This window comes from Drosophila rhopaloa, unplaced genomic scaffold, assembly GCF_018152115.1.
Source record: "Drosophila rhopaloa isolate 14029-0021.01 unplaced genomic scaffold, ASM1815211v1 contig_69, whole genome shotgun sequence".
In the NCBI taxonomy this organism is placed as follows: Eukaryota; Metazoa; Arthropoda; class Insecta; order Diptera; family Drosophilidae; genus Drosophila; species Drosophila rhopaloa.
The window spans coordinates 1,920,479-1,981,426 of record NW_025335166.1 but is presented as its reverse complement, the minus strand read 5'-3'; the positions used below and the strand labels follow the sequence as shown (position 1 = coordinate 1,981,426).

At 38.1% G+C, this 60,948-nt stretch overlaps 9 protein-coding genes across 9 annotated transcripts; 3 read left to right on the top strand and 6 right to left on the bottom strand.

Annotated features, from left to right (window-relative positions):
- Nucleotides 1-520: 520 nt before the first annotated feature.
- LOC108037978 lies at nt 521-7,466 on the bottom strand. Its single transcript, XM_017114659.1, is given in 3 exon segments — nt 521-559; nt 561-653; nt 7,437-7,466. Coding segments are annotated over 3 exon segments (162 nt in total).
- Nucleotides 7,456-11,746, top strand: LOC108037990. Its single transcript, XM_017114670.2, has 3 exons — nt 7,456-7,686; nt 8,201-8,903; nt 11,074-11,746. The coding sequence occupies exons 1-3, from the start codon at nt 7,465-7,467 to the stop codon at nt 11,739-11,741; spliced, it is 1,593 nt and encodes a 530-aa protein (XP_016970159.1). The 5' UTR covers nt 7,456-7,464; the 3' UTR covers nt 11,742-11,746.
- Nucleotides 11,747-15,699: 3,953 nt separating this feature from the next.
- LOC108037996 lies at nt 15,700-16,135 on the top strand. The gene has a single exon (XM_017114677.2). It carries the CDS (start codon nt 15,764-15,766, stop codon nt 16,022-16,024), a length of 261 nt encoding a protein of 86 aa, XP_016970166.1. The 5' UTR covers nt 15,700-15,763; the 3' UTR covers nt 16,025-16,135.
- Nucleotides 16,136-16,314: 179 nt separating this feature from the next.
- LOC108037994 lies at nt 16,315-16,867 on the top strand. Its single transcript, XM_017114673.2, has one exon. It carries the CDS (start codon nt 16,418-16,420, stop codon nt 16,799-16,801), a length of 384 nt encoding a protein of 127 aa, XP_016970162.1. The 5' UTR covers nt 16,315-16,417; the 3' UTR covers nt 16,802-16,867.
- A 423-nt stretch (nt 16,868-17,290) lies between these two features.
- Nucleotides 17,291-18,080, bottom strand: LOC108037987. Its single transcript, XM_044461768.1, has 2 exons — nt 17,477-18,080; nt 17,291-17,441 (listed from the first exon to the last, which is right to left on the bottom strand). Exon 1 carries the CDS (start codon nt 17,877-17,879, stop codon nt 17,559-17,561), a length of 321 nt encoding a protein of 106 aa, XP_044317703.1. The 5' UTR covers nt 17,880-18,080; the 3' UTR covers nt 17,291-17,441; nt 17,477-17,558.
- A 1,516-nt stretch (nt 18,081-19,596) lies between these two features.
- LOC108037993 lies at nt 19,597-20,172 on the bottom strand. The gene has a single exon (XM_017114672.2). The coding sequence runs from the start codon at nt 20,122-20,124 to the stop codon at nt 19,795-19,797; it is 330 nt and encodes a 109-aa protein (XP_016970161.2). The 5' UTR covers nt 20,125-20,172; the 3' UTR covers nt 19,597-19,794.
- A 172-nt stretch (nt 20,173-20,344) lies between these two features.
- Nucleotides 20,345-21,402, bottom strand: LOC108037985. Its single transcript, XM_017114665.2, has one exon. It carries the CDS (start codon nt 21,232-21,234, stop codon nt 20,497-20,499), a length of 738 nt encoding a protein of 245 aa, XP_016970154.2. The 5' UTR covers nt 21,235-21,402; the 3' UTR covers nt 20,345-20,496.
- A 1,236-nt stretch (nt 21,403-22,638) lies between these two features.
- Nucleotides 22,639-25,257, bottom strand: LOC108037991 (venom serine protease). Its single transcript, XM_044461767.1, is given in 6 exon segments — nt 22,639-23,014; nt 23,067-23,235; nt 23,747-24,179; nt 24,331-24,525; nt 24,527-24,592; nt 25,186-25,257. Coding segments are annotated over 6 exon segments (1,311 nt in total).
- A 188-nt stretch (nt 25,258-25,445) lies between these two features.
- Nucleotides 25,446-27,152, bottom strand: LOC108037983 (venom serine protease). The gene is made up of 5 exons (XM_017114663.2): nt 26,883-27,152; nt 26,487-26,811; nt 26,229-26,327; nt 25,919-26,084; nt 25,446-25,861 (listed from the first exon to the last, which is right to left on the bottom strand). Exons 1-5 carry the CDS (start codon nt 27,108-27,110, stop codon nt 25,477-25,479), a joined length of 1,203 nt encoding a protein of 400 aa, XP_016970152.2. The 5' UTR covers nt 27,111-27,152; the 3' UTR covers nt 25,446-25,476.
- Between the last annotated feature and the right edge of the window lie 33,796 nt (nt 27,153-60,948).

The window sequence follows — 60,948 nt, the reverse complement described above, 5'->3', positions numbered from 1 at the left end:
ATGTGTCTACATTTGCGTAAAAAACGTTGGTCGGGGTTAAGAAAGTCAATTTGTATTCCGGGAATCTTTGAAAAAGGTTTTGACCGGTTATACTGTAATGTTATGTAAGCTTGTGTGCGAATTCCCAATAAATATGGTCGATGATTCTTAGAAAAGGACTTGCTGCCCCTTTTCTCTATAAAATGCATTTGAGTGACAGCCACAATCATAAAAAATCGACCGATAAGCCGACAAAATATTTTATCAAAATAACTGGAGAATAATAAATTGTCGATAATTGTAAATCTCGCCCAAAAAATCCCAGGGCAAACCCGTTAAACTAATTTTCCCAGCCTCTATTTCATCCCCATATCGTACACACACAGAAATGGGAACAAAACAATAAAAAATTGAGGAATTTCTCAGCGCAAATTCTGAAGGATCAGCAAGGATTCTCCTGTGCTACACTAATCGTTTATTATGATCAACGAGCTGGATCAATAAAAACGAAACGAAAACGAAGCGCCTACTTCAGGACATGTCATCGTCCTGTTCGCATTCGGGTTCCCAATCCCGATCCCATTCCCGTACCCATGGCAACCTGTTTCACAGGGTTGGATGTCCTTTTGTGTGTGCGTTGGAGTGTTACCGTTGCCGGCCGTGAGAATTGAATGCTCGGAGGGGCACGGCAAATAGGGGTAACAGGTTCAGGACCTGGCCCTGGCCCTGTTTCACATCCACATCCACATCCACATGCACAGGTATGCAAAAGTCAAATTTGTTTGCTATGGGAATTTGTCGAAGGTGTCTGGCTTGGGAAAGTCTTTGAGTGCGAGTGTGCGATGTGCGGTGGGAATTCGCTCAGCTCCTTTTGTTTGGTGTGAATTTGATGGAAACTCTGAGAATTGTGGGCGGTGAGTGGATGAGAGATCGGGAAGAGTTAGGGGGTTGTTTCGAAGTGGTTCCCAAGGATTCCTTCTTAGGCAAATAAATGGATAGCTGATTAGGAAAATACATGATATAAATTGTCAATAACAGTAAAAGTTCTAAGGCTACTGTGTTTACGAACATTATTAGGTTTTGGTCATTTATTATACTCTTGCAGAGGGTATTATAATTTTAGTCAAAAGTAAGCAACGCAGTGAAGGAGACATTTCCGACCCTATGAAGTATATATATTCTTGATCAGCATCACCAGGAGAGTCGATCTAGCCATGTCCGTCTGTCCGTCCGTCTGTCTGTCTGTCCGTCCGTCCGTTTCTACACAAACTAGTCGGAAAACAAAAATTTAAAAAAGTATAATTTTTTTTATATGTTTTGATTTATTTTTTGGTATTTGCTATTATTTAAATACTATGCAATTACAGTTTTAATTAAATTAAAATCGGATATTTATATCATATAGCTTCGATTGAAAAAATAAAACAAGAAAGGAAAGCTAACTTCGGGCGGAGCCGAAGTTGAAATACCCTTGCAGAATATTCTGCAAATTATATTCTCAAAAATCATTCATAATGCATTCTTAATACTCATAAAAACCCAACACTTCCTAACTTAAAAAACACCAAAGTTATGGCATTTCCAATCGTTCAGTTATATGGCAGCTATAGAATATAGTCGGCCGATCCTTATGCAATTTGATATGTCGGATTGATTAGGCAAAAATAAAACCCATAGAAAATCCCAACTTCCTAACTTAACAAACACCAAAGTTATGGCATTTCCGATCAATCAGTTATATGGCAGCTATAGGATATAGTCGGCCGATCCCGGCCGTTCCGACTTATATACTGCGTGCAAAGAAAAGAAGGGTGTGTGCAAAGTTTCAATTCGATAGCTTTAAAACTGAGAGACTAGTTTGCGTAGAAACAGACAGACGGACATGGCTATATCAACTCAGGAGGTGATCCTGATCAAGAATATATATACTTTATAGGGTCGGAGATGTCTCCTTCACTGCGTTGCACACTTTTGACCAAAATTATAATACCCTCTGCAAGGGTATAAAAAAAAATGAAAGAAAAATTTATTTTGCTGCTTTTCTATTTATCAAAATATTCCTTTGAGATATAGAATTTTTTCTATAAAAGAACTACTACAATATCCAATATAGCTGCTATAGAAACGAAAAATGCAGCTCAAAATCGACATAGCTTTTTTTAAACATATAAAAAATTAAATTTTAAGCAATAGATAACTTTAGCTTATGAAGTAAAAGTAAGACTATTTTAAGACCGTGACAAATTTTTTTTAAGACACAATACAAATTGTATTATATAAAACAATACAATTTAGGAAACTCAGTTTAAAGTTCCATTTTCCAATTTTTAAATGTTATAAGTTTATTGTTTTCTGAAGAATTGAAGTTTACTTGTTTATGGTTTTCTGTAACATATAAATTTATCTTAGCAGAAAGGCAAAATAAAACTTCATTAAAATTGAAAAAAAAATTATAGATTTTATCATATTTTAAGGATTTTGTATAAAACATTTTTAATTTGTTAGTATCAGATTTTCGCTTCATATATTTCGATTCCCACATATACATAATAAACAATCTACATAAATTCTAATTTAATTTTGTTTCCGAACAGAATGCTTCCCATTTCTGCTAATTTCCTGTGCCCGCCCCAGGCGCTCGTTTTGAGACATTTCACACAAATTTCGTGCACTTCCTTCCGGTGAGCGGAAGAAAAGGAGCGCATAAGGGCAACCAGCACGCAGAAAGGATATTCTCCGGCCAGACAATAAATAGAAATCTAAATTGCAAAATATGGGCCACGGCCTGTGGGAACCAATTTGATGTGGGCCCACCCTCGCATCATCGATAAGATCGTCGGCCAAAGGAGGTGCTGAGAAAATCTCGTTTGTTGTGGCAGGACAGAGGGTTCCTTTGTTCGCCTGGGAGAAACATTTTGCTTGTTTGTGCTCGAAAACAGGTTAACAGGTATTTAGCCCAGAGATCATTCAGGATTAGGGCGATGGATGGGATGCGATATCTCGAGTGGGTGGTCAGCTAGCATATGGAATCCATTGGCGAGGGAATGGAGCATGTTCGCTGTCCCATAAATCAGGGAACGAATTGAAATCGTTCGAATTTCATTTGCATTCCAGTACAAGCAATTAGGCTAAGGACTCTGAGAAAAGGGATAATGAAAAAATCATGAAAAAAGAGAAAACGAACTAATGAAATAAAATATAATGAAATGGTAATTTGATACGCGCACACTTATGGAGTGCGTTTCTCAAGGACTCGCAGGTAGTTCTGTTGGCATTCAGAGTCCTTTGTCTGAGCTCACATTGGCGCATCGAATGGCAATGCAAGCAAACAGATCCTTGGCCCCGAAGATCGATCGTTATCCTTGGGGGAGCGTTAATTAGATTTGCACCGAGCGGTCCTGATCAAAGGATCAGTGGTCAGTGGAAACTCTGGAAAAATCACAGACCCACACCTGTGGGAAAGGACCCCACGCAGCCAGGACAATATGCACTTGCACACATCTCTCTCCCCAGGACGTTCCATTGACTGACCTTTCCTCTTCCATTTAATTTCCATTGTATTTTGCAGTTCCTTTTATTAATTTGAAGTGCCCGCACTTCATGCAACTGTTGCGCTTGGTTTCATTTCTTCCTTCCGGAAGGATGGCTCTCTCCTGTTGGCTGCTTTTGTGCTGGTCCTGCACTTCCTGTGGGTCATTTGGAACCCTGCGGCCAAAACAGTCTATTGTTGATTAATTGCGCTGGTCAAGCAAGACGCTTGGGAAGAGGAAGTGGCGGTGGATGGAATGTCTCCCAGGTATTCATTAAAGGAGTCAAGGATATTAATATGATTGTACTTTATAACATGAAATGTTATGCTTAAGAAAATTATGATTATCACAGGGGAACGTCAATTAACTTAAAAGAAGACTTAACTTAAAACTACAGAGTTTTAATATTAATTATGAGCGTTATTGTGCAACAACCAAATGTTTAACTCAATTGTAATGTATTATATATAAAATAAGTTAAATTTATATGTATTATTTACTAATTAATTAAAAAAATAAAATATATGCATTTATTTTACATTTTATTACATAAAATGTTGGCGCCATCTAGCGGCTATTGACAATAGCTTATTTCTACATTACATGGTGAAGTGCCGCCATCTGTGTGTCGTGTTGAAGTTCTCCTGATCAGTGCTAGATGCCGCCGAAAAATATTTTGTTCCAAATTAACAAGATGTAAAATTAAATTAAATAAATAATATTAAAATCTCGGTTTTTTCAATGAAAGTACGCCCGGGTTAATATTATTAAGTTCTAAAAAATTACCTAAACATGCAATTTACGTCAAATAACTTAACCAGTTCATAGTTTTTTTAAAGATTGTGGCTTGCATTTTTATTTGTACTCAAGTAAAGGACTGTTCTAATTTTGATTTGTCAAAAATATTACTTTTTATACCCTTGCAGAGGGTATTATAATTTTGGTCAAAAGTGTGCAACGCAGTGAAGGAGACATCTCCGACCATATAAAGTATATATATTCTTGATCAGGATCACCTCCTGAGTTGATATAGCCATGTCCGTCTGTCCGTCTGTCCGTCTGTCTGTCCGTCTGTCCGTCTGTCTGTTTCTACGCAAACTAGTCTCTCAGTTTTAAAGCTATCGAATTGAAACTTTGCACACACCCTTCTTTCCTTTGCACGCAGTATATAAGTCGGAACGGCCGGGATCGGCCGACTATATCCTATAGCTGCCATATAACTGATTAATCGGAAATGCCATTACTTTGGTGTTTGTAAAGTTAGGAAGCTGGGATTTACTATGGGTTTTATATTTGGCCAATCAATCCGACCTACCAAATTTCATAAGGATCGGCCGACTATATCCCATAGCTGCCATATAACTGATTGATCGGAAATGCCATAACTTTTGTGTTTGTAAAGTTAGGAAGCTGGGATTTCCTATGGGTTTTATATTTGGTTAATCAATCCGACCTACCAAATTTCATAAGGATCGGCCGACTATATTCTATAGCTGCCATATAACTGATTGATCGGAAATGCCATAACTTTTGTGTTTTTAAAGTTAGAAAGTTGGGATTTTTTATGAGTATTAAGAATGCATCATATGAATAATTTTGGAGAATATAATTTACAGAGTATTCTGCAAGGGTATATCAACTTCGGCTCCGCCCGAAGTTAGCTTTCCTTTCTTGTTAAAACGTAAATTTACTTGAATTTGATTGGTAGTTATGTTGATATTAGGTCGGATTTAGTATATTTTTTTAGACCAAAGTATTTAACTAATTAGCATTTCTTAAATAATATAACAATAAATATTATAAAATAAAAGATTTTTAAATTGCCTAAAGATTTGAATCAAACTCAAATCTAAGTGAAAACTGTATTTTAAATAAGATTGTCCGTATTTGCTGAAACATTTTAGAAACTCAAGTATCAAATTGCGGCAGTCATAATTTGTAATGATTTAGCAGTGTTAAGCTCAATGTGGAATATTATTGTTACTTGTATTACCTTTTTAAGGTGAATTACCTAAACATTAGCTGCTAATACTTTTTTTTTATTTCTAATGGTCAAAGCATTCCTTAATTTTCTTAAAACTTTCATTACATATTAAATTATTATTAAAATATTTTGGGACTCATGCTTTGGTTGTGTTTTCCTTGTAACTTTCATATGCTTTGTATGCCCTCCTATAAATTTTATACTTCAAATGGTCACATATTTTTATCCGCTCCTCTCGTCAAACCAACCTTTCGAGTGTGGAGCAGCCCCCACTCGCATGCGTCATCATCCCACTGCGAAAAAATAAGTCCTACAACTGTCGCTTTTTGCGGTGACTGCCATGGAACTCACACCTCCGTGTTCTCGATCCCCCTGTTATATATTTTTTATTGTGCCAGAAGGTCTTTGCTGCTCCTTCGAAATTCATTTTAATTCGTTTTTATTTCTTTTTAATTTTTATTACATTTTCGTATATTAGCTTTGACTCTGCCTTAGTTGTATCCACTTTGAATTATTTGCTGTTTGTTTTCCCCGCCCGCTCTACGGGCTAAAATGCAAAAAGAAAGTAGAAAACAGCACGAGTTTTTTTCCCACCAGCATTGTTCCGTGGACTTTTGGGAGGAGGGGAGAAGGGACGTCTAGGACCAGGACCCTGCTCTGGTGGTCGGTCTCCGGGTCCGGTTTTGTAGTTATTGTCCAACGTTGACTGTTTACGCCGAATGCTCTGCACCACGTCGCGATCCGCGGAGTAGGAAATTAAAAATGGCGAAATAAAGTTAAATTTTTTATGGCTTGTGCAAATAAGTCACAGCCAGGCGACCGACCAGTGGGGTGGCAAAAGTCCGTGGAAGTGCCGAGCCAAATCCCGGCCAGCAGCCGATGTGCCCCGCGTGTAGCTCATCGCTTGTTAAGCAAGAAAATAATATTAGCATTAAGCGTTTGTCGCTGCGCCTCTGACAGACACGGCGCCATCCGTCGTCCCTCCCAAAGTCTTTTTCTTTTTTATTTTTTCTGATATTTATTTTACAAAATGGGCGACAAACTTGCCCGGCTTCGGCTTCACTTTTTTCGCTTATCCTGGTCTTGTAGTTTGTGTGCTTTCCTCTTTTTGCTCATATGGAGCACATCCAATTAAGCAGCTCTGGAAGTGGTCTAAAAAATGAGTTTTGGTGGGAGTGGTGGTGCGGCTGGTGCGAAATTGTCGACTTTAAAGGGATCTCGGGGAATCGGAATTAATGACAGTATGATAGGTTTATGGAACCACCATTAAAATTAAAAATAAATGTTTACAAAACTTGTTTAATAGAAGCTGGGAATGTTTATTAATAGTTATATATAAATTCCATAATACCATACACTTCATTATCTGATAAAGATGAGTAATACGTTTTAATTTAAGAATAATATGTATTTAATAAGATTATGAAATGCAATGCACAGTTTTTGATGTTAATATTAATTTTTTAATGAGCCACTTTACTGCAATAATATTAATAATGACAGTTTAAAGCCTTTTTATGTTTTTAAAATATTTTAAACTTTTTTCGCTTTTTGGCAATTTTTAAAACGTCCTACAAATTCTAATTTAATATGTACAAAAATATTACACAAGACCTACCCCAACTGGTATTGTAGTTCTATATATGGTCACTTCCACCTACCGATTTTAAAGTGTTCCAGTTTCAAAAACCAGTTTTTGATTGACACACTTGCACTTTCTTTCAATTAGCCGCAAAAGACGATCGTGTGCCGGCTGCTGTCTTTTTTTTTCGGCGGTAACAATTTTGGGATTTCTTCAAGACGCTAATTAACTCGTATTTAAGGCAGGAACAGGGCGTGGGTGCAAAAAAGAGGTGTTGAGAGATGTAGGCAGATCGCGTGATGGCTCGCCTGATAGCAACAGCATTCTTAAGAGGCTTTCGTCGGCGGAGCTGGCTCAGTACCGCGTTGGACGTTGTCGCGATCGTGATCATGTGGATTTTGCTGCTGCTCCTAACTCTTCTTAAAGCGAACTCTACCAGGGCCCTTTTCGATCAGTGCAATCACCAGGTGAAGCTGCAAACGGGCCAGAAACTGCTCATCAACTCGCCCTATTACCCGGCTTTGTATCCTAGAGGCACATCCTGTCGCTATGCCGTGGAGGCTCCCAAGGATCAGGTTCTGCAATTCAAATGCGAACTCCAGTTGCAGACGGTGAGGAGATGAAGTGAAAACAAAACAGTGATGCCAAGGGCCTATTTCAAATTAGTCGAAAAAAAGGAATACTATAGACTTAATAAACAATAATCTTAGTTTAGACAGTGCGTTCATTTTGATCTTTCTTCACATACCTTATCCTTTTTTTAAGGTCTATGCTGGAAAAATGATTAAAATACATCAAACAAAAAAATTTTAAAACATAAAAAAAGAGCTACAAAGAAAACATACTTAAATTATAGATCAAAGACACTGTTAAATGAAGAAAAATCTAAAGTAATGACTAAAAGTGGTTACTTCATAAATTTTTGAATGAACATTGAAAAACACTTAATTAGTTTAAAAGGATTCGAAGGCTCTTGCTTTCCCCTTAATTTTAGAACGTTGTTATCTATCTAAATTTGTCTTTTCGCACTATTAAGAGGTATTCAGTCTTAAAGTTCAAAGGTCAGAGTGGCATCACTGTGGTTCTTCTTGCCATTGCCATTTTGCATAGCTCGTTCTTCCGCAGCTTTCCACGGACTTGAAATGCCGCACGGAGGTGTTTCACTTCAATTCCGAGGGCGACGAGGTGTTAACAAGCTCGGAATACTTTTGCGGCAGCGGAAAATTCGAGCGCAAAAGTTTTCTCAATCGTGCGGTGATTTCGTACATATCCAATGGGCATTCGGAGCCGCCCTCAGCCGTGAAGTTAAAGGATAAACTCTCGGCGGGAACAAGTACAAGCTCAACTACCGAGGCACCTCAAGCTGTTTCCATAGAGGAGCAGGACGAGGAAGAGACGGAGGCGGTGCAGGAGGGGCCAGAGGAATCCGAGGAAGACCTCGGCGACGAAGTGCTGCACGTGCTGCAAGATGTGGGCGTCAGCGATGCACTGGCCTATGTGGCCTCCTTACTTTACGACGACGAAGATGCCAGGAAGTCCAGAACCACTACTATTTACCTCCACGCACTGCCAATTCGCAGCAGTTCGAAGACTTCCGGAAAACGTGCCCGGATTGTTACCAGCTACCCACTGGCCCCATCCCCTCGCCAGGGAGGAGGACGCTTCTCCTGCCTCGTGGAGGCCATTCGGCCCACGTGCAGCTGCGGCTGGAGCCGCACTCCCCGGATAGCCAGTCCCACCAACGAGGAGGCCGTCCTGCACGAGTTCCCGCCCATGGCCGGCGTGCTGACCAAGAAGCACGGAAAGCTCTTCTGCGGCGCCGCAATCAGTAAGTAAACGCAAGAAGATCAGGGAACAGGTCACAGGTTATTCAAAACTTAAAGGTCTGGAAATTCAAGTTAAGATCTAACAAAATTGCTCATTAAAAATGAATAAAATCAATTCTAAAATTTATAAACCATTTTTGGTTGACAAAATTAAGGCACCAAATTATAAGGAGTGAGTTTTTTAGATTATGTTTTATTAGCATCTGTAAACAAACAAAAAAAAACGTAAATCCAAGTATTTCTTCCTCAATTCAAATATGGATTTTCATCTATTGCGGTTTGTAGTTAATTTTAATATTACCTTTTGTTCAATTATTTACTTTAACTAATTTTGAAACAGATTTTAATATTCGAAATATTTAATTTTAATTTAAACTATATTAAACTTAAATATAATGCATATAAAACAAGTAGAACATTTTTAATCAAATATTCGTCACATTACTTTAATTATTAAATCATGCAATTTATGATTTTATATATTGTTTAAATATGAACAAAGAAATTTTAGATGAAATAGCAAACAATTTGTATACCCTTGCAGAGGGTATTATAATTTTGGTCAAAAGTGTGCAACGCAGTGAAGGAGACATCTCCGACCCTATAAAGTATATATATTCTTGATCAGGATCGCCTCCTGAGTTGATATAAGCATGTCCGTCCGTCTGTCCGTCTGTCCGTCCGTCCGCAAACTAGTCCCTCAGTTTTAAAGCTATCTGCTTGAAACATTCCCAAAAGTTGCCTTTCTATTGACTATATCATAAAGCTCCCATAGGAACAATCGGAAAAAAAATTAAAAAAAACAAGAAAGGAAAGCTAACTTCGGGCGGAGCCGAAGTTGATATACCCTTGCAGAATACTCTGTAAATTATATTCTCCAAAATTATTCATATGATGCATTCTTAATACTCATAAAAAATCCCAACTTCCTAACTTTACAAACACCAAAGTTATGGCATTTCCGATCAATCAGTCGGATTGATTGGCCAAATATAAAACCCATAGAAAATCCCAACTTTCTAACTTTACAAACACCAAAGTTATGGCATTTCCGATCAATCAGTTATATGGCAGCTATAGGATATAGTCGGCCGATCCTTATGAAATTTGGTAGGTCGGATTGATTGGCCAAATATATATAAAACCCATAGAAAATCCCAACTTTCTAACTTTACAAACACCAAAGTTATGGCATTTCCGATCAATCAGTTATATGGCAGCTATAGGATATAGTCGGCCGATCCTTATGAAATTTGGTAGGTCGGATTGATTGGCCAAATATAAAACCCATAGAAAATCCCAACTTCCTAACTTTACAAACACGAAAGTTATGGCATTTCCGATCAATCTGTTATATGGCAGCTATAGGATATAGTCGGCCGATCCCGGCCGTTCCGACTTATATACTGCGTGCAAATGAAAGAAGGGTGTGTGCAAAGTTTCAATCCGATAGCTTTAAAACTGAGAGACTAGTTTGCGTAGAAACAGACAGACGGACAGACGGACAGACGGACATGGCTATATCAACTCAGGAGGTGATCCTGATCAAGAATATATATACTTTATAGGGTCGGAGATGTCTCCTTCACTGCGTTGCACACTTTTGACCAAAATTATAATACCCTCTGCAAGGGTATAAATATATTTTTGTTGTTTTTGTTCTTTGGGATTTGATTTTATTTAAATATTATTAATTACGGTTTAAATTAAATTAAAATCGGACAACAATATCATATAGCTGCCGAAGTTGCATTAATTAATACGTTGAAGCAAAGACGAAAAAAATATTTGTTTTTTGGGATTTATTTTGAATAATGCTGGGTGTGCCTTCAAACTGTCAAGGGCTTATGCTTCATTACATTTCACTAATTCGTTTAAAAATGTGTACTACCAAAAGGTTTTAGCGAGCAATGTCCCAGGGTTACTTTATTGATGCTATGTAACAAAGGAATGTGGTTTGCTTGGTTAAAATCAAGTTCATTAATCTTAAATCAACAATCAATAATCAATTCAACATTCAAAATCACAAAAGCAAGTATATTAATGTTAAATCAACATGAATAAAAATAGACAATAATAAGATTAATAACAGATAATTTATTAAATATTCTTTTTCTATAATAAAAGTTCAGAATTTACTATAAATACTCTTCTCTTATTCTTGTTCCTCAGTTCATCATCACTACTTGCTGTCGGCGGCGCACTGTTTTCTTGGCCCGGAGACGAGCAGTGCCGCCCAATTGCGGGTGGTGGTGGGCGAGCACGACTTGGCCAGTGCCTACGAGACGTTCGCCACCCGTCGCTACGACCTTGAGGCCTTGATCCTACACGAGGAGTTCAGCCAGGCGAACGGGCAGCCCAGGAACGACATCGCCCTGCTGAGGACGCGAACGCCGATCGTGTGGAGTCGGAACGTGGGTCCTGCCTGTCTGCCACTGCAACCGACGGAGGATGGCAGGAAGCTTCCGCTGGCGGGGCACCAGGTGGTCGCCGCCGGATGGGGTACCACTTCGTACGGCGGACCACAGACCCACCGCCTGCTGAAGGCCACCTTGGATGTGATTGACGGGCAGCAGTGCCGGCAGACTTTGATCTCCGCCGGAGGAGGAGTTCCGCCGCACTCCTTTTGCACCTACACGCCCGGGCGGGACATCTGCCAATACGATTCGGGCGGGGCTCTTTACGAGCGGATCAACGGACGTCTGGTGGCCGTGGGCATCGTCAGTTTCGGCCAGGCCTGCGCCACCCAACAGCCGTCGGTCAACACACGCGTCGCCTCCTTCATCAAGTGGATCCGTTCCAAAAGCCCCGAGGTTGCCTATTGTCCTGGCCGGGTATAAGAGCAGCAACTACTCTGATTTATGTATTTGTAGAATGGCTAAGAAAGTTGTCCAAACTTAATGGAAAACCGCTTTTGATTAATGGGTAATCATGGGGGTTGTAAAAAGAAAATATATATTGGAGAAAGCTGAGAAGTCATTGTCAATACAGCCAATATTGTGAATTGCGCTGGTAACTATTGGGAATGATTTAAAATAACTCACTAAAAGTCTCTGAAATTTAAGCTACCATATGATCTATTTTTTGTAATAAGAATCAGTTAGTCGATCAGGTAATTCAAATTTAGTTACACAGTCCAGAGAAATTTTACAATATTAAGCTATTCATATAGTAAAATTGCTTAGGATTGTGTAACTTTGTTTTAATTTTTTATTTTTATATTTTCTTAAGTCGATTAAAATTATAAGTGCTTTCATTTCCAGACAATTAATTTAATTGATTCCATAATATATAATAATAATTAAAAATTACTATTAGTATCACTATTTATTTTTAGAAATATCTGTAAAAAAAAGTTTTTAAATTTTCCAGCATGATGTGTATAGAAGCTGAGTTTGACATTTATTTATTTATCATTTGCCAATGAACGTCTGCCTATAGCTATTCTCCACCTCCGATTTAAGCGTGTCGAGCCACTCAAAACCCGTAAGTGGGTGTCAAGTTTGTCGCTTTGCCTGAACGCGCTCCTCAGGAACACATCTGCACCACCGCGTGGATGTCCCCGCCACTCGGCTGTCAATCATGCATGCGAATGGAAACGCCTGGCTGGAGCTCTATGTCCTCCGCCTGCGGCATTGCAATTAAGCGCAAATGTCAACTAATTAACCTCTGGGGCGGCGATTGCAATCCGCAATCGGCAATCGGCAACCTATAACCCTTCACTCAGCCGGAGGGCCTGTCAATAAAATTCTTTTCAACTGCTTTATTTTTACACAGCCGGAATCTTCCTTTCATATAAATAATTAAACGTTTCGCATAACAGATGAAGCTCGCTTTTAGGCTTAAAGGCAATACGGATCTCGTCTGGCGGCTGCGTCTTTTTGTTCGCTTTTCTGGAGGACCTGTTTTTTGTCTAACCCGGCATGGCGTTGCACTTTTTCAATGCTCCACCCTCGCCGAGTCCTGTGTATATCCGCTGTCTGGCTAAGCTCGCCTGCATTTCGGAGTTGTTGCAATGTATTGGCCGTGTTTGCGTCTGTTTGTTTTGCAGTTTTGGGTGCCCGGTGCCTTGCAAGCCTGTTGTTCAATTTACGTAAAACGCGGCCAGAACAGAGCAAACCAACGTCAACTGCAGTCGGTATCAAGTGCTGCCTGGGATTGGCGGCTCCGCATAGAAATGGTTGGTGGTGCAGTGGTGCGGTGGTGCGTGGAGGGGCTCGGAGGTAGTTATGGGGCAGGGTGGTTGCCGTACTCTGGTGGCACTAATTGAAAAGCAGCAGCCACTAACAGCAGTCGTCGCTAAAGGGATTGGGACCAATGCTGGTGGGGAGCTACAGTAAAAATGTAATAACTTTGATTAATCCGGAGGTGAAGCCATAGTTACTATTTCTCACAACAAAAAAAAACGCTTTTCAATATTAAAACCTATTCAATGCAGAACGCAAACTAATAACATTTTTCTTTCTTCTTGCTTCATAAGAAGAAAATTTTAGCACTTTTAAAACTCCTTGGGTTTTACTTATTTTTTAGAGTTAGCACTAAATTAATCTTAGTTCAGCCTATTTTTTTTATAAGTGTTTTTTTTCTGTGTTTAAATTGCAAACTAAAAGAGTAAGTCTCAAAATCTCTGTAGCACTATTAATATATTCTAACAAAAACATATGCAAATATTTATTTGGTATATCAAATTTCAAACTTTGAACTTTGACCCAAATAAAGCTTTAAACTCTAAATGATTTCTTTATTTTGTAGTAAGCTGAAAGATTATATTTCATGTCAATTTTATAACCCTTTTAATCCTGTCTTAATTGGAATCTTTTGGAATTTCCACTTGAACTATCCTGCGGCTACCCACTGTACGAAGAAAGGCAATGCGCAGAGCACTTTTTACTTGGTGCTTTTTTTCTGGCAATTTCCTTTGCATACTTTTGTGCTGCATTTGATTACAAAATGGCGGCGCTGTCCTGGCTCCTGACTGCTCCTGCAGGACTTGCAACAGGAGCCGCTGCAGTCGTAATGCAGCCTAAACATTGCGTTTAGTTCTCGTTTTGCTGCCGCTACAACAGCTGCAATCGCCTGGACTTTGACTATTCATTAGCGTGTGCGCTTGTGTGGGTATGTGTATCTGAGTGTGCGGCAGGATGAGGGCCAAAAAACTCTAACAAGCTCAAAAAGCAATTTGCGAGGGCCTCGCTAAAAAATTGGCAAAAATATCGACGTGCCGGCTCATGCAATTGACGTTTTGCGGGTGTGTGGGAGCAGGATTTTCGGGGACTAGGGATTGGGGCCTGTTACATAAAACCACGCGTTGCACAAAAGCCGCCAAATCGTCGTCGTTCAAAAGCCCCAGCAATGAAAATACAAAATGGCCGACCTATATGCAAATGCAAACAGTTCCAGTAAACTATTTCGGCCTTACAAATTCTAAGAAAGAAGGCATCTCGGTTCCTTGCATCTATTTTATGTACAATTGCACGCACTAACTGAAATCCAGTTATCCAAAATGACCCAGAAATCAAAGAGAAAATGATTTTCGGAACTGCTCTGCAAATATTTTGCTAACCCTCAAAAGTAAATTCGGTTTGTGGTCAGAAATTAGTACATATAGACTTTTTCAGCACGTACCTCCTGTACACACGACTGGGCCAATTAAATCCGTTTACATCAGAAAAATCGAATATGGGAAACCAGTTTATTTCTAGATTCAAAACCAAAATTAAAATTTTTTTATTTTTTTTTTTAATTTTTTTTTTTTTTTTTTTTTTTTTTTTTTTTTTTTTTTTTTTTTTTTTTTTTTTTTTTATTAATTTTTTATTTTTTTTTTTTTTTTATATTTTTAATTTTTTTTTTTTTTTTTTTTTTTTTTTTTTTTTTTTTTTTGGTTTTTTTTGTATTTTTTTTTTTTTTTTTTTTTTTTTTTTGTTTTTTTTTCAAAAATAAAACTAATTTATTCCTCATATATCTAAAAAAAAATTACTTTTTTTTTTTTTTTTTTTTTTTTTTTTTTTTTGTTTTTTGTTGGGGGTGTTTTTTTTTTTTTTTTTTTTTTTTTGGTTTTTTTTTTTTTTTTTTTTATTTATAATTTCTTTTTTTTTTTTTTTTTAACCCTCAAATTTTTTGGTTTTTTTTTTTTTTTTTTTTTTGGGTTTTTTTGGTTTTTTTGGGGGGTTTTTTTTTTTTTTTTTTTGTTTTTTTTTTTTTTTTTTTTTTTTCATATATTTAACCCTTTTTTTTTTTTTTTTTCTTTTTTAACTTTTTTTTTTTTTTTTTTTTTTTTTTTTTTTGTTTTTGTTTTTTTTGGGGGGGTCCCCCCCCCCCCCCCCCCTTTTTTCTTGGTTGGAGGGGGGGGGGGGGGGGGGGGGGGGTTTTTTTTTTTTTTTTTTTTTTTTGGGGGGGGTTTGGGTGGGGAAGAAGGAGGGGGGGGGAAGAGGGGGAGGGGGAGGGGGGGGGGGGGGGGGGGGGGGGGGTTTTTTTTTTAAACTGGGGGGGGGTCCTTATTAAATATATATTTTTTTTTTGGGGGGGGGGGTGTCCCCTCCCCCGCTTCCCCCTTTTTACCCAAATTTTATTCCCCCCCCGAAGGGAAAAAAGTATTAGCTTTACCAACCCGCAGCTTTCACGTTGTTCTCTAAATTATTTCCAACAACCCAGTAAATTAATTTAATTATTGTAGTAAACCAGATTAATGACAATGCTTTATACCGATGCATTTTAAAAAGTTCTCTCCCTTGAATAACTAAATAAAGTTTTATAGTAAAGTAGGCACTTAAAATAAAATCAAAGATACTAGTTTATTTTTCGGCTTCAATAAAATTTGAAATAATATTAAAAGTATTCGTAGAACCTCGAACCTTAGGCCAGAATGTCTTTGGGTCGAGCTCTCGGCAGCTTTGTACTTACGGGTGTTCCCCAAAACAGGAACTTACATCAGAGGAGGACGCGACGACCATTTCCGGTGGTGCCAGATGCCAGGCTGAATACTCCGGCGCAGTCGTCCCGCCCACCTCGTATTTTGGTCAAGAGCTTCCTGGCCCTCCATCAACTGGACTCTAAGTACATGCAGGATGCTCCTCGTGATCTTAAGGACTTCTTTATGTCAAGATGGAAAAAAGTAAAGAGCTGATACACAATGCTCGACTTGCCTCTGAAAATATTAAGTTTAAATTTATCAGAAAGCCAATAAATTAAATCATTCTTTTATAAATTTGATACGGGCTGATTAAAGATAAGGCGACAAGAATATTGCTTTCGTTTGACTTCAAGAAAAATGTTTTATTATTCCGTTTTAAATTGGACGCTGTTTATAGAAAAATATCAAAATTTAAAATAGCATTGATAATCAGATTTATTTATCCACTTAATGTTTGGTGCTAGCTACTCCCATTCAAATAGAAGTAGGCCCATTACATACACTCAAATTACGCATACATTATGAAAAGCTTGTTTTACTTTCGTCGGTTAACCTAAATTTTAGAATTAGTCTTTTAGCACCGGTAACGTAACCATCTATCGCATTATGTTCCTGGGTCGGGCCCTGATCGGATTCCCGATTTTCAAGGCTAAGACGCGGTTGGAGCAGCGGCGCCGAATGTCGGAGCAAAGGCTACCATACCATCGGAGACCAGTGCCGGTGGAGATTCAGGAGCGGAAGGACTCGTGGACCGATCTGAAGAGACCGCCCTTTCTGCTGGTGAAGAGTTTCCTGAACTTGCGCCACATGGACCCCGACTATGGGATGGATATCACGCGAGTTACGGATGAGCTAAGTTTCCAGCCACACCGCACTCTCTTCATCAATATCATGCGAATGCCGCATCGTAGCCTTTCGGAAACTTCGGAAAGCTTAGAAGAGATGATAGTTAAGAATCCACTAGCTTCGGATCCGGTTCCAGAGCCTTGAGTGTGGGTGTTGAGTTTAATGAAAAATAATGTTTTTTTTTTTAAGTTTTTCAAAATAAATGTTTTTTTTCAATTTGACAATTTTATTCTCTATTCAGGAACTTTATTTGACATCTTTAAGAAGCGAACCTTTTAATAATTTTAATTTTAATTTCTTTCCAAGGACCCTAACGATCATAACTTTTATTAATTCTTTTCTAAAAACAATTTTTTTTTTAAGATTTCGTGGCTTTATTATAAGCATAAACTAACCCACTAATTTTGTTTATATATAAAGTCCAATCATTTGGAAAATTAATAGTTTTGATATAACAACATAGGGAAAATTCAATATTTCTCATATAAACAATGTTTTATAAGTGCAACGATTATCAACGGTCTCTTCTACCTAGTAAATCGAAATATCCGAAATTTATAATAACTTCCAATTAAAAAAATTAAATTGTAGTCTTAGAAACTTGTACCCCATAAATAAATATCACTGCAATATAGGAAAAAGTAACAGATTTATTTTATTTCTTGTTGAATAATTGTGGAAATTTTAACGGACGATATAGGTCGATTCGTATTTCTGGCCTAAAAATTCTGAGTATTAGACTGTGTGTGGCTTAGGCAATTACTTGAATAGGCTATTGGAAGCCTGAGGTAGATGGGGCCGGTTATATCTAAACTGGACATTTCCGAATGGAGGCCATCCAAACTGGAGTCCATTTTGAAATGGACGTTTGTACGTCATAAGAAGCATCAACGGAAACCGTCTAGATATCGTAGGTCCCGTAAACCATTCGTCGCCGAAAATCCGCCCATCGGTAGCGCGGATTATTGAAGCGAATGGTTCGCACCCCGTCGTCGGTGTGAACCTGATCCTGGTGCTTCTGGAAGCTCTTCACATAGCACCGCGGAGCACGGTGGTACTCCGGATTGGGTTCGTCACGCCGAAGGTTCTCTTCGGTCCTGTTGGGGTCCTCCATGCCCTGGATGCGTCGTGTCGAATAGGCGACTCGTCCTGTCTTTCGGCACGTGGCCTGGCGGACCGCCAGTCGGAAAAAGATCGGTAGGCTCAGATTGGTTGGCAACATATTGAAAGATCTTGAAAATTCGTTCTGATTTGGTACGGATACCTTCGATTTTGGCGCACCAACGGATGAATGGTGGTTCTTCGGTAATGTTGCGATTACCTGGCTTAAAAGTTGGGCCGAAAGGAAAGAATATAAATTTATTGCTTATCTATTGTGTTTGTTTGCCTGTCCAGTGGGAGAAATGTAGAAAAAGTGAACCAATTGTAGGTGGTGTAGTCGAAGGAATAGACGTTTCACCCTCGGCTTACTAACAAGAAAAGGTTTAAAGCTCATTCTTTATACCAAAAAGTACTAACATGTTTATGTATATCATATATATATAGTAACTAGTTTTTTATTATGTTAAGAAAAGCAGATTCATTAATTAATTTTCAAAAATTAGTAATTAATAGAAAGGTAAAATATTTTTTTGTTACAAGAATGGTAAAATATAAAAGCCTATCTAAATTTCCTAAATTTAAGTAAAGGTTTTATAGCTTATTAATATATTGGGATGCATTATGGGAATGGAACATTTTTGGATTCAACTTTATTCAACTTTCTCAAATTTCTTTTAAGGTTTCCCACTTTTCTGTCAACCAATTCTAGTATTGCACACACTCGAGACTAAAGCACAAAACATAATTAAACAATTAAAAAGCCTTTTGGCACTCGTCCTTACTTAGCCCAATTCGCAGGGCGGCACATCAAAGCCGTAAAAAGAGTTGTTCGCCTAATTACGCCGCCAAGTGCAGTGGATGGAAGAGCGAAATGCAAATTTGCAACAAGGCAATAAAAATGTACATCAAAATTAACTGGAAACAATGAGAGCGAGTGGCAAAATCACAGAATTTGCGGGGCAAGTTAATTGTGCAACTTTGAAGTGAGGAGCAGGATTGAAATAGGAAAACACAGAAAAAAACCGAGCTAATTGAAATGAAAAAGGTGAATTAAAAATACCTAAAAGCTTATTAAATATAAATTTATAACAAGTAAAATAATACAAAGAACAGACTTTTTTGTAAACACTTTTCGATGTATTTAGTACTATAAATCCTTTTTTTTCTGAGTGCCGGCTAGTAGGACAGTGCTTTGAATGAGAAGTGGCTGGACCCTCGGCAGTCTAGTCCCGGACTGTAATCCTTGCTGCTCTGCATTTTTTGTGCCCCCGTTGCCCATTGATTTTTTCTATATTATAAAATTTATGCTACCCGCTCTGCTTTGTTGCACTCTTGTCTCTGCCACCACCGCCCCATGCACTTCATTTTCCGCCTTTGCTTTTTATAGTCATTTTTTATTTTTACATTTTTTCCAAGCGCTTCGGAGCTTTTGTTGTCGAGTGCGCGCCAGTGGCACCCGAGCCAAAAGAAAAGGGCTTGACAATAAAAATTATGAAGCATATTACTTGAGTGCACTTGGGTTCCTTTTTCCATTCTTTCTCTTTTGCCACTTTTTCACCCAGCCCTTGTTTGTATTTCCTCAGATCAGAAGGATGCGAAGGTATGCCAAAGTATGTCGCTAGTTTTTGGAGAGCAAACTTGCGTGTTAAGTAGCAAAAAGGGTTAAGAATACTTGGGATAATAATAAACTGGACTAAAAGAGAGGGGAGATATCTGGCAAAGACGGTCTCAAACTGGCTTGCTAAGATACATACGTATTAAATATAACAAATTGGTGGTTTTCCCAAAAGGTTTCTCATAATAATAAACATTAATTTACTTGAAATGTTTACCTTATGTCAATTTATTTGTATAATTTAACGATGCCTTTTTTATCATATGATGCTTTATGGTATGAAAAGTCTTTTGTTATGATTTGACATTGTAAATTAGATCGAAACAAAATACTTTTTATACCACAAAGCGCCCAGGAAACCGAATCAGTAGGCTGTTTTTAGTCCCGCTCCGTAACTCCAAAATGTCGAGGATAGTCCTGTCTAGTAACTGCCGTAGATCATCTTCCGCCGGAACTCCGACCAGTGGTACGTGTCGGAGAAGCAACTGCGCTGCCTCTTGCAAAACTGCCGGAAGTACTCCTGGCTCCTTCTTTGCCGCTCGAGAGTGGATATGCTGCAGTCCGGTCTGGCAAGTAGCTCGAGATCCAGTTTATAAGGCAGATCATTTTTTTTGAAATAAACGAGGGGAATGGTGCGACGCACCTCCGGATGGACAAACACTCCGGGCTGCTGGCAGATTTTTGGCCGCGTTTGATATCCCCGGACAAGGTAACTTCCCTTCCCCCGCAGTCTTTTTAGAATTTTGATCATTGTCTAAAACTATTATGAAATTTTTATTTATTGTTTAAATCTAATAATGCATCCCAAACGTTTTTGGGATGTATGAAGTTAAGGCTACTGTGTTTTAATACATTTTAATTTTGAATTTATAATTGTCATTTCAGGAAAAATATGTGACTACTTTTTAAGATCCAGTAGCTTAAACATAACTAAAATAAATACAAAATGGACTAAATATAAGCGCAGAATATAATTTTGAAGACTAAATTTATTTGTTCTTTCTTTAATTACGCGAGCCCCTACATACAAAGGAAAACGTGAGTTCAGTCGGAAAATAAAACCCGATTTCCGAGAAAGGAGACGCCCATCGAGGTCTGGGGAGATCGAGGGTGTCATCGTCGTCTAGTAGCTCGACCGGCCGTATATCATGCTGTGCCGGAACTCCGCCCATCGGGTGCGGTGGCTGCGGTAAGAGTTGTACGGCGAGATGACCTTCCGGGAGATGGAGGGCCGATTGGGACTTTCGTACTGCTGGGAGGCGATGGCCACCCGCCTGAGCAGCTCCTCGTCGGCGCGGGCTCGCTCCCGCTCCTCCTCCGCGTTGTCCTCCGGCGGCCCGAAGACGGTCTCCCGGACGGAGCGGATCTCCAGATCCTCCTCGTGGTCGTGGTCCTCCCCCTTGGCCTCCGTTTCGCGACCGGGCTGCTCCCCCTCCTCCTCCTGCTGCTGCTGGGCCTCCCAGTTCTGCTGCTGCGACCTGTAGGCGTTCGTGTCGTCGTAGTGGCTCAACTGTCGCGACTTGACGTTCCGCCGCTTGGCCGCATTCTGGGCGGCCACCACATTGTTGCGCCGGGGCACGATCTCATCCGGCTTGATCACGGGTCGGAACATGGCCGAGTCCAGGCCGGAGACGGTGTTGCTCCACTGGCGACTCTGCTGCTTCTGGCGGAGAAGCTGCGCGGCCGCGAAGCTCTCCTCCCGCATCGGCCAATCCTTGTACCAGGGAACCGGGCCCGCGATCCCCAGTGGTTGGCCCTTCTCCAGGCCCGATGAAATGGTGGTCAGTGAGCGCCGGCCATCGGTTAGACTGCGCTTGGCCAGGTGGCGCATCGATTGCAGGTTCCTCGGAAAAACGGGCATCTCGTTCGTGTGGTTCCGCCCAAAAAATTTCTGATCAAACGGCTAATTTTAGAACGGTTTGAGTTCGCCAGGAAAATGGATCCACAAAAATTTTAAATGGATAAAAGTAAGGCGCTCGGGCAGAACAAATTTTGGTTGTCTTTTGGGGAAAACTAGTTCGAAAATGAAAAATATCACAAGTCGTGGGTTGATGTGCTCTTAAAGACGCTGACACTTTTGCACATGTTTACTGTGCTTGACCAAATTTCAATTTCAATTTCTACGAACAGATGGACCAGAAAAAAAAGAATGTGTGCTGCGAAAACAAATAACATAATTTATTTACGGCCAGAAGGAATTCAATTTGATTGCGACTTGAGACTTTCGGGTAAATTAAACAACAAAGCCAAAATGAAAATCACAGAGCAAAAACACAATTTGCCATCGTCACATGAACATTTATTAATTTTGCATCAGCTGCAGTGGTGCGAGGTCCTTTGGTGGCCCGATAAGTCCTGGGCAGAATTTAACGCAACTTCCAAATGGAAACAACAACAACTGCTAGACATGAAATTGAGTTAGTACACAATTACAACAACAATTATGAGTGAAGCCGGCAATTTTACAATAAATAGCAAAATATACAAGAAAAGGAATCCATTTCCAAGTCGAACTTTGTACACTTTATTACCCGTTAAAGGATATTTTCCGCTTTTCCATAATTTCTTCATTTTATTCTGGAATTATAGTTATTTGAATTGGCAATATTTGCCAATTATTTGGTTTAATGTAGGGACCATGCCTCATCTTAAAAAATCAGAGTGGTTGATTAATTTGGATAACTAGAGAATAGTAATAGTACTCAATGATTGGAACTTTTTCAAATACCTTGAAACGGAGTCGGAATAATAGGTATACCTTTTTCCTGGTAGAGTATTTGATAAAACTTTATTGCGTACAAAGAACTATGCCTGGCGGTTTTGATGGCCAGCGGGGTATGATTGGTTAGTGCGGGGCTGCAGAGCTTGTGCGTTGTTTAAATGTAGGCAGAAACATGTCACTGCTTTTTAATTTAAATGCAAATTAAGGCCTTTGTCAACACTTTGCCAAACTCAAGACAACGTCGACAAATGCCTGAGGCAACTGCAAGGAGGTCGGTTAAGGAATGACTCTGTGGGAAATATAAGTTTAAGCTATGCGTGTACACAGGGAAAACAACAAGTTATTTCTTGTATATATTGCATTTAAATTTATAACATTTATTTTTAATAAACTGTCACAAGTTTAAATGTCAATACCATGTTTTTTCAAAATTTGTAAACAACATTGATCGTTTACATTAAAACAAAGTTTTTAGTCAATGACATATTAGGGTGCTATTTTTCTCTCTGTGCATGTATATGTTCAATCATCAGGTGGACATCCCTAACGCACACACACCCCTCCGTCCAAATAGCGCCACATCCAGTTGAGGTGCGATGTGACCCGAGTGTTGACCCCAATGCCGAAGGGCTGACCGCAGGCGCGGCCAAAACTGATCACGCCCAGCTGGAACATGCGCTCCCGCTGCCGCAGGATCACCGGGCCACCGGAGTCGTACTGACACGAGTCCTGGCCCCTGCCTCCGGCATCGTAGGTGCATAACTGGCTGGCGGATATGCTGGAGTTGAACCGACCTCGGCACACGGCATTGTCCATGGTCAGCAGGGTGGCCTTTTGCAGGGTGTTCGATTTGGAGGCGGCAAAGCCCAGTGTTCCCCATCCAATTATATCTACATTCTGGTAGTTGAAGTTGCTGTCTCTAAGGGAAAATTACATTGAAGTGTTCAACATTCTGCAGGATCTTAACTTACGCTTGTCGAATGGGAAGACAAACGGGAGCCACTCCTCGAGACCATTCCATGGGCGTTAGCGTCTGGAGGAGAGCTATGTCATTTATATTGCCAGACGCGGTTTCCATGTAACCAGGATGGTTTACTATATTTTGAATGCGATATTGAGCGGCATAGATCGATTCCCTACCTATAAAATATATTAATTACATACATTTTATACTAGCTGTTAAAAGAGAGAAATAAATAAATGGTCTATCATTCGTAAAGTTGTAATCAAACAAACAAATAAAAACCGTTATAAGTACTAGAGCTTAAAGGTTAAGTCAAAACTATGCTTAGAAAATTCTAATATATCATAATAAAATGCGTTTGACCCAGCACAAGACTTATGTTGCCCTGTGTTACCATAGCGTAATGTAATACTTAAGATTTACAGTTTACTTTTCAGTAAGTTAAATCTAAAATTGTCTGTCTGAGGAATATAACTGTAGAACTGGTTAGATTTATAATTTTTACTGAGTGAAAATTACTGCAAATAAGAAATGTTGTTATGTAAAATAGGTCATTAAAAAATTGGAGAATTTATCTTATTTAAATAGTAAATAGTATGAATTACTGCAAATAAGAAATGTTGTTATGTGAACTAGTTCATTAAAAAATGTTAAGAATTTATCTTATTAAAATAGTAAATAGCTTACCGGAGCTCAAGTCATGCTGCCCGACCAACGCCAAAAGGCGACTGGCCACCGGTTGGCGAGCGGTACAGTGGGCAGCGGTCATGATGTACCGGTCGCTGACAATGCTCCCGCCGCAGAAGACGGGTAGGTTGGAGGCCAGGTCCCGGATGCCCACCATGGAGGGGAACTCGTGCTTGCCCGCCTCCATCCCGTTGGCAATCCGCGTCGGAAAGGACCAGCCGCAGTCGCAGGGCGCCGGACGGGCCACCGCTTGGCAGCTGAGTCTGGAGCGCTGCTGGGTCTGCGGACTGCTCGAGTAGTAGGCGAAGGCCATGGTCTGGAAGTTGGATATTCGGTTGACCTGCCCCATGCGGCAGTAACGCTCGCCATCCCGAAACTGCAGGTCGCCATCACGGGAGATGAACAGGAACTCCGATCCACAAGTGTCGGGGAACTAAACAGGAATAGGTTTAATATGGGATTGCCAAATATTATCACCATAAAATAGTTGTATATTTACTATAAGTCTGTTACCTAATATTTTATAAGATTTTATATAAGAAACTATGTACTCGTTATTATGAGAGTCAAAAAACACTACTTACCAACTCAAAGCGACAATTTAAATATATCACATGATTGCGGGGGGCTTTCAAGCGAAATCGACAGTTAGTACCACTTGGTATAGCTCCGGGAAAATTAAAGCTGGTTATATTAATGGCTCGATTTGGCTGCAAATCATAGAATCTGGTGCACTGTTGTTGGCCACAAGCTAAACTGATTAATAACAGCACAAGAAGCGCCGAAAACCTTAATTTCGTACATGATGGGAATGTAGCAATTACGTCTGTAAACGCAATGAAGCTTCTGCTCAGCTTATATATGGCCACTTTAACTGATAAGGTACAACAAAATCTTAAATATTTAAGAATTGCAAATATTTTGATCAAATAGAATATTGAAGTCAAGGTGAGGAAATATAATACAATTGGCTTGGTTCTTAAATGCACTCAGAGAAATATATAAAATTACAGATCTGATCAAATATTGCATGGGGTTTATTGTGATAACGAAGCATTTACAAAAAGTAAAACAAATTTGTATTTTAAAATTTGTGAAATTAAAAAAAAATTTTTTTGAAGTCATTTATTTAAAATTTATCAGTTTAGTTGTGTGGTTTTTTTAATGTATATATTTTTAATGTAAACCAATTTTGGTTTGACAGTCTATTTTTTCGATGTTAACATACGCAAATAAAAAAAGAAAGGGGAATAGAACCTTACCAGGAAAGGAGAGGGAGTGGAAAAACGACACCAAACTTTTAACGAAGCCGATTGAAAAACCACATTCGAAGGTATTGATAAACACAATAAAACGCATTTTACTTTTCCGAAATATTTAAATGTATCGTATATAAGCGATTGTGGGCGTTAAAGGGGCGTGGCACCTTTTAAACAAACTCGCTGCAAGGAACTCCTAGAATCCATCAAAATGCCAATCTCAGCTTTATAGTTCCGAGATCTCAGCGTCATACGGACGACAGACAACGGACAGACAGACGGACAACGGACAGACGGACATGGCTATATCGACCGGCTAGTGACCCTGATCAAGAATATATATACTTTATAGAATACAATATACCCTTTACTCTACGAGTAACGGTATAAAAATAGAATCCTTCCAAAGTTAAATAAGTAGGCAGCCACCTCTCAATAAATTAAGTTTTTAATCCATACAATTTATTTCCATTAGAAGCTGACCACACAGTTAGAATTTCCAATCTTTTGGCGTATCCAACTTATATACGATGTTATTCTGGTGTTTACACCCATCGGATATTGAGTTTCCGCACAACTCTTCCCAAAACTGATTACTCCGACCAAAAACTGCTTGGATTTTCGGAGGATGACTGGACCACCGGAATCGAACTGGCAGGAATCGCGTCCCGTGCCCGAATAATCGTATGTGCACATCTGGCCAGTGTATATGGTGGCTTGGTTATATTCGGTCTGGCAGTCCTGATTGGTGACCACATTCAGATTGATCTTCTGCAGACTGGAAGAAGTGGGTCCGGCAAAGAAGAGCGTTCCAAAGCCGATCACATCGACGGTTTCATAGGTAAATAAAGATGACCTAGTCGAAATATCTTGTTAAAATAAACAGGTCTTTAAACTTAAAACCTAAGCTCACGTTCCAACAGGCGGCAGACAGATGGGACCCACACCGCGGGACCATAGAATATTGGTGGCGGTTATCAAAACGGCAATATCATTATTGATATTTGGTTCATACACGTAACGTTCATGGAGAATCATCTGCTGTATATTATATTGTCGGTAGTACCGTGAATTGGCAGCTTAAATAGGGCGTTGACATGGGTTAAAATAAATAAGAAATATGAGATCATTCGAAACTAAATATTAATATTTGTCTTAATGTTTTTTATAAGTAATATCATGAATACATTTACTTTAAGTTAAATTATTCTTTGTAAACTTACGATTTTGCAGATCATTTGTTCCTACAATAGCCACAATATTTGTAGCTTGGGACACCAGATAAACACAATGGGCAGCAGTCAAGATATAACGATGGGCCACTGAAAGAATATAATAAAAAATCGAATTTGAATAAATAGTAAGATATTCAGACTTAATGTTTATTCGAATTATGTCATAAGTATTATTATATTTTTTGTATTTATAATTTTTGTATGGAATACTAAGTCAAATTTATTTGAATAGATTAGTAAGCTCACCTATGGTTCCGCCGCAGAAGGATGCCTGAGGCATGGTCACATCCTTGAGGGCCACCATGCTGGGAAATTCGTTAGCCGACGCCTGCTGGCCGTTGGCAATCCGTGAACTGGCGGACCAGCCGCAGTTGCAGTTCTGTTTGGTGGTGGTCAAGGTACACTTGAAGTTTCCCCCCGAAGTTCCCTTGGAAATATAGGCGAAAACCAATTCCGTGAAGAGGGACTCCCGCGAGAAGGATCCAGAGCCGCAGAAATTTTCGGCACCTCGCATAAGAAGATCGCCTTCTGTGTCCATCCAAAAGTTATCGGTGGTGCACGAACCGCCACTCTAAGAGTGACACCGAAAAATGATTTATGTTTAGTCAACTATAAAAATCAGATATCATGGTAATGCCCCACCGATGGTAGTCCTACGGTGCATTGGACTTGAATGTAATAGTCCACGGGCGCGTTGAACTTGTACCGACAGGACGTTCCGCCAGGATAATTGTTGGGATAGTAGGGCGACTCCACGTAGATGGTTCCCGGACTCAGGTTGTAGGTGTTATCGCAGCCCTCGAAGTAGGCCAGAACAGCAGGTGCCAGCAGCACAAGCGAGATTAGAAAGCGGCTAAACATTTTGGCCATACCTTTCGGCTACGTAGCCAGCACTCAACTGGGCTAACTCGATAATGCCACCCACACCTAATATCAGCCAAGACAACTAAAGCTAAAGCTAATTAAATAAATAAAAGGCCGCGTTCCAGCAGATGATAAAACAGTTGGAACTTGCCATTAAGTATACGCCCCGTTTGTAAATGATTTCGCCCCCAGTCTGCAGTTGTGCAAATAAATGAATGTAACACTTTGGTGACCTTGTCAAATGCATACGATATCGGCTTTGAACTTGGCCAATAGTGCCTTGGCATTTTCCATTTCCTTGATAAGCCCCTATGCATTTGCTGGTTTTCGTTACTGAAATTCTTGTTGTTATATTATGTTGTTCAGCTCAGATTGCTTCGGGTTATCCACCAGCTGTGCGCCTGGTGATAAGCAGAGTTCGCAGGTAAATAAACATTTTCTGAATAATGAGCTCTAATTATTATGCAAATAACAGCGAATATACTGAAAGGCGTCAACGCTCGAAGATCTGTTCAAATAGATTAAAAGTGAATTTACTTCTTCCCGGTGCTACTGTTTGTCCTCGAATTAATGATAAGATAAACCAGAAACAGGAACGAAGCTTATCAAGTAGGCCTACTTTTTGGGGAATTTAATATTTAATTCTTAGTATTATACATTTTTAAATAATATCTCTTAAATATTATTTGTTTATGTTTTTACAACTGTGTTAAAAAAAGGAAATTTTAAATGGGCATTTGCTTTTTAATTAAACATTAATAAAACAATATAATTGAATTTTATTTAAGTACTTAACAGTTCTGATTGAAGAAAAATTTTTGGTATTTTACATAATAAAATTCTAGCCTTGTTGCAGATTTTATGTTGTTTGGCTTATGCAAACACGTCGTTTAATTTGCAGATTTTTATTCTGATACAAAACAAATAGTTAACCATATGCTTAAATGTACTTGGCGAGGCGAGTGAAAATATTTGTTGGTATTAAATTATGTTTACGCTTACGGTTTCATAGCTATGACAGCTTTGCCATAAAAGAAGCAAACGGAAACTTTTAGTACTGAAAAAATTTAAAGGCCAAAAACACAACGGAAAAGCAGTCAGCAAAAAATAAATTTGCGCTAAAAATCAATTAGGAAAATCGGCAACAAGAACAAAGCCGTAATGGCTGACAAGGTGCAGCTAAATGTCGATGAAAATCAAGCAATCTGTCTATCAAAAATTGACTTTATGCAAAAATATCCACCGAAATCATATACATAAAAAAGCGCTCGAAAGCATGCAGCAGTTTTGTCACAGGACGCTCCGAGCTGTGTAATTATAATATGGAAACAAAATGTTCCATTTTGTTCGGCCGCAACACTTTTGTTACTCCACCCAGACTCCAGGCCCACTCTAATTTCCCAGCCCTGTACATAGCGATCCAATGTCTATATTTTCTAGTGTCACACATTTTTTGCACCGTTTTTTTTGGTGTGCGTTTTTTGTTGTGGTCCATTTTTTCGCCGTGCATTTGCATTTTCCACTAATTTGACTTTTGTATTGTTGCGGTCGCTCCTGACCCACCCCCTACATCCAGTTTATGTGTTAGAGTTTTTTCTGCTCCTTTTGGCTTTCCACCAATCGCATTCCCTCTTCCACATCTCTGTCTATGTGTGTGTGACTGCGCGTGAGTATTGGTGGGTGGTCTGCGCTACGCACTTTTTGACTTTTCGTTGGGGAAAATGCGTTTTCATGCATTGGTTGGCTGTCGAGTGGGATCCACCGGGGATGGGTCCGCCTCGGGTTGGGTGTTTGGCGAACCTCCCCCCATATAGCCCCGTCTATGTCTCTTTTTCCGTTAGTTGGAGTGCATTTTCCCAGAGCTTGTCATTTGACGTGGCTGTGACTCTGTGGCCATATCATTAATTGCCGTTAGCTAGTAAACGGAACTCAGCATGAAAAGGCTCCGAACACACACAAATTAGTGGGCAACATGAATTGCATAAGGGGTAAAACGAGCAAAAGGTAAAAGCCGGAATAGGGGAAAAAGTATATGGTAAAAAATTGTTAAAAGGAAATGGTTTCAATTTGGAAAATTTGGAGTCTATGTTACGGGATTAAAAAATGTTTATATTTTATATAGGAAAAAACATACAAATTAAATAAATAATAATACAAAAATATTAAAAAGTCTAGGGTTAGCTGTTGTTTCATGTAAATTTGCGTTATATTCTATTTTAATACAATATAATTAAACAAATTTTTCGATCTCAATTATACAATTTACAACAAAATAATATTAAAAAGTAGATGAAATAAAATTAAAGTAAAATTAAACTAAAGATTTTTGTGTCCAATTAGGCTTAAAATCATTTAAAAAATAGTTAATATTTAAAAGTATAGCTCAGGAGTTCATCACTACATATAAGCATTGTACTATTGAACTCCCAAAAATACTACAATAATATGTTTTGAAATTGGATTTTAAATAAGTTTTTTTAGTAAAGCCATAATGTGGTTCTTTTTTATCCTTGACCTATTTATTTATTATTATTTAAAATATAATGTCCTAAGAACTCTTAATTAACATAGATTTTCCCAGAAATCCAATTAAATATTATTTACTAATTAGTGTATAAATTTTTTTCCTTTATTTCAAGAGAGTGAGTCTTGGCTAGTGGTGCTAAATTAGAAAATAAAATTATTTTCCCTTAAAATATTGACCACGATAAACCAAAAATATTTGCTTTGCAATCGGTGAACAGTAATTGCAGTTTCCTGGGCCATAATCCGGCAGAATCGGTGCATCCATCAAAGCCTGCCTCCACTCTCCGTCCGTCCTTTGTCCCCTGAAACACCCTCTAAAATTCACTTACAGCCCATATAGACTGAACGGAAAACACATTCAATTTGCTGCACCTTCAATCACAATAAATCCATACAAATTTCCGTTTTTTTCTCAGGGCGCAATGCTTTTCAAATGCAAACTAAGCAAATTTTAATTAATGAAAAATTGCAATTAAAAAACGGCCATGGCTTTCTTGCCACCGCCAACTATCTCCCTCTGGCAAGTACAGTTTTCCATTTCCACGTCAGATAAAAAATGGCCAAAGGAAAAGAGCAAGCAATCCGCAGGCAAACAAAAACACAAAACTGGTGTGCCCAGTAAATGCATAAAAAAACAAAACGCACCGAGAGCAAGTACATACATATGGGTATATATAGGGGGGTTTTTTCTTTATTTTTGGGGCATGCATCTAAGCAAAGCTCTGTCGCTGCCAGCGTCGCCGATTAACATAAACACGCAAAAAACATTAACAGAGCCTCGATTTTTTGTTGTATTTTCCAGGCCTCAGCCTCGGCTTCGGCCAACGGCAACGCAGTTAGAAAAGCCAAGAAAAAAACAAATTTGAGGGGGGTAAAACTAAGGCAGAGGCAAAAAAGATATTTCATACATAGATAACGCGGCGTATGTGTAATGTGCGAATGGGACGCAAGCTGGCGAGCGGCGCTGGCTGCCTCTCATTCTGGCATTCGCTCATTACACTCATTTCGCATAGTTTGGGGCTGGCGCATAGGCAATTTTCCATTTTCCGCACACACACACACCGCTGCAGCACCCAAACCCAATCACAACGACAACAAGCCGAAGTTTAATACCCCAGACTTGACGAAATCAAAAGAAAAAGTACAAAGGAATAAGGTAACATAATAAACTAATTTGCATCGTTTCAAGTCAATGCTTTATACCAAAATGTCATATACAAAAGGGAACTTCGCAGCCTTTAACAATTTTCCTATCTCCTTTAAGATATAGACTTCGAGCGGCAAGCGCTTTACCCTAATCAAGATATGCGTAAATAAATAAGAATTGAAAAATTTATGTTAGTAGCTTACACACTCGCGAAATATTCTGATAATCATTAAATTTGGAGCGATTTCACCCTATTGTTCCTATGGGAGCTATAGGATATAGACGTCCGATCGGCACGCGCTTTTACCTTGATGAAGGAATGCATAAAAAACGATTTGAAAAAATGTACAGCAATAGCTTTTACACATCGCGAAATATTCGAAAAACATCAAATTTGGACCGATTTACCCTATTGTTCCTATGGGAGCTATAGGATATAGACGTCCGATCGTCACGCGCTTTACCCTGATCAAGGTACGCATAAAAAATAAGATTTGGAAAGATTTATGTCAATAGCTTTTACACTGCGCGAAATATCCTAAAAATCATTAAATGTTAACCGATTTTACCCTATTGTTCCTATGGGAGCTATAGGATATAGACGTCCGATCGTCACGCGCTTTACCCTGATCAAGGTATGCATAAAAAATACGATTTGTAAAGATTAATGTCAATAGCTTTACACTGCGCGAAATATCATAAATTCTTGCAAATATATCCAATTGTTCCTATGGAAGCTATAGGATATAGACGTCCGATCGGGGCGATTTTCAAACTTGATCTGCGTACACATGTTTTAGGACGATTGTGAAAGTTTCAGATCGCTAGCTTTTAAACTGAGCTCGCAAACGGTATTGAAACAGACGGACAGACGGACAGACGGACAGACGGACATGCTATACGACCCCTATGATCCTGATCAAGAATATATAACTTTATGGGGTCGGAAACGTCTCCTTCACTGCGTTACAAACTTCACCAAAATTATAATACCCTCTGCAAGGGTATAAAAACGCGTTAATAAGAGGAAAACGTGGCGCAAAAAACTACACACAGACACCGAGATGCGGATACATAGAGGGAAAGAGCGATTTCCCCCAGCAGCTGGCTCGGCCAATCGCAGAATTTGTTTACGAATCGGGCGGCAAAAGCAACAGAAAGAAAACACTACTTGGGGAAAAAGAAAAATGCTCACCGTGCTCTCCCATTTTCCGCTCTCTCTCGCGCTCTCCCTCTCGCGGCACAGTTTTTATTTTTCTTTCGAAAGCCACGTGCTGGGAATCGCTCTCTTAAGCGCTGCGCTCTCTTTGCTTCGTTGAGTTTTTCACGACGCGGGCGGCGGGGGCGGTGGAAAAGCCAGGGGGTGGCGGGAAAAAGGGGGTGGCACATACTCGCTTTGGTTGGCTGGCAAACGGGTTTCTGTCGATTGACGTTTTAGTTAATATGGTCAACAAATTTTAATTGAATGGTCCATGTTTGTAAATGTTTGATGAATCAATGCAAGGGGAAGCGAGAAATGGCAAACGACCCAACCGAATTTTATTGGATTTGGAAAAAAGCTGGAATAAAACATTTTTTTATCAACCAAATCGATTTGGACGTAAATATTTTAAATAACAAAAAAAATTTTTGGTACACATTACCAAATTTCTTGGTAAAATCAACCGTATTTGCAGTAAAATAGTTCCAACCAACAATTATTAAACACAGCTAATGTCATACATTGGATTACTTATTGTTTACTATTTTACTATAAACTCAAATGCTCCAAACGACAAGAAAGTTAAAAGTACCAATTATTACCAATATCTACAACAAGCAAGTTTTCGCAACAGAAAATCAGTTAAATTACCAATGTTGCAGTAAAATAAGAACTTATATTAATTTTATTACTAACTAAAGGTCTAAGGTCAAATTGTTTAAAAAGTATGATTTCAGCTAAAGTGGAAATATATGAAGACCAGAAATTATCTTGGTTCTTGACTTATCAGTGTGTGAGATTCTAATGTCACTAAAATGATAAATTGAACTAAATTCTCATAAAATATATAATAGTATGCATTTTTCTTAAGATTCGTTCAATAGGCTTCTATTACGTGCATGAAAAACATCTATACGAATTCCACAAAATGGATAGTTATGATCAAGTGGCAAGACTATAAAAATGTACTGTAATCCAATTTAAAAAAAATTTAACAAGGGTATGCATGTTGAATGCCAAATTTCTAGCTAGAAAAGTTTCCAAAAAAGTTTTCAAAAAAAACAAAATTGTGGCTGTAGGCCAAAATTTTTAAATGTATGGATTTTTTTATATTTATACCATATTTTAAAAAGGGCACAATCAACTTTATTACATACTACCTTAACTTATTATGTGTATACCGTTGCAGAGGGTGTTATCATTTCAGTCAAATGCTTGCAACGCAGTGAAGGAGACATTCCCGACCCTTTAAAGTATATATTCTAGACAAGCATCACCAGGAGAGTCGATCTAGCCATGTCCGTCTATCCGTCCGTCCGTTTCTACGCAAAACTAGTCTCTCAGTTTTAAAGCTATTTGGTTAAAACTTTCCCAAAAGTTGTTTTTCTATTGCAGGTAGTATATATGACGGAAAGAGCCAGATCGGGCATATAGCTCCCATAGGAACAATCGGAAAACAAAATTCAAAACAATTATAGCTTGGTTGCTTTTCTTTTTTGTTGTTCTTTGGAATTTGGTAATATTTAAATATTATGAAATTACGGTTTTAATTAAATTAAAATCGGACAGCAATATCATATAGCTTACATAGAAACGATGGCAAAATGCAGCGAAAAATCGACATAGCCTCATTGTTTTAGTAATATAGGCATAGAAATCGAAATCTAATAGATTTGTAACAACTGCAAGGGTATATAAACTTCGGCTTGCCGAAGTTTGCTTCCTTTATGGTTTATTATCGAACACAAATTTCCCGACTTAAGTCTAAAGTGTTACATTCATTTTAACCCTTATATTGAAGAATGTGTCTAGCTTAATACTTATTATTAGAAAAGTTTCATGGCAGTGCTTTAATTACACAAAATTATCGAAACGCTTCCTCCATTACTCAAACACTTTACGACAATCATTAACCCAGAAAAACAGGTAAGTAAAATAGCTCGGAAGGCCCCCAAAGAATTTTTCTATTAGCCAACAATCGATTACGAAACTTATGACTTGCGTGCCGGGCTTTAAGCAGATATTACTCAGCCCAGAGTTAGGGGTATTTTCGGCACTGGAAGACAAGGCAAACGGAAGAACGAAGCAAACAGTTAAATGAAACGGTAAACATAACGCATTAAATGTTAACGTCGCCTAATTGTGTAATTCGTGGTGTCGCATTTTGTCATTTACATGGGACGTAACAATGGAACTGTCCCATCCCCAACTAACGCCCTATAATAGCCTTAGAATAGACCCTAATGAAGCCGCCAAGGTGAGCGCTAATGAAGTAATTACAACAATTAATTTAATTATAAATTAAGCTATTGTGCGCTTTGTCGTGACATTTATGGGCAGTTCAAAGGGTGCGAGTATTGCTGGGAGATGGGGAGTTTACCTTAGTGGCCGCGGTTTGTTTAGTCAACATGTTTACAAAGGACACCGAAGGACAACAGGGTACAATGCTCGGGAAGGATTGTGGTTACTCTGCAACACAAAAATAATATTACTACTATGGTAAAATCCGATTAAAAGCATTTGCACAATTTCAACCTTTATTTAGATTTTAGAAATGTTAGTTTAATTTTTTATTCTGAATTGCAATGCAAATAACTTAATTTTAATTACAAAATTTAAATTATCGAGTTAAAATTGTTATTTCTTTAAAGACTATCGTTTATATCAATTGTATTAATTGATACATGTTGAATGCTTGCTGAGAAAAAATAGTGTAAGTCCTGAATAAAATATTTATAACATTAAAAAATCAATATGTATATGAAATCTGTTAAAATTGTTAATTTGAAATTTTTACTCCACAAAGATTTTTCCATAATATTTAATTGAATATCTATTGAAAATCTCCATTACCCCAGGAACCCAATAAATTCTCATGTATTACGCATACGCCGCGTAAAACCGCGTGAAAACATACAAGCCAACAAACCTGGTCATGTGTATGTGTGCTTATTCCGGTGAACTAATGAGCACTGCACACGACCACACTGATGCACACTTTTCACTTCAAATATTTTCCATATTTTCACACCTTGTCAACATGTTTGGTTTGCCGTTTTGGTTTTTGGTTTTGGGTTTATTGGCTGGCAACTCGCATTTAATTGAAATATAAAATAAGCCAATTAAAATTAAAATTATGGCCGCGAATTATGGACTGCTCTGGCCCTGAACCTCCATGCATCCTTCCACATCCTTTGGCCGATGGCAGACGGTTGATAACTGGCGTATTTATTGAAAATTACTGTAAATGAGCTGAGCGGGGAGTGCCAGCTGCAACTGTTGATAATTTGTAAATTATTGCACTGATGATAAAAATGCTGCTTTACATATGCATATTGGTTGCGTAGGTACGAATTATTTGTTCAATATGCACTTAATAATGTTGAGATTTTAATTGTTTTAACGAAGTGTGAGACTGCAGGAAATAAATTAATAATATTAAACAAAGATTATGTGGTTGAATTCAATGATTTTAGTTTAATTAGAATGAGTTTTAATATGTTTTAAATAACTAATAATAAATATAGGGAGTTAGCTTCTGTATTAGTTTTCTAGATTTTTCTGAGCTACAAAAAAGCCAATTAAAAAAAGCATCTTCCTATTTTTGTTAAACAAGATCAATTGAAAAACTGAAACCCTTCAAAACCATTTTAAAAACTAATAATAATTAGCTTAGACTGTTAAAAACTCACAACACCCTTCTTTCAATTCTCGTTCCTTTCTGCTGCCACTGCATTAGTGCCAAACTATTTTCCGAACAGCTACTCAAATATCGTTGGTTATATTGCCTAATTGACTACAAGTATAGCAAGCCCCACCTCATTTATCCCCTGAAGGCCACGAAACACGAACACAACCCGAAAAATGTTCGATGGAAAATCGCAAAATTCAATATTTGAGCATTTGCTACACATGCCAGAGCAAAACCGGAAAAGACCAGAACAAAACGGAGTAAAACAGGAACAGGAACAGGAGCAGGATTGGGACTTTTGGTGGCTTGTTCGTGCCGGAGTTTCAGGTGGTAAGTTGCCTTCTTACCTGCCGGTCTGTCCGTCTTTTGCCAGTTAGCGATGCCTTCGAAAAGTTTGCCAGGACAACGCTGCTCTTGGGTCCTTGCGGCTTCTGCCGCTGCATTTTGGGTCGCGCAATTATTTAATGAAGTTATACAATTTTGCCCATGTGCTGATCAGGTACGTGCAAATATATACAGCTATGGGTATGTGCGGGTATGTGGGCTGTGGTTAAAATTTCATTGCTGGCCCGACTTTTGTTGTAATTTGATTTTTGGTTTGTTGGCTTTTGTTCGAGTTCGCCATCGCTCAAAACTTTGTGCAGCGGAATTCAATTAAGAAATGTCAAAATTTTATTGAACACAATGCGGATCCCAGATTTTGCTTCAGGGTCACCCAGGCCCCATGGCCACCAGATATCCTGATACCACGACATTAATTTAGGCACGCCAATAACCTTTGCGCACTCTTGCTGCATCAATTTTCATTAAAACGAGCGCGCTCAAAAAAGTAGATTTTTTTCCCTAGATCGCGAAAAAGTTAGAAAACCGTAAGCGGAAATGAATCCCATGTGCATAAATACGTATAAATCCAAAAATAAATTGAATTAAAAAAGGCGAGAGCACATAAAAAACGCAAAGACAAAAACCAAAAAGGAAAAAAAGAGCGAGTCCAGCCGGCAATTGGAGTGAGCATAATAAATTCGAGCATCAGACTTTGTTTGGCTTAGTCAATGGTCCACATAGCAAAAAAGGATAAAAATACTAACCATTGAGCATAGATGGTAGCCGTTCCCTGGCTGCCTGGATGGAGAAAAGAAGCCAGCCAAAACTGGAGAAGAGCGGATGGAGTCAACAAACTGAGTGAAATCGCGAATTTATTGTTGACGCGTTACCCCAAAAATGGTGGGAGTGCGATTCCGTGAATGCTTTTCAAGTAATGTTCTCCCAAATATATTACAACATTATTTTCATTCGCTTCAGTGCATTTAAATATTGTCTATGTCTATCAGTTTTATAAACTGGGCATTATAAATATTTCACTTATGTTTCCGTAAAAACATTCTTTAAATGCTTTTGGTCTCAAAAAATTGTCATATTATTTTAATAAATTAGATTTAACATTTTTGCTTGAGCGTTGTAATCAACGCTCTATTAATTAAACAATTCATTTTTGTTACCTCAAATTAATCACTAAGTAATTGTATTGAGAATTTTAAAAAACTTTGGCTTTTCAAACTTAAGCTTTAAAATTAAAGGCTTCAAATTTAATATTTATATAAGGGTAAGTGTCATTTTGAGAATGGTTCCAGACATATTTTCATAAACTTTCAATCTAATTCAATAATATATAATTCAATTTCGGATTTTATTTTACATAAAATACACATTTTCTGAATTTCAGAAAAATGTTTTGTATGGATCCGAAAATTTGAAATTTTGTAATTTTGGGCATTTATTATCTCTTTTGCTCCCAAGCGACCCACCGAAATTTTCGCCCAACCAAAAAACGAAGTCATTTATCTTATTTTGTCAAAAATTGTCAGCGTGAAAGAAAAAACAGACTGCGAGTGTGGGTGAAAAGTGGGAAATAGATGGAAAAAGGGTCCTGGCAAAGCAGTCCTTGTCTGGCTTCCTGTTTCCTGCAACATCTTCGCCTCACACCAGCTCCTGCCAGCGCTTTGTTGACAGCAATTGTCACAATTACAAGTTGATATGTCCTGGGCAGCTGACTTGCCATGGCATATATATCCTCGCTCCGGCTAAGTCAACTGATTTAAGTGATATTTATGCCAGACGCCGCGGCGAGCGTTCAATGGAGCAAGTGATAAGCGGGCACCACTTGACGGACAATTATGCGGATGGAAGCGGGGCTGAGGAGGGGGAATCTGCGGCAGCCGAGTCCTGGAACTCGTCCTGATTAATGGCTGATGCTTGCCAAAGGATAAGGCACGAGACAGCTCTGGCTGGAGGTGTTGGCCGCCATTTGCCACCCGCTGGCTGATGGTATAAATTTTGTAATGTTAACACGACGTAAGACACAAGTTGAAGTGCCGCTAGTTCCCTTTGGGCTGGAAAGTGTTTTCCCCACTAATTTTTCCGTGTCCACTGATTAAGGGAAACGAAGGGTATGTGAGGCAAGTTTCTATCAGAATTTAAGGTGATAGATTATATTACATTAAACCTTTTATTAATCGAAGCATCCATGGGCGTTCCGTTTCTAAGAATCAAAGAATAAAAACTTAAATTTTGGAATACTTTGCGTACTTTCAAATTTTAATAAATGTGTAAGAATTATTAAGTCACATAGAAACTTTGTAGTAACATCTAATCTTGGCTTAAAAGTACGTTAGGTTTATGATGCTTAATTAATTAAAACTTGACTATATGTTAGCCGTTAAAGAACATCAGTGGATATTTTTGTGGCCTGTCAAATTATTTTTCGCCTTAATTTTTTTTTCGTAGTTTTTTTAGTTGCTTAATTTCTCTGCTACACGAGAGGGAACATTGATAACAAGGGCTGTCCACTCTTGGTTCCCCAGAGCTTCCCATTGACGGCAGCATAAATATATAAGCCTTTTCAGTCCTTCCAACCTTTTTTTGCACACTTCGTTACTCATTTGCGGACCGCAAAAGTTATGTTGTCTCATTAACTTTTAACTTGTTGGCTAGCGCTGAATATTCGCGGGGTTATTTGAGCTTTTCTCGGATACTGTTTTTTTTCCTGGTCCACACACTCTTCAACTTTGGGAAGGACTCGAAAACGGACTAGGGACATTGTTAAGGTAACGAGCGTTGTAAAAATAATATTTTTATTACAAACAAAAAAAAAGGGGGAAGGAAAACAAATATTGTGTGGCTGGGCCAGCCAACTCGAATTGCAACTAGAAAAAGTTGTTCTTCATGTGAGCTAAGCTTTTGACTTGACAAGCGGAAAAAGTGTATAAAAATATATGTGGAAATTAATTTTAATACAACAGTGCATAGTAAAGCGACGGACGAAAAAGGTGAAATTACATATGATGTTTTAATTAGTGAGCAGCGAACGGAAAAATATGGAAAAATACCATACAAAAATAATTGAGTTGTGGTTTTTAGTCATTTGACTTTTGCTTTGAAAGCAACAATTAAATGTGTTCGGATTACTCGAAGTATGCATGAAATGGGTTCAATTAAATAACTTTTTAGTAATTAAAGAAATTTGATAGAGCTGGAATTGATGTTGAATATAGAAAATTGCTATAAATAATTATTTTTTAACAATTAAAGATTAATTCTAATAAAAGCATAGAATATTATTTATATTATTGTATTAAAAGAAAAACAATTTTTGGTAACTTTTTGATTATTTTTAAATGCTATTAAAAGTAGGAAACTAAAGCTTATAAAAATTTAGGAAACAATTTCAAATTTATTAAAACAAATTACGCAGAATATTATGTTTTAAATTTATCTGGGAGCTAAAAGAAGAACAAAAATTATATATGTTAACAAAAAGTAGTTTTATATATATTTACTTGTTAAAATATATATTTTATTTTGATAAAATGAGTGCTTCCAAAAACAATCAACCTAAGATCTTTTTAAAAAAATTATATTTGGAATTATGAAATCACTTCCTGACTTATACAATACATATTACCGTAACATTTTCTTAAATTTTGTTTTATATGTTCGTCTTTGCATTTACCGTTTGCTTGCTTTGATTTTCCATTTTTTTTGCGCGGAAATTAAAAGTTTGCTTTCTCGCGCTTCACTCTTTGCAGGATTTCCACCCGAAGCCACCCACTTAATGCAATCTAAGCGCAGCTGCTGCATCATTACGACACTTCTTCATGTGTGAGTGTATTAGAGATGTGGGCGTGATATGAATTGGTTCGTGTCGCGATTTACTACTAAATAATCGAGAACCTTTTCGACACATTTTACACCAGAATTTTTATAAGTGGTGACTTTGCTTTTATACCTTTGTCCTTCAAAAAATCTATCTGATGCTAAACATCATGGTTCCATGATTGAAGGGTGCATGAACTTAAAAATGACCGTTTGTGCATGAAAAGAATTTTAATTTTGCTCACGAGCACACCTCTAGCGTGTCTATATGGTTTGCATATAAGGTATATGCGATGCGAGGGGCGTTTGTGTGCTTTGCTTCCGCTCAGATTTAATTTCGTTCAAGTGAAACGGAGGAGCGAATAAAAATAAAAATGCAGCCATCCAACTATGCGCCGCCTGTTTGAACTTTTTAGTTTACTCTTTTTTCTGCCGTTATTTTTACATCTATTTTTTACACTTTTTCGCTGTTTCGTTACTGACTATAATTTAATTCTGCCTGCATTTTTCATTTGCGGCACTTTTGGCGTTTCACCTGGCCGCCAGGTGTTGTGAGTTATGAGCGCCGAGAGCTGTGCGAGCTGAGCTTCGCCTTGGTAAATTAGAAAAAATATTCTAATACAAAAAAAGTCGGGAAATGGACGAAAATGTGCTGAAAAATAGGAAATCCTCATGAGATTTGGTTAGGAATCAGAGCAAACACATACGAGTATTTTATATACATAAAAGAAAAGAAGATTGATGCAAAATGGAATGGCATACTTCAAAATATTTTTCTCCTGTATTTTCCCATATGAATTGGAGTTTTACGAAAAATACAAGTCTTAATATTTTTCATTTGCAGCTTTTTAATAAGATTCCGGGGGCAAAACAGAAAAACACAAAAGATTTTAATATGCCTTGTGTGCTGTAGTTTCGTTCTATTCTATACCAACTTGACTTTTTCTTTAAAACTTATAAAAACATCAATTAAAATATCTCCGCTCACGCTGGATCCCAATTTCAATCAAGCATGTGTTTACATTTTAAATAGAAAACTTTGGAAATACATAAATGCACATACATGCAGGGCGGCTGTCTTGGCCTGGCCAAGAAATATAACTTTGGCTGCCGGCATGTCCACGTGATTAGAAAGTTTTTCCTTCCAGGTGCCTGCAAGTGTGTGCCTGTGTTTTTCTACTTCGCATGCACTTAATAACTTTTACATAATTTTGTATATTTTATGGAACATTTTCTTGCAAAGAAGGGCTTTTCTTGTACAGCATCCTTTTGATGGTAGTTCGCAGTACTTCAATCAGGCATGTGTTTGGTTTTCGATTGGGAAAAAGTTTAAAATGATGGGGTGAGAAAATAAAGCCATTGGTTCACCATAAAACAGCCACATAGCCCTACTATCATATGATTAAATAGATGATTGATAGACAGCCGCTGTTGTTTCAAGTTTTTTGTTGAAACTTGAGTAAGTAAATGGCCAACAGGAAAATCAAAAATGCATTTGCTATTTGCCAATTAAATTGCCATATGAAACGAAGAATGTTTTCAATTTAATGGGCTTCGACGTGCATTTCCCATATCAAATTCATCCGTGCAGCACACAGAGTCATTAATTAAATTGCAGTTGCATCACTAAATAATTCGATTCTGCAGAAGGAGTAAAACTTCTGGCACTCAAAAGTAATAACTTATAATTTGCTGCTGGCTGCCCTTCATCTTGGTTGTCTTTGACTTGGCCGTCTTAGAGTTTTTCAGGGTTTTCTGGGCTGGGGAAAAGCCATGGCAACCGCAACCTTTCAGGCGAAAAGTCCAAGTTCCAAAAGCAAAAGAGTGTTTATAGTTTATTGTTGATTGAACACTAATTAAGTTTCCCAGAGCGAAAGTTTTGGCCTGGCCAGCATCTCCATCAGGGCCGATGGACAGCCGCTTGATTGGTTTTGTTACGCACTCGCCGGCTCAAAAGTCCGGAGTCCATAGTCCAGAGTCCGAAGTACGGAGTCCGAAAGTACGGAGACCGCCCTAAGATGCCAGCCTCATAATGACGGACCGAGAAGTGTGCAAAAGTTTGCCTGAAAAGAACTTCTTGCTGTGCATTTAATAGCAATAATAATTTGTAGTTTGTCTATTACACAATATATGGATGTTGCTATCGGGTTTCGGTTGGTCCGAGAAAAACTTTCTAATTTCCATACGCCAAAACATTCACTTTACTTTGGCTCACAACTTTTCATCATCTTTTTGAGTGCGTCTGTGTACTTTTCGATCAATTTATGTATTTTCTGTTGCGTACTTTGTGGCGTATCGTTTTTTTTGTTAAAAATAGTCCAGCTCTTTTGAAACTTGTCTCAGGCTTTTTCTTCAACTGCATTCCTGTATTTATTTCAGAAAAGGCAATTTAATTGCTATGCCAACATCTCCCCATTTCTTCTCAATCGAGTGGTTTACCTTTCGCAATTGAAAATCGTTACCGAGCCGATTGAAGTGCATTATTCGATAAGGCCAGTTTCATTAGAAGGCAGACTGAGTTTGCGAAATATGGCTATACTAATTTTCTTTCGACTGAAAATTAAATTTTCGTGGAGCGATCTTTAATAGTGATCAATAAGGTGACAAAATATGAAGTTCATATTTTTAATTTGACAATAAAAATAAATAAAACATGTATTTTGTTTATAAATATATTCATATGTATTATTAAATATGGTCCATAAGATATATTGATATTGATTGTTTCGGTGTCAGTAAGGTATATTTATTTTATTTTAAATTTTGTACTGGAAAATGATTAGTCTTTTATTTTCTGACTTTAATGCCTACCCCTTGCTAACTCTTTAGAAAACCTCCGCGAAAAATGCCCGTTAAACGCAAAACACATAAAACTCGCAGTTTTTGTGACTTCCACTTGGTGTTCCTGGCCAAATCTAAAGCTTACCCCCAAAAAAGCGGGACCACCCCCGCCACCCCTTCCTTGTCACTAGCCCAACCCTTTGGCACTTGAATGGGGAAAAAAATGTTCTAAAAATTTGTTGGCTTGTTGCTTTTGTTGGCCATTTTATGCGGAGCAATTTTTTTTAGCGAGGAAGAGAGTCAAAAATGTTTTTTTGTTTTTTTGTTTTGGCCCAACGCCTTTTGGTAAATTAATGCGAAAATTTTTCGTGAAATGCGAAAATTTCGCGTTTTATTTTTTGCCGCTGATGTGTGTGTGAGTCTGCAAGTTGGCGACTGGTCAGCGTTGTTTGTTTGAGTCTGCCGGTGCCATTCCCGGTGCCCCTTCCCTTCTCCCCTTGTCCACCTGTCTATGCCCGCTTGATTGATGGTTATTATGCGCACTTGTACAGCCGGGGACTACTTCAGGGCCCCCTTCCAGGACTCTTACCTTGGTTAGCCTTTAATTTGGGGCCGGAGAGTCCAGGGTGTAGGATGTCGAGTGCGGACCGTGGCCATCATCAATGCCAACACCCCGTCGCTGGTTTTTTATTGTACGCGCACATATCAAATAATTTGGAAAGATGTATTAGGACCCATCGCAATACCCCTCGATATACCCCTTGGGGTTAGAAATGGGCGGAGTACCGCTTGATTAAAATACCTGCCGGCTATTTGCATTAATTTTCGTACATTTTTCCAGGCCTGGTGTCTTAATTCTGACATTTAATTCCTGACCCGAGCAACTTCATTAGCAGCCGCAAACTCTGCAACCTCAAGACCAAAATCAACGAGTTGATCAACTATTGAGAGAAGCGTCTTGCATTTAATTCTGCTCTTCAATTACAGGATGAGGGTTTGGTGTGTGAATGGCTGAGAACAATGTCGAAAGAGGCATTTACTAAAGCGAAATGGTTATGTACTAACAGGATGGATGGGAGGCTAAAATCGACTGTAGTTACAGATTGCGGGCATAGGGGCGTCCTAAGAAAGGGGATAAGGCAAGATATGTACAACACACCATGGAAACTACCTAGCTCAAAAAAAGCCATATTTATTATGCTTTTTATTCAGGTGCTATTCGGTGAATTTTTGCCAAAATAAAAATCAAAAGTAAAATGGATGTATTTAGATTTGCCTAACAAATTCCCTTGAATTCTAGAATATACGAAATATATAATAGTAAATCAGATGATATTATCAATTGAAATAAATAGTTATATAATAATAGCCATTTCGTGCATGTCATTCATTGAAATGGGAAAAAATGGTGTGTACATAAAGAACATACTATATTCACTATACAAGAAAGTTTAAGTTTATCATGACCTACATGTGGCAGCCCTTAACTAAAAAATTCGATTTATGCCAACACTCAATATTAACAAAAATAAATGTCCTTTTCTTATTCCTGTTAATTTAGCCATTTGCATAAAATAATAATACTTTCTTTAAATCGTTTATCGATATGAACCAGACCGCAAATTTGGCAGCATCCCATGAATTGTCGCATAATCAGGAGCTATTTTAAAATTCGTAGCATAAACATAAAAAAATGTTTTTCATAAATACAAAAAAATATATTTTATTAATTTTTTCTGAAAAATGCTTGATATATCTCATTTAACACATTTTTTGGAATAAATACGGTTTTTCGTATGTAAACTTATGTACTTATAAGGCAGCACAGCAAGTCTACCTGCTTCGTATGGGCAATCTTATAATCCTTAGTTAGGGGCTACAAGATATTTTCAAGACCCCCTTGGGACACCGCCTCTGTGTTTATCTATGCCTATGTGTAGTTTACTTTCCCGTTCTGCACAAAAACCAATTGCTGTCTGCGCTCCTTCCTTTCTGAACCCCCACCCCCTTCAACCAACAACCTCCGATCTGAGTGTGTGGTAGTGTCTGTCTCTACATCAGTTGGTGCCTAAAAAAAACTCCTGCAGGACTCACACACACACTGGCCATTAGGAACAGTCAACAGCACGCAGCCATCACTGAAATACAGAAATACCCCTGCCGCCAGTTTCGCTTATCTGCCGCCTTCTATGTAGACACTAAAAATTTTTCATTTCCAGGCGGCGGAGCCGAAAAAAAAGTGAAAAACCTTTTTTGCTGTGCGGCAAACATTTTCGCGTATTTCTAAAAACAATTTCTACGCGCAGCCCCCTCCAAAATGATGAAATGCGTGCAAACTACACAAATACAAGTGCAGTTTTGAGCTGCACCCACACACAGACGCAGGAAGGGGTAAATAAAAAATGGCCCCCTCGTTTTTTTTCGCCAGTGCGACTGTGTGTGTGTGTGAACCCCCCTTATGTATCCTAGGCTCCGCCCTGCGTTCAGCTGCGTTTCAGGGGCGTGGGTTTCGAGGGGGTGTTGGGTGGCGGGGTTCAGAGTGGGTGGCTGGGGAAAAAAACTACCGACAGGCCCACGTTTTGGCTTTTGGGATTGGTATTTTGGTTTCGGTTTGGGGGTTGCAACTAACGGGTCTCTGCTGCAGTTGCAGTCGCTGTCGCAGTCGACGCTGCAGTCGCAGCCGCAGCCTCTGCCGCGGTCGACGTCCGCTTGTTGTTGTTTATCGCCCGTTGAAGCCTACTTTTTGGCGTCTCCTATGTGCGTGGTCCTTTTTATTTTTCGCATTTTTGTTAGGCCCTGCCAACCGCACGCTTAGTTTGCAATTAAAACGAAAGATGCTCGCCATTTGTTGCCGCTCTCCGTCTCTTTCCCCATATGCCCATCCCTTTCTGCCAGTTTGCTTTTCCTATGTGCTGTTGTTGCTGTTGCTGCTTATTTATGTACTCGCTTGGCGGAAAACACAGAAAAAAGATGAGGAAAATTCAAAGCAGAATTTTCTTTTAATGAAAAACGCTCGTCTTGCTTGCCTTACACACATATATGCTATGTTTGTGTGCCGTTGTCGTTGTCTGTGGTTTTTACCAGCATTGAAAAAATGGGGAACCACCAGGCAAATGACAGTTTTGCATTGTGGTTTCGCATGAAATTCTTTTCCAGGATGGGACATTAGTTTGTTCGCTAAATATATTTTACAGGATCCGCAGCAATTGCAATTTCGGTGCATCTTTTAGTTTTATGTGGATGCTAGCTTACTTAAAACTAACTAGTTAAATCTGTTAATAGCTAGATTATAGAACGATCTTTGTTGTTTCTTGTCATTTGATTTTGTTTGCAATATTCACTAAGATTGTGAATCTTAAGACATGCCAAATAAATGATGAAAACTTAAACAAAAGTTAATTTAAATACAGAAATTTAGAACAATTATGTAGATTTAATGTTTATTTAAACAAATGTTATGCATTTTTTTCTGAGTGGACAGCACTTTCAAAGACTGTGACTTATACAAATTGGGAGATTAAAAGACAAACAACAAATAAAAAAACGAGCCATAGGAAATTAATCTTTGCAGAATCCTGAACAAGTTTTCCTAAGAGATTATTGGCTTATGAGTATTGACCCGCTACAAAACCAAAAGCAAAACAGAATATTTTGCTTGTTAATTTTCTTAGGAGATAAGAAAAAATGCAAATAAAATAATTTTATTTAATTTTCGAAAATAAACATTGTTAAAATAAATTGAAAAATTGCTTAAATGTAAATGAAAACAAATTTATTTATTTTCATCCTTTTTTATTCGATTTAATAAAAGTATGTATTGTATTTCAAGTGAAAAATAGTATTTAGTTAATTACTAATTTAACATTTACTAACAAAGATACAATTTGATAGTTTGAAACAAAACTAACTGTTCTTGGAATATCCCATTAAACATTTACTTACAGAATTAATTCATAAGATGTCAGGTGGAGTATGACATTATTAATGATTCCTTTTGAATGGCACCGGCTTTTGGCGCATTGTCAGCTGGAGCTTACCACTCATTCAACTGCAACTGCAATGTTCATCGCAATTGCAGCAGCAACTGCAACTGCAGTCGCATCAAATATGCTCTCAGTGGGCGGCAAAGTCCCTGCCCCCAGTACATTACCCTCGATTGCTCCTGCATTTCGCTGGACTTTGTGTGCAGTTCGGGTTGAGTGAGTGCAACGCTTGCAACATGTGGCACACGCACTATGGACCGGCTTTGTGAACATATGGTCGGAGGCCTGTTTTTGGGAGCTCTGCCGCCATTCATGGCCGGCTATGGTATATATGTGCATATAGATATTTATTTAACACATTTTATACACATGCAGTGGGTTTTTTTTCCGTTTGCCTCTCTTCACTCCCAGTTCTTTTTGGTTTGTTTCTGTTCATCTTTGTTTGAACGCTCTTCGCACTGGGGTTCAAGGTCGCTTAACGGCGGCAACAACAAAAAAGTCCGTCGAGTCGAGGGGTTTTTATGTGTGTGCGGAGTATATATATATATCTATATGGCCATATATATATGTGGATCAATGTCTGATTTATTGCAGCTCGTGCCATTGCACTTGATTGTGTCCCAAATACCAAATACGTACAAAAACAAACCCCACAAAGGATATAGAGCGTGTAGATGCCAAAACAGCGGATGCAAAGGAGTGGAGGGGGTGAAGGGCGGAAAAAGTGCAGGAAAATCAACTGAGTGCATTCAATGCACAATGCAGTTGAAATATTTGCTCTTATGACCCTGATCGCGGTCAAAAAATATATGGGCCTTTCGCTTTTGCAGTTATTTTCTATTTTTTTTTCGGAATATTTTATCAATTTATTTTGGGGTTTATTTGCTGAAAGTGCGTTTTTAGGCTCGATAAACCCGTTGCCTATGATGCGTATGTAAGAGGACATTTGTTTGGGTAAAATATTTAATAAACGCCGCAAATTGAATCGTAAACAATCTTCAAAGGCTATTTATAGCTGACTTACAAGTGTTCTTATATCTCGAATTCATAGTTTGCATAACCAAATCAGAATCTTTGATGTCAGATAAAAAGTGAACTAAAAAATGTTACGACATTTAAAGACGACTAAAAATGAAAATGGCATTGCACGATTTGTCATTTTTTCAGCCTTTTTAAAACATAATAGTCTTTTGAAACTCATAGTAAAAGTGTTCGCACCTTCAAAGGAAATTGTGGGTAAACTTAAAAAATAAAGAACATCTTTTGAATCTATTATAAAAAATTTTAATTTTGACCAAATAATTTTAAGTGTTTTTTTTGGCTTTCTCGTGTAATTGCATGTGAAATTATATGATGAACGTTCCATTTCCAGCAAACGTGAAAAATTGTATTAAATTATATTAAATTCAAAGTCAAGTGTTGGCTTAGATGTTTTTGTAAATCTAATTCACAACTTTACATACAAAAGTTGTGTGTGTATGTATGTTTCACTAGAGAGCCAACCTGGATCATCAACGTTGAAATTTAGAACTTACTTATTCCGATCGAAGGTGGATCAATAAGTAGCTAGAACCAGTTTAAACTAAATGTTGAAACTGTTATATATAATCCAATGCCTAGTTATAAGTGACATAGTTATACCCGTTACTCGTAGAGTAAAAGGGGATATTGTATTCGTGCAAAAGTATGTAACAGCTAGAAGGAAGCGTTTCCGACCCTATAAAGTATATATATTCTTGTTCAGGATCACTAGCCGAGTCGATCTAGCCATGTCCGTCTGTCCGTCTGTCTGTCCGTCTGTCTGTCTGTCTGTCTGTCCGTATGAACGCTGAGATCTCGGAAACTATAAAAGCTAGAAGATTGGCATTTTGCATGTAGATTTTAGGAGTTCCTACGCAGCGCAAGTTTGTTTCAAAAAGGTGCCACGCCCCCTTTAACGCCCACAATCGCTTATATACGATTTTAAAAATTTAAATATTTCGGAAAAGTAAAAATGCAGTTTTATTGTGTTTATCAATACCTATCGAAATGTAGAAGAAATTTTTCAAATCGGACCATTCGTTAAAAAGTTATGCGTGATCAAAGTTTCTATCTCCATCTCCCTCGCACTCCCTTTACCTGAGTAACGGGTATCTGATAGTCGGAGCACCCGACTATAGCGTTCTCTCTTGTTTTAAATTATACAATTTAAACGTTTTTTAAACATCATAATTTAAAAATTTAAAGTACCTCTTTAAGCCACTTTTTAGGTGCTCCAGAAATCGCTTTTAGCCAAAAAAATTATAAAGCTCGACCTTTGAAGTTTAGTTTAATTTTCCTTTACAGAATATTAGATTTGATTACATTTTAAATTTGGTGTGTGTGAACTAAATGGTCAAGGGTTGAAAATATATAAACTAAGGAGCTTAACCCTTTTTTTGTAGTTTTGAGAATTTTAATAAATTTCCTAAGATGACTAGAGAAATAGCATTAACTCTTTGCCTTTTACAAAGCAAATATATCATAACTCACGAGGTCGCGCTTTAATTTACAAAGTTAGATTCTCATTTTCTGGCTGGTGGCCTGGAGGAAAAGCCCGGAGAAACCGCAACCTGTGCACGGTGGTCAGTTGCTGCTCACTGACCGGATCCAATCCCAATCCCCCGACCAATACCAAACCAAACCAAACCAAATCCCAATCCCAATCCCGGGTACACCAACCTCAGCCCGAAATCCGCGGACCCGTTTTCTCTACATTTTCGCCGCCAGCTTCGAAATGCCAGGCGATTGTTCAATTGTTTTGCTAACTTTGCGTTGTTGTTGATGTTGTTGCTGGCGTTGTTGGTTGTTGTTTGCCCCCTGAACGCTTTCCATTTGACTTTGTTTTTTGGCGCAGACACGCGGTTTTTTCGGTGGAGCTGCCAAAAAAGAGCTGGGGGTTGCTCGGGGGTGGTCTGCATGAGGCGCAGCAATTGTAGAATTTTTCTTTCGCTTTGTACACATATTTGTGTTATATTTGCATTGGTTTTATTTTCTGTCTCTGATATCAAGCGGCAATCGGTTCTTCCACCCCACCACCCATCATTTCTTCTTTCTGTTCTCTGTACTCTGTTCCGTGTTTTTTACTATTTCTGTCTACATCCGACATTGGGGGTTTTGGGGGCGGTGGATCCTCCTCTCCGACGGTGGGTTTAACATTTGAAATGGTCATCGACGCGCATTTTAAATGATCTATGTGTGTGCGAGTGTGTGCGGCTCTTAATGGGCGCTGCAGGGCGTGGCGTTTGGCTGTGTTTTCCTGGCTTCGCCCATTTTTATCATCTGCCAGCTGGAAGAAAAACGAAGGCAACGAAAGTTTGTGGTGCGAAAAGGAAAAATTCAGCCTGCGATAATTAATTGTGGCCCACACCCAGCTCGCATCCTTGGGGCAGGACATAATCAGGCTTCGTGTGAGTTCGCCGCCCGTTCGTGTTCGTTTTTGTTTTGTTGTCGTGCGCCGACGTCGTCGTCGTTGCCGTCGTCCTGCGATTGGCTTAGAAAATTGCGAATAGGCTTGGTCCTGGCCAAGCTTTCTCTTTAGTCGTGTCCTTTTCCCCTGCCCCTGAAAATAATCAGCTTGCGGACGGGAGACGCGGAAAAAATAAGAAAAACTCTTGCCTATTTATCCTCACATTTTCTTTGAAGCTAACGCATTTTGTAAATTATCACTTGGGACCAGAAAATCATTTATAGAAAAGGAGAACAGAGAGAGAAGGGAAGGTAATTCGATATTTCTAAGAGAAAGTTTAAGAGCGGCATCGAAGGGAGACGGCGTTTGGCATACATGGTGTATACTTGATGTGCGCTTATAAATGTACGTTAACATGGCGTATACTTGATGTGATTTTCCTCAACTCAATTTAAAATCCATTTGGCGTATACTTAATGAATCTATTACGATTTCTCATTTTAAAAAAAACGTATATATGATAGGATAGTAAATGTGAATATTACTTATGCAAAAGGCAATTATGTACCTTACATTTAGATACATTCTGTAATTAAGTTAATAGGGCACGTTAGCCACAGAAATTAGCTTTTCAAATCGATTCAATATTCCCTTTGAAATTTGAGACTATCTCTTAGCCATTGCCAGTTCACTTAGCCCAGAATTTCACCACTTGTCAGTCCTTGTCAGGCCAACCTTGAAAACTTCTTCGTTCCGCCCAACCACAATTGGAAAATTTGTGCACTCAAAGTTTAAAGTTTTCTTGCTCAATTTTCACGCTCAAAAAACTGCAGCCGCTTTGAGCGCATCTCCCCTGCTCGGAAAAGTCAAGAAAACTACCCCCGAACTCGGGGAAAACCATTTCTCCTGCTCTGCCGCCGCGCAGCTGCTGCGGCCACTTTCTCCTGCCGGCAGCGACGCATTAGTTTGCAGCGACGTCGCTAAACTCAAGCAGCGCCTGTCATTGTCAGCGGTTGTTGTTGCCTACTTATGTTTTCCTCGTTTCGTTTTTTGCGTTATTTATTTTTGCGCGCTTTTCCACGAAATTTTGTGATTGGTCGCGACGCCGACGAGGATGCTGAGGAAAACGATGACGATGACGACAACGACGACGCGGAAAATGTTCCCTCACTATACACATACATATATGTATACTTATATATGTATATGCGCCTGTCTGCGTGGCTCATTTTTTCCGCGAGTCGCGAGCCGGAACGCTGACGCTGTCTCTGTTCAGCGTTTTCGGGGGATGGCGCCGACGCTGGCGCATTTCTTATTATGATTAAAAGGATAAGCGGCCGAAGTCGCCGGAGGAGCAGCATCCATCTCCTTTGGTTGGCCAGTCTGCAGGGAAAGAAACTTAAGTGTCATTCAATTACAAAAATGGACTCTAGACTACCACATTGTAGTCATGCAAAAACTAATAGCATTTACTCTTTAAAGGCTTGAGATATTTACCGGAGGACAACATGAATCTTGTCAGTGCACTATTACCTACATTTTAAAAGAACTATAACTTACGAAGGCTGTTTTAAAATAACTTTACTTCAATTAGAATTGAATTCTCAAACATGTTAATTAATAACATTATTTATTCTGTAGGTTTTTTTAGTTATGTCTCATTCATGAGCTTATAAATTTCCAGCTATTCAAATTATAGATTTAAAATTTCTACGTGTCACAGAAAAATTATAGATTTGTAATGTCTAATGCTTTTTTCTCTAATTTTCGACAAAACTTTTTCTTTCTGTGTTGCATTTTTTTTGTAATTTTTTTGCAAAGATTAACTGACGATTAATTGGATTTTCGTCTTTGTTGGCATTCAGTGCTTCTGTTTGTTTTAGAAGTAGCTTTCGGTCTTCTGCCTTTCACGGCCAAACGTCGAATAGACTCACTCCCCCCGAAGGATGTCGAGCTTTGACCCAAAACCTAGCCAATAAAGACATTTTTGACATCATCCTGCCACATCCAGTGGCAGAGTTCCTTTGCCCCACTTCGCCGGCCACATCCTGTCTAGCAAACATTTTGTCTGCGCGTCGTCTTGCGTCCTTGAAAAACAACACTCAGCCAGCTGGGAGACCGGAGACCATAGAAGCCGAAAGGAGCAGCGAGGAGCAGGAAGGACCAAGGAGAGCAACAGGAAAACGTTTTAATTTTTTTGTTTCTCGTTTTTGTTTCTGTTTTTCGTTGTGTGACACTTTGGCAATTCGCTCCAGGAGTTGGGAAAATCGGGTGGGTCTAAGCTTTTCCCACACAGACACTTTCTTCGAACCGGAAGCGTTTTCTTTTCCCTCAAAGTTATGCAACATTCTATATTTGTAGCTTCAATTTTTCTTTTGTCTTTCATTCTAGAATAGGGGGCATGGGATGCACTTAAAGTCAAGAGTTTCTTGGCGTTATCCAGACAAGGTTTAATTCAAGCACCTTAGAAAATATAAAAGGGATTAATACACACACTCAAATTTAATTTGAATATTGCTAAAAATTAAAAAGATTTATCAGATTACAATTTTGTTTACCTTTGTTTTTGTTTACAAATGTTAAATAAATTGCAGAATATTTCAAGACATATATAAAAATATTTTGTTTTATTTCAAAGATCACTCGTTTTCCCTACATTCAATTTAAAGTAAGAAACCTTTAAAAGTTAAGATGTTCTTTGTTGTCCGTAACAACATGTACAAATTTTATTTAAATATGTTCTTAATTAACATTTTTTTATGATAAAGGTACATGGCCTGACGTAAAATAATGAAATTTATTATCTGCGGCTAAATCCATTAACCTGCAACAATAATCAAAGAGTCATTGGTAAAAAATTGGCTCAGATTGCCTTCGTTTTTATACCCTTGCAGAGGGTATTATAATTTTGGTCAAAAGTGTGCAACGCAGTGAAGGAGGCATCTCCGACCCTATAAAGTATATATATTCTTGATCAGGATCACCTCCTGAGTTGATATAGCCATGTCCGTCTGTCCGTCTGTCCGTCTGTCCGTCTGTCTGTCCGTCTGTCCGTCTGTCCGTCTGTCTGTTTCTACGCAAACTAGTCTCTCAGTTTTAAAGCTATCGAGTTGAAACTTTGCACACAGCCTTCTTTCCTTTGCACGCAGTATATAAGTCGGAACGGCCGGGATCGGTCGACTATATCCTATAGCTGCCATATAACTGATTGATCGGAAATGCCATAACTTTCGTGTTTATAAAGTTAGGAAGTTGGGATTTTCTATGGGCTTTATATTTGGCCAGTCAATCCAACCTACCAAATTTCATAAGGATCGGCCGACTATATCCTATAGCTGCCATATAACTGATTGATCGGAAATGCCATAACTTTGGTGTTTGTAAAGTTAGAAAGTTGGGATTTTCTATGGGTTTTATATTTGGCCAATCAATCCGACCTACCAAATTTCATAAGGATCGGCCGACTATATCCTATAGCTGCCATATAACTGAACGATTCGAAATGCCATAACTTTGGTGTTTTTAAAGTTAGGAAGTTTGGATTTTTTATGAGTATTAAGAATGCATCATAGGAATAATTTTGGAGAATATAATTATAGAGTATTCTGCAAGGGTATATCAACTTCGGCTCCGCCCGAAGTTAGCTTTCCTTTCTTGTTTGATTTGTGACAGCATTGTCGTGTTGCCGAGAAACGTTTTGCATTTAATTTGCTTGTGAAAAACCCGGTCTCGCTTTTAAGCCAAATATGATGAAACAATTTGATTACCGACTGCCAACGCGGGCAAAGGAACGAGCGATGCCATGACTCCGGAAACGGAAGTGCCGCTGTCACATATTGACGTGGCGACAAATGCGACGCCATTCAACTTTGAGATTGTAGCAAAAGTTGCCCTTTTCCCCAGGGCCATCCTCCACGATCCTGATCCCTCGCCGGCTGCCTCTCGGCAATGCAATTAAACTATTTCCGTGTTGCCAGTCGCTGTCGCAGAGTCAATAAAAATTAAAATAAAAATCTATATAAATAAATAACAATGGCGACGGGGATATCGAAAAAAATGGGCCATGGGCGACTTATTGGCTCCGCGCCGCTTGAATCAGCCAGGTTATTAGTAAATTGGGCGCCGAATAACTATGGTGTTATCTCGCATCTGTCCGTTGAATCTGTATTCAAGCATTATGTGTCTGGATTGGAAGTCATTGGCCGAAAGGTAAAAAAAGTTTTACTTTAAATAATGCATTTTTCAGAGGACTTACAATTTTTATTGAGGAAAAAATCTCATCCTGGATATATAAGCCGTCTCTTGTTATTATCAACTAGGCAATGTTAATATTAATAATAAAGATCGTAAATAAAAATTATCAATTTTATCAAAAAAACAGAAATTTTCAAGTTTTACTTAACGTTCAAAAAATGGTATTATTCAAAAAATGGTATTATTGTTGTATGGGAAAACAAATATTGATTATTATTATTATTATTATTTAACGCTTTTATGCTATAAGTCTAAACGGGCCGGTTCGCCGGAATATATCATAGACTTACATATATCATATATATAGAAGCTATAAAAAAATGGCGTTGCTTCATTTTTAGATAAAAATTATAAAAAATTATTTATTATTAAGTAATACCAAATCCAAAAATATTAACAATTAAGTCTAGCCTAAAAATATTTTAAGGAAAATAAAAATATTAAAATCTTCTAATCAATTATGCCCCTAACAGGTGTCACTACTTGCCATTTTATTGGCGCGGCAAATAAATAAGACAAGGTCCAAACTGTCGGTAAGATATATTAACTTGCTAGCGAAGAGGTTTTGTACCATGTTAAAAATTATTTCTTCTTTATAACTTCTGAAGCAATTGTTAGACTTGTTCTTGCTGACAAATATTGATGCCAGAAAAAAGGATCCACAATTTTTCTACCGAATTTCATAAATGGTGGGCGTCAATATGTTATACGTATGCATTATGAGAATCTGCATGCTTAATCTGAACTCCTTTGCTCATATGGGATAGACATACATGCCTAGATCGTCTAATGCTATCAATAATATATATACTTGATAGGGTCGGGAACGCTTACTTCTACCAGTACATACTCTCAACAATATTGTATTCTTTTATTCTTTTTGTTGTCCATTGATTTGTAAATACAATTATCTTAACATCTATCTTTACTTAGTTGTGGCTTAACTGATATATTTAATATATTTTTTTAATCAAACCTCTATCAAAATTGATCCTAACTTCAAGCCCTAGCAAATGAGTCAAGCACTTTCAGCCACGACAAGAGCAATACTCTCAACAAGAACAGCTGCAACGTCTTCTATTCCAGGTGGTCGGGCTCAATACGAGTCCAAGTCGTTTGCTGGCCAAACCGCTAAGTTGGCTTTACCACACTGAAGAAAAATAAATAAATAAATGTTTAGTTTATATATCAGTTCGGTTTTTTAATATGCTACTACTACTATATTAAACTAAACTTTAAATTTTATACAATAAATAATAACACATACGTTTTAAATAAAATATGAAAAACTTGTATTTTATATGTTTGAGCTTTCAAAGGAAAATACTTAGTTTTTATACCCTTGCAGAGGGTATTATAATTTTGGTCAAAAGTGTGCAACGCAGTGAAGGAGACATCTCCGACCCTATAAAGTATATATATTCTTGATCAGGATCACCTCCTGAGTTGATATAGCCATGTCCGTCTGTCCGTCTGTCCGTCTGTCCGTCTGTCTGTTTCTACGCAAACTAGTCTCTCAGTTTTAAAGCTATCGGATTGAAACTTTGCACACACCCTTCTTTCCTTTGCACGCAGTATATAAGTCGGAACGGCCGGGATCGGCCGACTATATCCTATAGCTGCCATATAACTGATTGATCGGAAATGCCATAACTTTGGTGTTTCTAAAGTTAGAAAGTTGGGATTTTCTATGGGTTTTATATTTGGCCAATCAATCCGACCTACCAAATTTCATAAGGATCGGCCGACTATATCCTATAGCTGCCATATAACTGATTGATCGGAAATGCCATAACTTTGGTGTTTGTAAAGTTAGAAAATTGGGATTTTCTATGGATTTTATTTTTGGCCAATCAATCCGACCTACCAAATTTCATAAGGATCGGCCGACTATATCCTATAGCTGCCATATAACTGATTGATCGGAAATGCCATAACTTTGGTGTTTGTAAAGTTAGGAATTTGGGATTTTCTATGGATTTTATTTTTGGCCAATCAATCCGACCTACCAAATTTCATAAGGATCGGCCGACTATATCCTATAGCTGCCATATAACTGATTGATCGGAAATGCCATAACTTTGGTGTTTGTAAAGTTAGGAAGTTGGGATTTTCTATGGATTTTATTATTGGCCAATCAATCCGACCTACCAAATTTCATAAGGATCGGCCGACTATATCCTATAGCTGCCATATAACTGATTGATCGGAAATGCCATAACTTTGGTGTTTGTAAAGTTAGGAAGTTGGGATTTTCTATGGATTTTATTTTTGGCCAATCAATCCGACCTACCAAATTTCATAAGGATCGGCCGACTATATCCTATAGCTGCCATATAACTGAACGATTGGAAATGCCATAACTTTGTTGTTGTTAAAGTTAGGAAGTTCGGATTTTTATGAGTATTAAGAATGCATCATATGAATAATTTTGGAGAATATAATTTACAGAGTATTCTGCAAAGGGTATATCAACTTCGGCTCCGCCCGAAGTTAGCTTTCCTTTCTTGTTTAAGATTAATTTGACAACTAGAAGTACAAAAATATTTTAATATTAAATTAAGTTTTGGGAAGATAAATTACAGATCGTATTCGTGTTAATTTTGTCACATTCTTTTTGTATCATATTTATAGAAATCTGAACCCATAACTCGATCTAGATTTCTCCCAGTGCAACTTGGACGGACTTGGCTGGGCCAAGATTTACACTTCCTCGTCCATTGTTAACATTTACGCCATTAACCTGCGTTGGCTTTTAGTGATATGCCACAGGAGACCACACATCTTTGGGGGTTTTCTTTGGGAGTGGGGGCCTCCCTCCCAACTCTGTTGCATATTTGGTGCAATTAAAATTTTCGTTCGGTTTTCTTTGCTGCTCGTTTTCGGGTCCACAGGCTGGGGTCTTGTAATAATTTCGACTCGGGGGGCAGTACGCGGTGGGTGTTTGGGGGCAGATCGAAGAGCTGGGACCCCGCCTAAGTCACTTGCGCTGTCCTATGCAAATGCAATTGCCTCGTCTATAAATTAAATTATGCCTGCGAATTATGCATGCATAGCAGCGTCAACGGTCGGCGGCGGTCGGCGATGAGGAGCGGCCAATTGCAAGACTCTATGGAGGATATGTATCCGCCGACCAACCGCCGACAACAAAAGCAAGTACAAGTACTGAAGACCTACGAACTGCGCCAGTGTGTGTGCACCGCGTGTCTGTGTGTGGCGGTGGCCGCAATCGTAGTGCACTAATTCACATTTGATGTTCGTCGAATGCGTTTGGTCAATGAGGTTAAGTTACCTGACGAGGCCAGCAGCAGGAGGCTTAATCGGAGGTGGAAATGAGAGGGGGAGCTGGGCGGTGGGCGGTGGGAATGAGGAGCAGCAGGAGTTCACCGTCTATTGATGATGCTGATGTGGCTTGAGGTCCACTGCTCTTACCAGTTTCTGCTGCAATTTGGCTTTGGCATGCTAATCGACGGAGCTGGTCCGCCAATGCGGAGTTTTCTCCTCCTTATTTTGTAATTACCACCGGTCACTAAGGGGCTCATGAAAATTGTCTCCGAGCTCGACCGAAATTTCAGTTGCTTTTAGTCAGAATTTATGATTTGTGGCCGTGTTTAATTTCTTTATCTGGCTTTAAATTTATGAATGCGATTATTTGGGAAAATTGCTTTCCCAATTTATTGTTTATTATATTATTTGATTAGTTTTTGCTGATCTGGCTACTTCGCTCAGAGGTAATTAATGTGAAGAGATTGCTTTTGTCTTTTGAAAATACTCTTGGTGATTTCATTTTATAAACATTTGTATACCCTTATATTCAAATTAATTTAGTTAGCTTAACTTAATCTTATATAAAAAGTACATTTTCAAATTTTTTATAAATTGAATATGAGCTTGATACAATTTTAAATTAAATTAAATTTAAATTATTTTTTAATAATTAATACATTTGATATATATATATGTATTGAATTCTTCCAATTTGTTATTCTTATTATTTATTCATTTTTCATTGCATCACTTAACGAAAAGATAAATACTTAGTGTTGATTTTTTTAATATTTTTTTTTATTATTAAAATTTTGTATTATGTAAATTAATTTATTTATGTTCGTGTCAATATAATTCTGTCTGTTAATTTTCCTGTTTATCTATCTGACTTAAAATTTCAATGTTTCTTACTATTTCTATTTATTATAAATGTTAGCTTTTAAACACATTTAATCTATACAAATTTTTGTTTACTTGGACTTTTACTTTCATATTATTTTTAAATTAAATGGACTTAAAGTTTTTATTCAAACTATGGCTTTAGACTCTTAAAAAGATTGACACTTGCAGTCATTTATAGACTAAGAGTGTATACAAAGTGCTCTTTAATTTCATTTTTCAACCCGAATATTAAGATATTTTGATATAAGTTATAAATTTATTTTTATTATTAACACAAGTAGGATCCTTATGACTTGCTTTCCTTTAAATTGATTGAATCTATTGCAATTGCAAATTTATTTTTGAATATAACTCGACTCACTCCTCCACCGGCGACATCAATCATCTTTTATCCGATTCAAATATGTTCTGTTCGCCATCGACTAATCCAAAACTTTTGACACATTTTAGCATCCAGTCTCTGGAGCACCCTCCACCTTCTGTTCGCTCCTCATGCTCCAGTTGGCAATTGAGTGAAAAAATGTGCGCCACCCAAGCAATTAGTGGGGCCTTCCTACACGACCTAGCCCACTAAGCAGCCAAGTCGAGCTGGCCAAATTGACGGCAGTTCCCCCCGACTTTTCCCTTTTACCAAGTCCCTGGCAAACCGGTTGCTTCATTTGCCACTCTCAGAAATGTGCACCCACTCCCCTTGAATTTTTCCATCACTTTTCAGCTCCCCCTCCTGTTCCCCTTAACACCTTACCACCCAACTGTGTCTTCATTTCTTACTTCCTTCCTCCAGTCATCTGCTCGAGTTCGTTTGCTGTCTTTGCCACTGCTCTTAACTCAATTGCGAGTGGGGCTCACTCGAACTGGTCAGCGCTTTTAACTCGTTCGTTGAGTTTCGTTTCGTTTTTCCCCTTTTTTCAGCCTTCGTTGGCTCCGGTTTCTCCTGCTGATTTTTGCTCACCGGCCGTGACGTCATTACCCATTTCTTTGGGCATTCCTTGGCTTTCGTTTCGAGATGCTGGCACGTACGTACGCTCCACATCCATCAGTTGGTCCTCGGAGTGCGCGGAGGCATGTGGTCCAGTCGGCGGCGGGATGAGGTGAATGCGTCGGTTGGCTTTGCTTTTGGCCAGGTTACGTGAACTCGAATGGAAAAGGGATTCGACTGGGTTGCAGGGGATTAGTTAACCAAACCGGGTATTTCGCACACAATAACTGAAAGGGGGCAAAAAATGGTGTGCTATTGGAAAAGGGATCTGGTATCTGGGTTACATTTATAAGATTTTATCTTTAATGGCTTTTTCAGAACCGTTTATTAAACAATGAAATGTAAACTAATTGTTGGAGAATGTATCGATCAATTGCGAGTCGATATTTTCCAATACGTAAATGTGTTGATGTTATTTAGATTTCCAAGTTTTTTTAACTTTAGGTCTTCCTGTCGGCGTATTAATTAAATATGTAGACTTAATTTTATATAAATGTTTTCGATATTAATCACAAAATATATATATATTACAGGTAGTGTATAAGTCGAACGAGCCGGATCGGGCGACTATATCATATAGCTCCCACAGGAATAATCGGAAAAAAATTCAAAAAAATGATAACTTTGTTGTTTTTAATTTTTTTTGTTCTTCGGGATTTGGTTAAATTTTATACTATAGGATTGCGGTTTTAATAAAATTAAAATGGGACATCTATATAAAATAGCTCCCATAGAAAAAAAATGAAAAAAATTAAAAAAATATTTTTTTTTTCTGTGTTTCTATCTATATAAATATGCCTTTTAGATATAGTTATTATTTACTATATCAGAATTACGCTTTTAGTTTTGTCAAAATCGGACAACAATCAAAATCGACTTAGCTTCATTGTTTTTAGTAATATAGGCATAGAAATCGAAATGTAGTCGTTTTGTAATAACTGCAAGGGTGGCCGAAGTTTGCTTCCTTTCTTGTTTTTATTAAATGTAGTTGGTATTAAATCTTAAAATCATTAATTGGTTTTAATTGGTTTTAGGTTAAATGTAAAATTAAATATTGTTAAACATAATTGGTTCATTAAAATGTATTTTCCTAATCTAATGTTTAAACTTTGATGACCTTTATATTTATATTTTATAGTTTCAGTCAAAAGTTTGCAGCGCACTGAAGAAGACATTTTCAACGCTATAAGTTATATAAATTCTTAATCAGTATTACCAAGAGATTCAATCTAACCATTTCCGTGTTAACAACTGTCGCCCAGTTGTAAATTTATTTCGATGCAATTTTTTGAAAATTTTTTATCGTTTGCTGTTAGTATAAAAGTTGAAATGGACGAATATTTTCCACAGCTGCCATAGAAACAACCGATTTGAATAAATAATATATATTTGTTAAGGTGGATATTAAATAATCTTCTGGAAAATTTTATTTTTGGCGCTTAAGATTTAATTAAATATTTTTTATATCGCCATTAAAATTAATGTTATCTTTATAAAAGGGGTACAAGGTTTTGTAGGGGTATAAAAATGTCT

Coding starts and splice junctions, on each gene's coding strand:
- LOC108037990 (XM_017114670.2), top strand. CDS start 7,465: ATGTGGATTTTGCTGCTGCTCCTAACTCTTCTTAAAGCGAACTCTACC. Junction 7,687..8,200: donor GCGAACTCCAGTTGCAGACG/GTGAGGAGATGA, acceptor GTTCTTCCGCAG/CTTTCCACGGACTTGAAATG. Junction 8,904..11,073: donor CTTCTGCGGCGCCGCAATCA/GTAAGTAAACGC, acceptor CTTGTTCCTCAG/TTCATCATCACTACTTGCTG.
- LOC108037996 (XM_017114677.2), top strand. CDS start 15,764: ATGTCTTTGGGTCGAGCTCTCGGCAGCTTTGTACTTACGGGTGTTCCC.
- LOC108037994 (XM_017114673.2), top strand. CDS start 16,418: ATGTTCCTGGGTCGGGCCCTGATCGGATTCCCGATTTTCAAGGCTAAG.
- LOC108037987 (XM_044461768.1), bottom strand. CDS start 17,879: ATGTTGCCAACCAATCTGAGCCTACCGATCTTTTTCCGACTGGCGGTC.
- LOC108037993 (XM_017114672.2), bottom strand. CDS start 20,124: ATGATCAAAATTCTAAAAAGACTGCGGGGGAAGGGAAGTTACCTTGTC.
- LOC108037985 (XM_017114665.2), bottom strand. CDS start 21,234: ATGCCCGTTTTTCCGAGGAACCTGCAATCGATGCGCCACCTGGCCAAG.
- LOC108037983 (XM_017114663.2), bottom strand. CDS start 27,110: ATGGCCAAAATGTTTAGCCGCTTTCTAATCTCGCTTGTGCTGCTGGCA. Junction 26,812..26,882: donor GCACCGTAGGACTACCATCG/GTGGGGCATTAC, acceptor TGTCACTCTTAG/AGTGGCGGTTCGTGCACCAC. Junction 26,085..26,228: donor AACAAATGATCTGCAAAATC/GTAAGTTTACAA, acceptor GCCCTATTTAAG/CTGCCAATTCACGGTACTAC.